This window comes from Zonotrichia leucophrys, chromosome 1 (genome assembly GCF_028769735.1).
Source record: "Zonotrichia leucophrys gambelii isolate GWCS_2022_RI chromosome 1, RI_Zleu_2.0, whole genome shotgun sequence".
NCBI classification, from domain to species: domain Eukaryota; kingdom Metazoa; phylum Chordata; class Aves; order Passeriformes; family Passerellidae; genus Zonotrichia; species Zonotrichia leucophrys.
Window position 1 is genome coordinate 113,163,297 of NC_088169.1, and position 69,945 is coordinate 113,233,241.

The following is a 69,945-nucleotide window of genomic DNA, read 5'->3' on the forward strand; positions in this document are numbered from 1 at the left end:
GCTCATTTTCCATGATGCTGATTTATTTTCTGATTGATGACAATGCATTTATCCTGAAATGTATAAGGACAACTATAACTGTGTTTTCTAGGTTTTCTATCTTCTGTTTATGGACACTAGAGTGGTTATACCTCTGATGAAGCCAATAAAAATATAAATTAAAATAGGTAAAGACCTGGTGGGGTGCATTTAAATCCACTCAGATGCCTATGATGAGACAAAATTGGTGTTAATTATTGCTTTCTCTAGCACTGAATAATTGAAATAACCAACTGAGTGTGGTGTTGCTTCTCTGTACAGGCCTGAATAGGACTTAATTTCTTGTGAGTTCCTGGGGAAATCAGACATCATTCCTGCTCACTGAAGGAGGAAATGTTGGTAACCAGTTATAAAAGAAAACTCCACCACCACTCTGCTGCTTTAGGTGCTGTGGCTTAATATGCAAATGAAAACCAAAGGACATTGGTGACTTAAAAACCCCAATTCCATTTTTGCCATTAGCAGCAGGTTTTTCCCAGGTTTCTGGCCTAAATCCAGTTAAAACAACTATATATGACTACTTACTAAACATTCCCTTTCTGCTCAGTTGATTGTGGCATTATTCACTTTCTCTCCTCAAGTGCTGAAATACTTCTATGCACTGTTAAAAATTCCCTGCCTTGCCCCTGAGGCAGCTGCATTTCAGTGTTGGAGTGATGTAATAATTCCTTCAATAGCTTGCAATTGGTTTTTAAAGCCTAATATGCACTCCAGGATCTTCTCAGGAGGGGTTGTAAACGAGCATCCAGCATTCCTGGTCTCTAATATGTCATCCCTGGGCCATTCCTTAGCAGGTCTAAAAATCCCACAGCTGCACCATGATGTGCTGCAGAATGAGGTCAGGGCAAGGATTTTCATCAGTCAGGAGGGAGGCAGGGAAGTGATAAGAGATTTGAGCTGTTCACCTTAGAAATATAACAGAACTGTGTGTAAACCCAGATTTGACTCATCTGACAGTATCTGTGGAGATTGTGGAGTTTTATTAGAGGATAAACCCCAAGGTTTGTTGTTTGGTAGGTTAGGGAACTCAGGTATGGTTAGAAAGGGTCACTGGGAGATGTGACACTTGGAAAAAGAAGTGAATTATCCAGAGACTAGAAATGAGCAACATCCAAGTGGTTTTCACATCAACAGCAGCAGCAGTTCTTCACTTAATAGCCAGGAAGGCAGTAAAAAGATGATATTATTTTGGCCTTGGTTAAGTGATGACCATGTTATTCAAGGATGCCAAGGTCAGAAAGGGATGAAAGCATTTGACTGAGCTAAGAGATGGAATGAACAAGAGCAGGAATAGTCTTCAATGATATTGGCTAAACAACCACCTCAAGCATGTGATAGTGTCAAAAAGAAATAGGATAAAAGACTGATTACTGAAAAAGCTGTGTCTTAGAAGCCAAAATATATAATGTAAAATAAGAATGATTAAAATTTGAAATGTTTGAGGCCAGGTTGGACTGAGCTTGGAGTTACCTGGTCTAATGGAAGATGTCCCTGTCCTTGGCAGGGCTTTGGAATGAGATGATCTTTAAATTCCCTTCTAACCCAAAGAGTTTTATGATTCTATATTTCTATTGAAGATATTAAATACTAGAGCAAAAAAGCTTTAGATGTGTTCCAGAGGACAAGAAGGAAAACAGCAGGACCTCTGTACCACTGAAATGGGATAACAATTAAAAATAACAGCTGAGTGATGATTTTGGCCATGTGGCAGAGGCAGGACACTTTGCTACATTACTGCAGTGTCTGTCTCCATATTTAAACACCAAAAATTCATCTGCCTAGGCTCCCATACATCTTGAGATGTGATGTTATGTGGAAAATCATGAACTACGCTGGAATTGGCAGCAGGAGCATGAAGTGAACAAGAAACTGAATATAAGTTAGTAACATATTGTAGTGAAAAGAAATAGTGACAAATTCAGTCACTACTGGTGACTCCTGAAATTTCAGTCCTGGGGTTGATTGTGCTTAGTGTTTTCATCAGAACCCTTGGCAACACTGTTATGGCAACAAGAAATCAGGAGACAACAATTTAAAATGAAATTATCAGAATGTGAGCAACAGGCATGCAAAAAGGGAACTATTAAAATCAATAAAATGCTACAGAATTCTCACTTTATGGTCAGTTATTTGGAAATTATTGAGAAAAACTTAGGAAAACCAGATGGTCATAAAAGGGCAAAAAACATTTCTGCAAAGCAAGTGCAACCATGAGCCTGGCATGTACCACGAAAGTTCCACAAGAGATAATGAAGCATGTAAATTATGCAAAGCATCCGTAAGGTATTAACTGTAATATTTGTGCCAGTCACATTCAGGGTGAAGTCAGACTTGAATCCACATGCAGAAAGTATAGAAGTGTGGTAAGAGAAATGAAAATAATGTCTTGTGACAGGAAAATTTTAAGAGCATGTTCTATTTAGTCAAGCAGAACAAGGGCTGATGAAAGGTTCTCTTTGCCTACAAATCCACCAAGAAAAACTGTGAAAAGAATTGCTTAAGTTTACATACTTGCCAGAAGACTGAGTGCAACACCTATCCCCTTGGTATTCATGCCAGGATCTACAAGGTTTCTAATTATTAGAGCACTGAAGTGTTATCTTTTGATTAGAAGTACTGATGGCAAGAAAATTATCTACTTTTAGGGAGACACTTGCTCAGTTGAAGAAATAAATTATGAGGTTTCTTCCAGCCTTCACTTAGCAGTTCTGCTCTTTGTAGTTATCCTGATGGCTCTACTTCCTCAAATGCAGCAAAACAGGAGAATTCCCAGGTCCAGCACAGGCCTCGGTCTCTTCCAGGAGATGCATCTGTGAAATGTTTGAGAATTTTACAGAGGAATTCTTTGAGGGCTGACAGGAAATCATGGGTTAAGGATTCTGTAAGAGAGGCATGGCACTGAATTCCAGATGGGATGAAGCCATACAGCTTAGTGTAAACAAATAGTTATGATTCCTGTCAAGATCAATTTTTCATCTCCATAAAGCCCAGTTTAATGACATGGCACAGGCACCACTGAAAAACGGGAATATCAGCTTTCCAACAATTTCCCAAAATTGAAAGAGAATCTGTTTTGGCAAAAACAGTACAGTTGTCTACCAAGAAAAACATTTTAGGTAGGTAGTTATGTAAGCAGTAAAAATAAATGTTTTATAAAATGCACCCACAAGGACTTAGAAGTATTAAAAAAAGCCCCCAATAATAATTAACTAGATTTCATGAAGTATGAAACAGCCAAAAATAATAAGCAGTACAGCTGAAGAAGGTGAAGTCATTTCTCCTACTGCATTCTAAAGCTTGACCACCTGGAGAGATTAAAAAAAATATATCCAAAGAATTAATTTTCCTAATATGGGGCACAGTGCAAAATTCTGTCTCTTAACATGACTTCATTTGGCCAAAGGAATGGAATTTTATGGACGCTTAATATGTTTTACAAGTGCTTGATTCTCTGGAACAGCAGCAAACCTTTGGGAAGGCAGATGAAATGAAGGAGCATCTACTACATTTCCTTTGGAGCAAAAAAAAAGCTGGTATTGTCTCCTGAAGAGAAAGTAACATTTTAAATTAAAAGGTAATATTTGTACAAGATCAGGTCCATGAATAAATTCACTCTGGAAACTGAAATTTTCTGAACTTCTGAGTTTCTACAATTGCTTTTTTTAGATAGTGGATCAAGAAGCCTATTTTAAGGTAAAGCTTGGTGGTTTCATTCCCATGACAGGACAAAAACAAACCTTGAGTCAAAACTTCATCTTTGGATGTGCGAATATTAATCTCTGGATATCTGATTGCACTGACATTGTTAACATCACTTTTTTCCTTCACTGACTTAGAGAGTCACCTCACTCAGGATTTAAGTGTTCAGGGCATTGATAATCCAACAGAGACATTTAATGGGAATTAGAATCTGTTCAGCTCTTTCTTCTGCTTTTGATCAGAATGAATTTGGGTCTCATGGAGAAAAATCATTAATCTGATCTGGGGCCTGAAATTTTTCCTCAATCTTTAATTATTGCCTCCAGCTCTGGGGTCTCAGCATGGGAAAGACCTGGAGCTGTTTGAAAGAGTCCAGAGGAGGAACCAGGATGATCAGAGGGAAGGAGCAGCTCTGCTGGGAGGAAAGCCTGAAAGAACTGGAATTGTTCAGCCTGGAAAAGAAAAGGCTTCAGGATGATCTAATTGCAGCCTTCTAGTAACTGAAGGGAGCCTGCAGGGAAGATGGAGAGAGAATATTAACAAGGAGCTGCAGTGACAGCGCAGTGAGGAACGTCTTCAGGTGGATAGAGAGTAGCTTTAGAGTGAATATTAGGAAGGAATTATTTTTCTGGGTGAGGATGCTGAGGCTGTGGCACAGGGTGCCCAGAGCAGCTGTGGCTGCCCCTGGATCCCTGGAAGTGTCCAAGACCAGGCTGGATGGGGCTTGGAGCCACCTGGGACAGTGGAAGGTGTCTGACCATGGCAGGGATGGAATGAGATGAGCTTAAAGGTCCCTCCCAACCCAAACCAATCTGTGTTTCTGTGACACTGAAGTTCAGATGCTTGGTACATAAGAATGCTGTCTAGTGTTGCTGGCTAAGAATCACATAAGTATTAGAAAACAGAGCTTTTATTATTAGAAAACAGAGGTATTTTGGATATCAGTATCAGAGGTTCTCTCGTGCGTCTCAGAAACTTCCTCAGCAGCTCTTTCCTTCGGGTTTGTGCTGACTCCCTGTGGTCGTTCTGGTGATGGAAACACCGTTTGTGAAGCCGACAGCGAAATCAGGAGCAGGAGCAGCACCGCCCTTCTTTCTCCGCCCTCGGGGCACCGGCGGCGGGGATCGCACATAAAGCACACCGCGGGTGTTCAGTGTTGGAGAGATGCCATCAGATGCCACCGCACCGCTGCAACTTCGCGTGGAGCACATCCGAGCGTCACCCAGCGACGCTGCGGAGCTGCGGCCGCGTCCCGCCCCGTTCCTGCGCCCGTCCCGCCCCTTCCCCCGGATGCGGGCCGGGATGGCGCTGCCCACCCCGCGCTACGAGCACCTGGGCCCGCGGGGGCCCTTTCGGGACGTGTACGAGCCGGCCGAGGACACCTTCCTGCTGCTCGATGCGCTGGAGCGGGACGCGGACAGCCTGCGGGAGGCTCGGTGCGGCAGGGCGGGCACGGGAGCCGGGAGGGGAGAGCTGAGCGGGGATTGCTGGCACAGGGGATGTTAAAGCCATTGGAGAGCTCCAGAGGGGCTGCGGACATGGAGAACAGGCTGAGGGTGCTTGGCTTCCTCAGCCCGGAGAAGAGGAAAGCTCGTCGCTGTCTGCAGCTTTCTCATGAGAGGCAGCAGAGGAGCCAGCGCTGGTCCTGCTCTGTGTGAGCTGAGGGAATGGCCTGAAGCTGTAGGGAAGAATTAGGGTTGATATCAGGAAAAGGTTCTTCTCCCAGAGGCTGGTGGGGCTCTGGGGAAAGCTCCCCAGGGAATGGTGACAGCAGCATCCTGACAGAGCTCAGAGAGTCTTTGGACAGGGATGCACAGGGCAGGGTTGTTGGGGTGTCTGTGCAGGGCCAGGGGTTGAATTGGATGATCCTTGGGGGTCCCTTCCAGCTCAGGATGTTCTGTGATTCTGTACTTCAATGTGTTTGGGAGGACAGCATATTCTATAATGCTGTCTTGACCAATCCTGTGTCTGTTACAAACTAAAGTCATCCAGAGTGTTCTTTCTTCAGAGTCGAGATCTGCCTTGAAATAGGATCCGGATCTGGTGTGGTTTCAACATTTGTGGCTTCTTCTATCCTTGGACCCGGTGCACTGTACATGTAAGTATAACAGCACCTAAACTATTGCATGCAATAATAAAGGATGCCTAGCCCAGGATGCTTAGCCCTCTCATTTTTACATTTTAGAAACTATTCTTTTCTCAATTCTATAGATACATAAATCAAGGCAAAGAGAGCCTGTTGAGCATTTCTGAGCTTACAGTGCAGCCTGAATGATTTACTTCAGGTTCTGTAGTAAATGAGTGGTGCTGTGACTAGAAATCCATTTTCTCATTTCTCAGACAAATTAATAAACCTACACTTGTGTTTGCTGGGTTTAATCCTTGTGGGTCCCTTTTAACTTGGAATATTCTGTGATTCTATAAACTAGCTTGTGGTCCATAAGGTTAAACTTCCAGGTACAGTAGCCTATAACTTACGCTTTGTAATATTTCCCTTTTAGATGCACAGATATCAACCCCATGGCAGCTTACTGTACCCAGGAGACAGCTCTGCTGAACAATGTTCACCTGCAGCCTGTCATCACTGACTTGGTAAGAGAGAGGTTTCAAGGGTATCTCTTTCATGGTTTTTATAATTTTTTAATACTTATTGGAGATCATGGAGTCACACAATAGTTTGGGTTGGAAGGGACCTCTGGACATCACCCACTGCCAAAAAATCCCAACCAACTACTCAAGCTATAAAATTCAAAATTAAGCTCTAAGAATTCATTGTATTAATTAAATAAATCTGTAGATTTAGTTTGGAAAGCGCTGGATGAGGAATTCTATAGTGGCCTGACATTATTATAGACCTTTGTCTAAAGTTATGCAGTTCTTGGTTCTCAACCTTTTCTGATTTGATTAGAACTTTTGTCTGTTGTTACCTTTAGTTTCTTACAAAATTTGATATAAAGAAAAGCTAATTTTTTTCTTTAACCCTTTTATATGTTTATAAAAGCGAATGTAGGTAGGCCACAATAAATGGGATTTAAAATAGCTGAACAACTGAACTATGTAACCGTACTTTTACAAAACATTTGCACTCTTCATGTTCCCAAAAAGAAACCCCACACAATCATCAACTTCACCTACAGGTCAAAGGATTATCCCCAAGATTAAATGGGAAGGTTGATCTGCTGCTGTTTAACCCACCATATGTGGTAACACCTTCTGAAGAGGTAGGAAAATTTTGAAATACACATTAAAAAGAGTGTTGCTACAGTCTGTTGTTGTGACAATTCTGTCATTCTGTTTTCTGACAATCTTTGCTTTCCTTCTTCCTAGGTGAAAAGCCAAGGAATAGAGGCATCCTGGGCTGGGGGCAGACAGGGCAGAGAAGTCATGGATAGACTTTTCCCACTAGTACCAGACCTTCTTTCACCAGGAGGATTATTCTACTTGGTCACAATTAAAGAAAATAATCCAGGTGAGCACTGTCCTTGGACGTTCAAACGGGCCAAAGCAGGTTTAATATGGTATAAATCAAAATGTTAATCACAGCTAGACCAAAAATGCAAGCAAATTTATAAAAACTAAGAACTCCCCAAGCTAGTTTGGAAAGTGAAAGTGTGTGGGACCCCAGCAGCTCTGCAGGAATTCAGTTCCAAGCCTGAGAGATGGATTAATTAAATCTGAATTAATTAATGATGCCAGGCCAGTTCTTTCTTATGGAAGAGAATGGTGGTGTTAACTGAAAAGGCTTAGTGGGAAATGTGATATCTTTCATTTTACAGGTATAGAGAAAATATTTGGAATTGTTTCTTCTGATCTAATGCTTGATGGCCACAAGTTATCATGTAATGTCAAGATTATTCTTCACACTTGATTTATTAGGCAGCTTTTGTGAGAAGGCATTACAAATTTCACTTTGTCCTGCAGTTCATACAGAATTCTAGCAAAACACTAAACTTCAGTTTCTAAGTTGTGAGTTTGGTTGGAGATTATTTTGCATAAAACTTTTTGCCTGAAAGAGTAGGAGGACAGAGTTTATAAACTTTGCTTGACAGCTTGGCAGATATTTTAGAATTATTTTCTATAACCAATTTCAACTCATTTGTAAACACTGCACTTTGCATTGCAGATGAAATTCTGGAAACAATGAAGAAAAGTGGCTTAAAAGGCACACGAGTGCTTTCCAGGCAAGCAGGACAAGAGATGCTGACAATCCTCAGATTTAGGAAATCTTGATGACTTTTCTTCACCTGCCAGGTAGTAGGCATGAAGAAAATTGAACACAGAGTTGTCAGTTGGTAAACACTGAAGTGAATGCAATCTGCCCTTTGTTAATGGCAGGAACTTACTCATACAAGCAAAAGATCAAGAAAGAAACTAACCCAAAAACTGAGCTAGGGAACAAAATATCAATGGGTGATAATGATCTGATATCCTCTGACATAACCAATGGCACACACCAGAGAGTCTCACTTCTACAAGCCACGCACACGTATCAATTTTAATTTGTAGTCTTCAGTTGTCATTGGTCAGAACCAGGATCATTTGACACCATCAGCATTCACCACAAACTGCAAATTTACAAGCAGCAGCATTAAGGTATCCTTCTGTTGGCTTAAAAAGTTCTTTCCTCTCCCAGGATCAGCGTTCTCAGCACGGATCATTTGGCCTTGACTAAGGACCAGAGTCCTCCACGTCCCTCTGACCTTCAGAGAAGAAGAAAGAGCCTGGTTAAAATACACAGATGCTCAGAGTTCAGCACAAAAGCATTTGGAGGAAGTTTGGATCAGGGCACAGATGGAAATACAGTGGCACTTTATACAATGCAAAATGTGAAGGCAGAGTTAGGAGTTGTTTCACTTGTTCTCACATAGCTGTGAGAGTTTTACTACTCAGGGTACTGAACTTCTCATCTCTTCCGACACATGTTCCAGCAGCAGATAAGGAGGATTCTCCAATTCTTCAGTCCCTTGTTATGAGCACAACAGCTCTGCAACCCATTAGATACCTTCCCTCAGCTTCAGAGGTGGCTTCTCAAGGAATGATGGAAAATTTTATTTTAGTCATTTTACATATTTATATTGCCATTGGGAATTTTTTTGAGGAATGCAATTTTGCAAATAGAAATTTAATTTTAGTCCTTTTCACTTATTCCCTCCCATTTTAAAGAAACACTAATGTAGATTTTCTGGTGTACACTGGAGGGTTTTCTGGGGCTCTCATTGTTTTGTCTGTGGACACAAAGCTTAAATAAGTTGGCTTCAACTCCCAGCTTACTTTTGAGCAAAATAAAAACCAAACGAGTTTAGAAGGGGTAAGATGGAAGTGCATAAAAGAAAAAATCCCATCATGGTTCTGTAGAGACTGACTTGCAAGAGTTTTGTGTAATGCTCCTATAAAGATTATTTTGATATTTGTAATAATCTGTGTCATTTTAGCAGTGCTTTATCACAGGAGGGTACTGGGCACAGTGTAGTCCTCACATCAGTCCAAATTAGCACAGCCTCTTACTCAAAAACTTTTAGAGTTGAAAGTGGGATGATAATTAAATGTGGTTAAGCAAAATAATTGCAGATACACTGTCAAATTAAGGATATTTTGGCTGCAGACTGGACCTAGAGCTTGTAGGATTTCCAGATTTCAAGCTCAGGTTTCAATGCTACCAAAACCTTTGGCCATGGTTCAAAAGTACTTTGTCCTCAGGTGCTGGAGTTGTTATCTGGCCAGTTACTGAATATTTCTCACTTATTATCATTATCATCCTCTTCAGTTAAATTAGGAGGCTCTGCTATGGTAGTGAAATAAGACCCATTGTCTGCAGGGTGCACTGAGCACTGCTTTGGCTTCTGTTCTCCACCTGTACTGTTTAATAGCTACAGACAGGTTTAATTATGAGGCCACATCTTAATGTAAATTTAATAATTGCTCTGAGCCAGCATTACCTGAGGAATCTACAGGATTATCCTTTTTATCAACATGACTGGAGAAACCTTTATTGTCTGGGCATTGGAAAGAGAAGGTGATCCTGAGAGTCTAAAAAACATCTGTCCTTCTCTGGCTCCTGTCTCCCCTCACAGAGTAATGAACAAAGCTGCAGGGTTTTTTTTGCTTTTTGAAAGGTGTTCCTGCCCATGAGGTTTTGATTTTACAAGAAGCAAGATAGCAGAGAAGAAGGATACAAAGCTGGATTTTAAACTTCTTCAGTGCTTCTGCATGACTTAAATTCAACATCAATCCATTAAGAAGTTGAAAAAATTCACTATTCACACAATAATCTGCACTGTAAGGGATGATTGTTTCTGCTGTTTGTTCTCAGGATCTTCATAAGGACAAGTAATTTGGATTTTGTGTGTTTCTTTCTTAGCATGTCTTTAAGATTTTTTTCCCTAAGAATTTTTAAGACATTGAAGCACTTAGCTGAACCTTCCCAAAAACTTTTACCTATGCAAAGTTTCTTCATAAAGTTAGAACCAAATTGAAAGCAAACAGGAATTTTGTATATAGCAATTGTCACCTCTGCTTATGATGGAAATGCTTACCAAAGTCTAAATTATCAAGTGTTTTTTCCAGAATAATATTTTGGAAAAAATAATGGAACAACTTTCTGAAATGCTATGTTTGGATTTCTTTTTTCTGTCAAAAATTTTGTGTGCAGATGGAGTGATCAGGAGAATCCTACTGATGTAGGATGAGGAGGTGAAAAAGCCTGACAAAAGCTCCAATCCAGCCTAAATGGGAAATATTTATGGAAGAGAACACCTTGAGTGTAACTGCACACGCAGCAGGGCTCCTCTTAAGCCAAACCACTTCTACCACAAATTGCATTTTTGTGCACTGAAGACACCTGGTGGCTGCATCCACAGCCAGCTCTGACAGAAAAATTGGTTATTCAGGGAAGTTTTTCTCTTGTGGAGACTTAATTACCCCCTTGAGCCATTCTATTTTTATGATATTTTTAAGATACAAAGAGATATTTTCAATCTCCAAATGGTAATTTAGATTTTTAAATTTTGTTTTTTAACTCAGTCCATGGATTTGAGATACTGCAAGAGTATAGTTTTGCTTTAAAAGCATGTTTCAAGGTATAGTAAAAGCTAAATAAAGATAAAATAAGTATTTTCAAGGTAAGGAATGAGAGTCCTAAACTATAATTAGGAAAGGGAAATGGCAGGAAAAGATGTCACCATTGTGTGTAATAACTCTGTAACTTCTTTGTTGAATCCTAAGAGATATCAGGTATTTAAAAACCCTCAGTGCAATTGAATTCAAAGAACCTCTTCCATTTAAACACAACTAGAACAGTTCTCTGTATTAGATATTATTTTGGAGGAAAAGGCTCCAAAGACATGGGGTGAATTTCAGACCTGAGGATTGCTATAAATAGAAACTTTACCTGATTCAGTCCCCTTTGTCAGGGCTGTTGCTACTTGGCTGAAGGCAAGTGAAAAGAAAAACCCAGCCATAATCTATGCAATGTTCTTTCTGTCCCACCTCAGTTTTTCTTCTGACAAGAAGAAAAAGACCAAAGTTCTATTTTTGGGGCTGCATTTTTCCTGTTTGCAGGAAACCACAGGGTGAGACACAGCGTTCTGAGAGTGGGCTGCAGGAAGTCTGCTGCAAATTACCTTTTAACACTGCGTGAAGGAGGTTTTAGTGCCTTAAAGGAGCAGCCATGTTCCAGTGTCCCATCAGCTCCTTGCCTGTCACTGGTGGTCTCAGAGCTCAGGATTTGCTGCTGCACCAGCCAAGGTAGCCCCTGCAGTTTTACTCCTGTAATTCCCTGTTAGAGGAGGCGTCAGCTCCTTCGTTTTGATGCAAGCCCTTCACAACATGAGATTCTTTGCATCTCCCCGCTTTGCCTCAGCAGTTTCAGTTTCAGGAGGTGAGCTGAGCCTTGTTAAACCAAAGCACACATCTTGAGCCAGGTTCTGGATTGTAGGCCCAGCTTGGGTGCTCTCAGGAGCGGGCTCAGTTCATTCTGCCCAGAGCTGGTTAAAGCTCCACTTGGGGGACTTTTGTCTGTAAAACACTTCCCTAAGTGCAGCCATGGGTATTGTAGCTGTTGGATTTGTCTTGGAGTAATGACAGGCTTCAGAAATAAGGGGAGGGAGGAAGCAATTTCAAGCTAATTATAGAAGAATTGAGGTGAGAAAATGTCAGTTACTGCAGTGAAATTCAATGCTGAATTGGAGCTATTTTGTACACTGGAGGACAGATTAAAAAAACACTTGAGGTGAACCAATATACAAACCCCTCCTAAAAACCTCTCAAGTCCCTAAATACTTTTCTGTCCGCTCTGAACAGAAGTACTGAACAGTACTTTCACCTGAGCTGCAGCAGCTCTGTAGTCCAACTCTCGTCCTGCACTTTGTGCTTCCACCTGAGATGTGCTTGGAGATATGAAAGCGGTGGCTGCACAAGGCACAAATTCCAAACCCCTTGTAAAAAAAGTGGTGGGGTGAGGAAAAAAAAAAGCAGAACTGTCAGAGATTCTCCTTCAGCCTATGCAAATAAAAAATGTCAGACCTAATTATCAATATCACTGTGGCCTGAAAGCTGTGTGTACTTGATCCTGCTGCATCCTGGATATGGACTGAATGCCTTGATTCAGTTAAAAAGGTAAAATGTCACCATCAGAATTTAGCATGGCCTAATTACTGAACTTTAAATATTTGCTTCACCAGGTTCTGCATCAGCTTCTACAGAAACCCTGACTGATACATTGATTTTGCAAGTGTGCATGTGCTGTTTCATACACAAATTGTCCACACAAGAAAATTTTACAAAGGGTATGTTTATTTCTATTCTGCTTTTCCATTTCACAACAAAAAGCACTTGATCTTAATGTGCTGTGACCTGGAAATGACTGAAAATGAGAAAATGATGGTTCATAAATTCATCAGTCAAGAGGTTGCCTGAATTTATCATTGATCCATCCTCAGATGTCAAGACAGGTCAGAATTCAGGAAAAGAAATGTGTAAACAATCAAACCCACACTTGATGATAATTTTTGATGGGTTGATGTTATTTGCTCAATTTTCATGAAGTCCCCAAGGGAGAGAAATAAAACTGTGACCTTTTTGGATTCTTCCACATTGCAGAAGCCCTTCCTGCAAAGATCTGAGGCCTTGGGTAGCTGCAAGATCCTGTACTACAAATGGTTTACTGCAGTGTCAAAATGTACAAAAATCATTCCACCTGGTATATTCACTTGGAGCAGAAGGCATCATTAGGGAATTTCTGTCACCATGAAGAAAATCAGGAGTGACAGGAAGCAGAGGTTTTGTATAACCAGTCCTGAAACACTCAGTGTCATTGCACAGGTAAATCAACCAAATGCTTTAATATCTGATGTTACCTTAGGCTACAGCAGCAGCTCCTTAAATTTTCCTGTCCCCATCCATTTTTGTGTCTTATATTACACCACTCTATGGGAACTACCACAAGTTCTTAATCCACTTGATTGGTAAAATAAGAGATTATGCATAAGTTCCATAAAAAAAGGAATGCCTTTATTTTTTTTTAAAGAGACCGTTTTTTCATTACCAAGTGAAAACTTTACAATGTAAAGTACTTCTCTTCAGTATTGTTTTAATATAAAAACTTAAATCACTTACTCTGGTCTTACTGTTCCTACAGGAAGTCTTGTGGCACTGCAGGACCCGGGTTTCTTCAGCCTCACTCTTGTATCTAATCATAAGTTCATGACTTATTTTTTTAAATAAAACCATTTCTGTGGCCACTCACCATCAACAAAACATCCCTACCACCAAAACAAAAATAAAGCATCTTCATCAGACCAAAAGAGACTAAACTCTAACAGCACTATTACAGTGAGAAACTTTGTTAAAATAAAAATATTTTGAAAGTTAGACACGACTTTAAAATTGTACAAAGACAACAAGCACTCAAATTACACAGAGTAAGTAGCAGTGAGTACAATGTGAATGCAACAACAGTAAGCCTTGCCTCTTTTTGTATGTAAATATAAATAGAGATTATCCTTGCCAAACTTCCAGCTTTTTTTTTTCTTTTTTCCTGAAAATCAGCTCATTATGCTGCAAAAGCTAACAGGGAGCACCTCACTCTTCAGTTCAACAGAATTGCTAAAAGGGGCTCTGGCTAAACCAGCCTGTCTATCATGAGAATATCCCATACTGTGCAGAACAAGTTTCTCTCTCCACTGAAAAATGATTCCCTTTTATTATGCTGAATGCTTCACCTTCCCATGGGACCAGCCAAATTACAGGCTTCAAAATTATTAAAAATTCTGAAGCTTGCTCCTGTTTTTTCAAGAACATGCAAGGTGAAACTATCATGGTGTGTCCATGTAAGGAGCCACACAACAGAGAATGCCACTGTTTCTGTTTTACTCTTTGCAGCTTTTGTTTCAAGAAAAGTACTTGGGAGTAATTTCAGCTAACTTGGCTAAATTAGTTTTTAAGTATTGGTCAGAGAAGAAAATATTTATTTTAATTTTTTTTCGGTTACATTTAGAGTTCAAATATATTCCTAAAACCACAGGGCAGAAAGTATCCCTTAGAGCTTGTCTGCACATTTGGATATAAAGTGAAAAGCTGACACTGTTACCATGCTCCCTTTACTTCTGAAAGTTTTCTTTTTTACAGGAAATACATTCTTGCACAAGAAATTAATCCCCCATGGAGACTGTTCAAACAACTCCATTACAGCCTCAAAACTAGGATTTCGTTATTCCTTAGGTTTAGATAGATGAGAAAACTTCTGCTGTAAATCTTCCCTAAGATGAACAGCAGTTAAAATAAACTTATGTTTTATCCATCTGCAGCCATACTGGCAAAATCATGTTCTGAATTAGAGTGTTTGCAGGACTGTTTCATGACAGAATGCAATCACCTACTCATATTTTCTCTAAAAAATGCCTTGATAATGTGGGTTATGCTCATGATTTTAAACTTATTCATTCTTTCTAGATTACCTGGAAGTGCTTTATTTTTCATAGCTTTACTCCATTATTATTGTTTGTTTCAATGGATCAACATCTTGATTTTCAAAAAAGCTTGAAAGCTTATTGTGGCTTTATTTTTAAATGAAAATATCCTATTATTAGGACAGCAGTGTCCTGCAAGTCCATTACATTTGCCAATTGCTTCATTTTTATGTAAAACTGTTAATTTGAAAGCAACTTGATTTTTTTTCTTCTTTTTTTTCCAGTTATGCAGGAACCTATTTAATGTTCCCATGAAGCATTCAAAATGTCTGTCAGTCTGTCAGTCAAGGGAAGAACACACAGCATCTAATCCTATATGAAATTGTTTTGGGGTGTAGCCTGGAAAATCCCATGTTAGCAAAACTGAGTGAACTGGCCCAAATTCCTTTTGCCCATCCCATTTCTCTAGCTGCTTTTCTTTTCTCAATATCCCATTATTCTCCATTTGCTTCAATTCTAAGATAGCATTGCTGAGGTTTCAATAAAGATTAAAAGTTAAAGCAAGGATGTTGTTTCACTGTAAGGAAACAGTGAGAAAATACTTTCAGTTCTTGTCAGGACAGAAAAGGCTATTGGCAGTTTACCTTTCACTTGGCTTCAAAAGATTTATTAAACAGTTCTAGCCCAAGGCAGTTAAGGATTTTAAGGTAAACCCAAGCTTGTGCAATAAAAAATGATATTTAGGAAGGCATATCTTGATCTCTAAGATTAGATTAAAAAGTTGCTACTGTTATTTCTGCCTGAAGTCCTAGACCAGCAGTGGGCTGAGCACCCCTGGACTGATGCACATGGGTAGAAAACCTTCTGCTTTTTAGCTTTGTCCATTTATTCCAGCAGGTTTCACAGCAGGACATGAAACACAAGTGCATTTCTGCAGACTAATTGCACAAAAAAATAGTTGTTACCAAGTATCTATGTCTCAGCCCAGCAAAGGAGACTGCTCTGGATACAGGTGCGAAATAGCTCTAAACCCAAAATAATCTGGTTATTTTGTCTCTTTTCATCAATTCTTGGTATCACTGTAAATAAGCTGCTGTGAAACTCTGCTGGGGAAGGCAGCTGGACAACAGGCTCCACCCTCAGGAGCTAAAGCATCCTTATGCCATTGTACCCATGGAGAGGGAGCATTCCTGTGCCCCCAGGAGATGCAGGCACCTGTCTGAACCCAGAGCATCTCCAGGAGATCTAGAGCAGGCAGAGGTCAGTTGTATTCCAGCACTTTGCACAGTACTCCCTCATTTCATTCCAAACCTTTATGGAACATTTGTGTTAGTGAACTATTTGGCATCATCATTTGGACTAGCTTAGCAACTATTAACTAGATTTTGGAGAGAGTAACATGATTTAAATTCTTCAATTTCCCATTTTGCTTTCTGCCAGTGCAATAGATGTGGCTGTGGCACAGAGTAAGAAATACAGGTCTGTAATTCCCTTATAAGTTCAAAGTGTATCTGCCTTCCTACTTGTGTTTACAAGTACTGAAGGACCTTGGCAGTAACTGTTTTGTTTTAATCACTTCACCTCCCTTGACTGAAAGGCTGATGATGAGGCCAGATGTGTAAAGGACCTTCAGGGAAAGATGGAGCAGCCTCTTCTCCTGTGCACAATGAAAAAACTTCCCAACTCCTCAGTTTAGTGCCTCTACCATCCCCAATTTAGATTTAGCTTAGTCCTGCTAGTAGGAAAAAGGCAGTAATCTCTGCTAAGAACTTGGTCCAGCATAAGTTTCACTTGACAGCAGCTGCACTGCAAACCACACTCAGTTACTGGTTTGTCTACTCAGCTTTCAAATATTGGCACTGAAGTGGAAGGGGGCATGTGAAACCAAGACAAAGGAACGGTGATGTTAGAAAAGCAGACATGGCAAACCTGCAGAACTCCCAGCCTTATGAGAATAGTGGAGTTCAGAGGTCAGTACAAGAGACTGGCTGGTTAAGCTGGATAATGAATACATCCACAGTTGCACCAAACAGCATAAGAGAGAGTTCTAGAAGAAAAATGTTTCCTGTTTCAAAACGTAAACCAAGCTTGAATAGAAAGTTGCAATAGTCCTCCCCCAACAGAGCAGTGATACTTTAACTAACCATCCTAGAGCTTCTTGCATTCCAAAGGTGCAACCCCTCTTCTTGGTCACTCAGGGACAGGATACTGGACACAGCAATCCACTGCCACGAGCAGCAATCCCTACCACACCGTCTTCTTGGATGCACTGTGAGCTGGGGTCCTCCATTCAAGTGCCTTTTTCTCAGCCTCAGTTACAGCTGGACTGAACAGAGATCAGGTGTATGCCAGGGATGCTCCCTACATTCCTCATGAGCTCTACATCGGCGCAGCTCCGAAGTCCACAGCAGGGTTAGCAACAATCTGTGGTACACCGCTAAGGTCAGGAGTAGATTGTCATTTCTACAAGAATACAAAATAGCTTGTAAAATCAATATGTAACACTGTATATATGCATGAATATAAAAATAAACCACACCATCAATATGTAAAACTTCACAACAAGGATGAAAACTGTTCTCTTCTCAACGGTCTTCAGTGTTGATGAGCTGGTTCTCATTGTCATAGCCATCAGGCAGATAGGCTTTCCTTAGCTGCTCCGACTTGGGTATGGAGCTGCCGTTCTTAACGTAGCGGGACAGGAAGGCCCGCACGGAGGGGTGGTCGGCCTTCTCCAGGGGGATGTTGGCCTCCAGGCACATTTTCACAAAGTCCTGGATCACGCTGCTTTTCTCTGTCTGGGCAGCGCTGTTGCACTGCAGGGAGGCAGTCAGAGTCCTTTGCTTCTTCCTGACGTTCTGCTCCTCGAACTCCGCCTTCCTCTTGGTGTGCGTTTTGGACTTGAGGTGGTCGTTGATGGCGGACTTGCGGACGTGGTTGAGCACCACGTTGCAGGAGGTGCAGAAGAGCTTCCCCCCGTCCTCGTGCAGCTCGCTGCCGAACTCGGTCACGCGGTCCTGGGGCGTCACGTACAGCGCGGTCTTGGAGCGGTTCCGCGATGGCGCCGACTTCACCCCGAACCGCTCCATGGCAGAGCTGGGGAGCAAACAAGAGTTCATTCAGTGTGCAGCCTGCTGACACCTGAAATGTCATTAGCTGCATGTTAGACACGTTTGTGACACTGCTAGTGAAAGGATTTTAATCTGCAAGTCCAGTTAAATGGGAGAATGAAGTTCCTTCGCTTCCACTCTTTTTTGGTTTGGTTTTTAGATTTATAATGAGGAGTGGTTTTTGTTATTTGGGTTACTGTAGGGGGATAGAATATAAGAAAATAAAGATAGTGCAGAAAGTAATCTTACCCCTAAGGAGTTGCAGCTGGGCCAATTAGCAAAGATTAGGACCAGGCCTGACTTTAACAGGCCACAGCTGTAACCAATGAGAAGAAGAGTGCTATAAAAGAGTGGGGTGGGCCATTGAGAAAGGGGCTGCAGTCTGATGGGTGCTGTGTGGAGAAGAAAGGCTCAGTGCTCTGAGAGCTGCCCAGGAGAAACACCAAGCAGGTATGATACTTTTGTGATAAGGAGACAGCAGTATGGAACTCCTGTGATAAGAAAATAACAGGTTACTGTAGGAGTCTTTGGACTTTTAGTATAAGATTTTTATTAATGTGGTGAGAGTTTTTTTTCTATTTGATTTTTTATAGTATGTATTGTGAATCTGTTAAGATTGTGGTGGATATACAGGTGTAGTTATAAGGTATTAGATTGTAATTATAGAAAGTGGTTTTTAATAATTGTTTGAAGTTATCCTCATACCACTAATATTGTGGTGACTCAACAGAACCTTCAAAACCCCATTTGTTAATCACTTAAAGTCAAACAAAAACACTTTTTGCTTTTCTTGAAGAGCCTTTTTTATCCTTTAAACTTTAGGCACAACGATATTTTCTTCTTAGCATTTTCAACATATTTGACAGTCTCTTCATTATGTTGAATCAGTGTTTTCTTGTGTGTTTTGTCCATATCAAGCAAGAAAAACATTAGTGTCACTTTTTAAAAGCCAGTAACCCCCAACAAAAAACAACCCCAAAACCAAACCAGAGCTTGTTTGGAAGCAGCCCTGGTTTTTAAACCACAGCTATAAGATTAAAGCTGGACCTTAGAGCAAGTAATTTTGTCACTGCTGGAACAGCCTAATGGGAACACAGAATTACATCTATTGCAATGCAAAATAAGAAATTGTTTAAAGAGTTTAGAGTGATGCTAAACCAAGAGGTTTAGCATCACTCTAAACTAGACCCTGTCACCAAAGCCGGCAATAACCCAGTGAAGTGCTCTGAAATTAAAATGACCTGTGTCCTTTTGTTGTTGAGGTATGGAGTTTTCAAAGTAAAGTTGAAGTCAAGTAACAGCTTTGTTCAGCTTTGAGGTTTTCTGAGCAAAATTAATGGTCACCACATTAGCTACCGATTTCCTTAAAATAACCCCTAAAAGGCAACAATGTTTGTTTCAACTCTCCTGGTACCTCCAAATGTACTTCTCTGTACTTGTTTTCTTTTGTTACCCAGTTTGCTGTAGCAATATTAAAAAAAAAAAGGTTGTGTAGAGTTTCTGCTGTCCAGAATGGGTTTTGCCCACCCTGGAACTAAAGGAATAGAGAATTGTCTTCAACACTGCCTTTTTTTTCTTAAGCCATTGCTACAAGAAGAGATTACAAGCTTCTGCAAAAAAAGGAAACAAAGATCTTGGTATTAGCTACTTTCCTCGTGAAGTTTGTTTGCTCTCACTGTGGCTTTGCAGACCCGTAAATCTTAGTCTGATACAATGATAAACAAACTTTATCCAGCATCAATGTAACCTTCTTTTTTTTGTTGCTTTGTATATGAGCTTCATAAGCAACCATTTGCTGAAATCAAGCAGAAAGCAAATCCTAACCCAACACAAACTTGTTGCTTTGGCTTCTGAAACGCCAAAAAAACTTCCCCCACCAAACCAGGTGTTTGTAGTGCTACTGCAGCAAAATCTCTCGGGGTTCTGAGAGCAGCAGAACACAGGATTTTTGGAAGGCCTATTTTTTGTGGGGATATCAAGTTTTGGCGTGTTTGCTTGCAGGGTGCTGCTGCCTCCCCCTCGGGGTGCCCACGGATCCGCGCTCCGGGCGAGGCGGCGGCTCCGGGGTCCGGGCTGTGGCCGCTGTCACCGCACCGGAGCCGCGGGGAGAGGAGCACAGCGAGTCTGGCTCTCCAGGCGCCGGGCGGGTTCCGCCCGGGGACCGGGACCATCACTCGGTGCGTTCCTCGTCCCGGAACGTCCCCCGGGCTGCCGGCGCCGTGTAAAACGCGCGGAGCCCGGCCCGGCATAGCCCAGGCCCCGCGGCGGCGGCCCTTCCCCGCAACGCGGGTGTTTCCCGGGCGGCCCCGCAGCCTCCTCCCCACGCGCGGACCCGCCGGCCCCGTGCCGGGCACCATTACCCGCAGAGGCCGCGCCGCCCGCCCGGGGCCGTCCCGGGGCTGCTCCGCCGCCGCCGCTCCGCGCTGGGCCCCTGCCGGGCCGGGCCGGACGCGCCGCTCCACCGCAGCCGCACGGCCCCGCCCACCCCGCCGGGCCGCCCCCGCCGCCGGAAGTCAGTCGCTGATTGGTTCGCCGCGGAGATGGGCAAGGTTTGGGCCCAATTACGAATGGGAAATGGGCATGAGAGCGCTGATAGAGGCGTGCGCCGGCCAATCAGAGCGCGGGCGGCTAAGCTAGGCGGGCGGGCGGCTGCGGAGGGGGGGCGTAGCAGACGGGGGGTGCAGCCAGTGGAAAGGCGGAACTGAAGTAACGACGAGACTTTTCCACCAATCGCAGTGCGCTTCTGAAAAAGGGGCGGACCCAGAGGTAAGCTGCGCGTTGATTGGCAGGTAAGGCAGACCAATGGGAGTGCGGCACGGCGGGGGCGTGGCCGGACGCCTGGCGGCGCGGCGGGGGCGGCTCTTCCGGCGCGGCGGGGCGGGGCGGGGGCGCTCGGTACGCGCGGGGCGGCGGGGCCGCCATGGCGGAAGACGAGAGCGACCAGGAGTCGGAGCGGCTCAGCGAGGAGCTGGAGGCGCTGGCGGCGCCGGGGCTCCTGGCCGGGCTGCCCGCTCTGCTCCGCAGCCAGTACTACTGCCGCCGCTTCTGCCAGGTGAGCGCCGCGGCGCGGGGGCAGCGCCGGGTCAGCGGGGAGGGAGCCGGGCCGGGCCCTCGCGCTGCCGGGCCGAGGAGCGGGTGCGGGGCGCGGCCCGGGGGAGCGGGGCCGGGCGGGCAGGGAGGCTCCCGGGGAGCACGGAGGGAAGGCGAGGCGGGTCCCGGGGCGGGAGCGGGCGGGGAGAGCCGGGGGCGGCTGCGGGGACACGCGTGGTGCTGCCGGTGCTGCGGGCAGGACGCTCCCGGTGGCCTCGCCTGCGTGGCCGAGAGGCGACATGGGCCTCGGGAACAGTTCTCGTCTCGCTGACCGGATTAGACCAGGGTGTTCTGTGATTTTTAGGGTTTTGTCCTTTGAAAAGCAGCGTTTTGTCAATGCGTGTCCGGGGTTCTTGTGCTCCTCGCAAGCCCCTTAGGGGTGCCTTGCGAAGTGACAAGCACCAACAGGTTGCTGCTCCCGGTTGCTTTCATCAGCAGGTGTGGATGGAGCGTTAGTTGCCTTTGGTGTACTCCAGCCACGCCACTTGCTGCTGCCCAAGACACAGCCCAGAGGTTATTTTACGCAGAACTGCTTCATTTTATCAACTTTTTGACTTATCTCACCTCTACAGTTGTCTTCTGCCTTCTACAAAAGTGTGATGCCATGGTGTCACTTTGTTCTTGTTTCGTTGTTCAGTGAAACACCCTGTTTGAAATATAATTTACTGTTATATGTGCTTACAATAATATCAGGGGGCATTCTGCTCACTTAAGTCCATGGGTTGCTTTTTGGGGCTGTTCATCCTTTCATATTTTCTTCTGTTTTATAATCTCTCAAGAATTGCAGAGCCAGTAAAAGGAGAAGCAAATGTTTTGGACGTCTGGCATTTTCTACAGCTGTGAGGAATGACAACCATATTTGATTATGTTGGCTGTTTGGAAAGACTTTTACTTTTGCTTGACCCTGGGGGTTTTATCTTAATTTCTTCGCTCTGTGCTTACTGTATGTTGGATTCATTGTGTTGAGGAAGTCCAGACAAGGTGATAGCTTCATGTACTAATGCCAGTTCCAGGGCAAAGTATGAATTAGGAAACAGAAGAGGACAAGAGCAGAAGAAGAATTTTCCTTTGAAAGATTTGTATCACAAGTGTTTTATGTGTTATATATCTCGTGTTGATTTATGCAGATTTTCGTGTGTAGGGAGATTGCCAAACTCTCTCCCCTACTTTGAGTTGATGAGCTCTCCAGAAAAGCAGTCAATGTTCTGAGTATGTAAAGGGCTCTGCTCCTTTTCTCTTAAACTTCCTTTTCAACATTGCTTAGTTTGAATAATCCTGATGAGAGTAAGTTAATATATTAACAGTTTGTCCCCAGGGTTTCTTTTCTTTTTGCTTGTTTTGTGTAAATTTGGCCTGGTGTGAACAGCAGTCATGTGCTCAAGGTAATCAGTGTTTTGTTTAAACATGCTTTTTAGTAATGGGGTTTTCTGCTGATTTAACTACATAAACACAAGATCCTAAGGGGTGTGATGGTGTGAAAAGCCTGTAGCTGTGTGACATTCATGGATTGACAACAAATGAAGTTGTATGTGCTCCACATGAGCTCATTTTTCCTCCTGGGATTGACACTGTGTAACTATACATGTAACATATGTTTGTACTTTTCTATCCAGATCTCCTGGAGGATGTGTTTGGCTGCTGTGCTGACTGAGCCTTCCCACCTCACTCTACTTTGCACTGCTAACACAGTTTTACTTGTCTTTATACCCATTTGGCCCTTCTCAAGGTCCTGGTTTGCCTCCTGTGCCCCTGGTTTTGTGCCCTAAGTGGAACAGCAGTTGTAGAAATAGTTGCTTAGTGATGGTGCGGTGAGTTTGGACTCCCCAAAAGAAACATTGTTATTTTCAGAATAACAACCTATCAAAACACTTGGCTGTGCTTCAGACATGGTGCTGGAGCTTGCTGTCACCTGGAAATCATTCTGTTTAGATTGCTTGTAGTTAAGCTGATAAAGTCTGAGCATCTCTCAGTAAGAACTGCAGGATAAATGAGGCAAAGGGTATATAAAGCTTTTTTTAGTCTGTAGGTATGTTTTCTGTACACAAAGCATCCTATTTCTTTAAGAGAGTGGCTTAGAGCTTGAAATGCATTGCTGTGCACATCTTTTATCCTTAAGTGATGTTAGAAAGGTAAAAAACCTGTTGTTAACAGCCAGATTCAGTTCTCTGGAGGCCTGGAGTATTGTAACTCAACTTGTTTTGGTTTGATAAAGTGCCAGTTTAAAAAAGATGAGGTGTCAGGATTATGAGAGCATTTTCCATAAATTTATGGATCATGACAATTTAGTGATCCAAGATGCAGCTGGAACGTGGCATCTTGAAGCCCATTTGTAGTTTTGGGATCTGGGTCTTGTAGGTGTTTGTGGTCATAGAGAGTCATTGCAGTCTGGATCCTTCAAGGCAAAATGGAATAAAATGTTTTCTTGGAATGCTATTCGAGATTGATGACATGGGCAAAGCAGAAATCAAGCTTTTTGTGGCTGGAAGGGAAAAAAGGCAGTTGGAAGATGAGTCAAGTGCCCAGCTTATGCATCTCACCAGCTGTTTCTGTGTTACTTTCTCCAATTTGCTGATGTGGCTTTTCTTATTTGTGGAGTTCCAGGCCCACTTGGATGTTGGGAAAAGCAAATCTGCTGTTCCCAGCTTTGGCAGGCAACAGAACAACGCATCTGTAACTACTTTGTAAGTTAAAGACATTTGAAAGGTGGTACCTAGAAGAAACTCCCTCAGCCTAAGTGTTTGGAAGAGTTTCAGCTTGTGTTTGTATGCAGAATATGAATTTTTTTCAGGAGGTTTCTCAGGAACTGTAGCCATTGAGATGTTCCTGTGACACAGAAATGTAAGTGATGAAGGGCAGTAAAAACAGAATAGATGGGGACTTTTTTGGGATGAGGGTTAAGGGGAATACTTTTGGAATTAGATGGATGACTTTCCAATTTTGTATGGCTTAAAAACAAACTTGAATGGTGAGCTGGGAAATGGATGTAGCTTCCTTCATTGCGATGGAAGTGGGTACAGTTTTATTAACTATAAAAAGAAAATAACTTTTTTGGGATATTTTCTCATAACTTGAATATCATAATTTTACAAGTTGCTTGCAGCATTTCTCAGGGCTGCATAACTGGACTAGATGTTTGATGTTGTTGGTACTGCCTGGAATAAACACGAGGTGAGTTCATCTCAAGTAACAAGGTGATGCTGTGGGGGGTAAACACTCCTTGATCTCTTCTTCCTGTGGCATCAGCTTACAGCCTTCCAGCTTGATCCCATTCCTGAAAGAAAGATTACCTCCTTTGCTTACATTAATTGGTGGAAAAACAATTCTTGGGCTTATAAAAAAAAGTTCAGTAAAATATAGTAACACACCAGAGAAGATAGTGTTTCCTGGGTTTATTTTAGCAGGTAAAAAAAGGCAGGGAGGGGTCTGTGACTCAGCTGTTGTTCATCTTGCTTTGTGGTGATGGAAGTAAAAAAATATACAACTTTAGATGTTTGTTCTTCTGACTTTGGGGTTCATGTTGTTTCACAGTTTTTGTGCCTAAATTTCGAAGTATTTGTTTTTGTCTCTTACCCTGGAGTTTGGATCAATAGTGGTTGTTGTTTTTATATTAAAAAAGAAAACCAAAACAAGGGCAAAGAAAACCTTCCCAAACCTTTAGGTTCTGCCAGACTTTTATTTTGGGCCTTTGGGATCCATAATTGATCGACATACACCATTTTCATGCTCACCTACTGAAGTGTTGCTCACATGCATACTAGCAGTGAAAAGTGATTTCCTCAGCATCCTTGAAGCTTATGTCTCTGAAAAACACAATCTGTAATTTTGCACCACTTATTTGCTCATGTAGTAATTTGTGATGATGTTGTTTTGGGGTTTTTGTACCTTCCTGAACAAATACGCTTTTTCCTTGTTAATGGCTCAAATTTTAAGACTGCTGTTGTAAGTAATATTTTACTTTTTCATGTTTTTGGATGTTGATATTGCTTGTTACATGAAAGCTTGCAAAGGGCCTATCATACATTTCAGTAGCTAAATTTCAAAGAGTACCGTAAGTACTGGAAACTATTTAAATTTAAAATTTACCATGTCGTGGCGTTTTTTACATGTGAGACTGGTGGAAACCAGTGTGTTCAGTTTATTTGTTGGTAGTTTAGTATTGTGCTGCTTGAGTTCCTAATGAATTAATGTTCAAAAGGAAATCCACGTGGTTTTTAGTGCTGAGCTGAGTGTCCAGCAGTGTGAGGATTTACCGGTGTGTGCACAAGCGTTAGCCTGGGTTCGGTGCTGTCACTCCTTCCTCTGACACCTGATGGGAAGGCTGATAAGGGTCTGTCATGCAAAGCTGGGCTTTGGTGGGTGAAGTGCACTTGGCTCCTCAGTCAGTCCGTGAGATTTCACAATAGCGGTTGATTTGCAAGCTCTTTATGTGAAGATTGACTCCTCCAGGCTTCTAGTTCTTCAGTGCTCTTGTCGTTAACATCGTAAAATCTTTTCTTATTCACATACTCAGGGTGATTCTCTTCAGCTTTTGTGCCTGCTGTCCTTTCAGCGTTACCCTGGGAAATGATCTCCCTGTTTTACAAGTAGGATTAAGGAGTTACTCTTTTCCAAAAGAAACATTTGTACATTTGTGCAATACATTGTAGGCTTTTCCTGATCTTTGTAACATCTTTTGACTTCTCTGAAACTTTCTTCTTTGATACTTTCGAACTTTTAGGTATTGCTGCTTCTTCAGGTTTTAATGCCTTTTCAATAAGTATAGCTTTTGCATGGAAAGAAGCTTGTTATTTTTTCTTGGAAAAAACGTATCAGGATTATAACTTAGAAAGGAGTTGCAGGTTTTTATACCTAAAGGAAGGATCTCCAGTGAGTGATGCTTGAGTTTGATGCCCTTGCTACGTGGGCTTGTTCAAGTTAGAAAAGGCACGCGTGGTGCAGGAGCTAATACAAAACTGCAGAAATTTCGTCCTTTTGTTTAGATGGGGAAAAGTAATTGTACTTCTTCATTGATACACTTAATAACCTGAATTTTACTGGTTGCCTGTGGATGGGGGTGTGAGCATTTTTGTGTTTACAAGATTGGCAGATCTCCCTTTCATATGTGAGCAAAACAATGCCTCTCATTAGTTGACTTTTTCATCTGGGGGGGTGAGGTGCTAATCAAAAGATAAGGAGGAATATTTCTACTTTTGAGTACGTGCTTTTATCTCTCAGCCATAAATCACTGCTCCAATCAGTCCAAACTGCTTTTCTAGAATTAATGTGTAGTTTTCACTGTTGTGCAAGTGACAGAATATAAACATACGTAACTTTTTTTGTCTGGGCTAAATGTAATGGACATATGGGTAGCCGATCTTGGGAATTGTTCTTGCCTGAAGCAGGCTGAGGAGATGGATGAGATTTCGGTGATTAAGAGTAGGGAGAAAGCATTTAGCTGGAAGGGTAGTAACTTGTCTCATGGATGCATCATGCTGTTGCTGGGTGATGTGTTTTCTTTTGCCAGAGTGTGATTATGTTTGGTTACTTCTTATATAATATCCACATGTGAATTTCAGTAAAGGCATTGCTTACATATTTTAGTATAAAGCGATTTTCAACTTGTACGTGTCAAGTAATTCATATTATCCTAAAATCATAAGGCTTTTCCTACTCTCTATTTGTATAGTAAAATCCTTATTTGTAAGGACATGGACAAAATGCTCTTCATCCACTGAGCAGGTTCAAAAGACAGTTACAAAGCTGTGATGTTTCCAGGAAGAGTAAATGTAGTAGTACTCAAGTTCTAGAGCTGAACTTTGGTATCTGAGCTGCTCTGGTATTTCTGCTGATCAGGCAACTGTGGTGAGTGCTTTTAATTAAGGATTTTAATTTTCAGGAAACTTTGGTTTTTCTAAGCATGCCTTTTTTGGGTTTGTCCTCTCACGTGACAACCCTTACATATGTTTATTGTACTGAATGACAACCATTGCATTTGCCAAGAAGCTTTCTATGTCTGAAAACTATGAAGAGAAAAACTCACAGAATTGTTGTGGGTTTAATCCTGTGGTGACTTTACTGTTGAATCTCACAAGAAACTATGGGAGTAACTTTGCTTGAAATTCTAGTCATGATCAACTTTTAAAATTGGTGGGATTTTTAGTTTCTTTTTTGTTCTTGTATGGAGGAATAGGAAAAGCTGTAAAAAGAACTTCCAGCCTAGCACTGCATAAAACATTTGGGGTTTGTGTCCTGTGTATTTGCAAATCTAATTATTTGCAATGCTGTTTCTCAAGTCTTTGAAATACAGCCAAATAACTTTATATGTGCATATTTAATCACTTAAAATATATCTATAGAATTAAACAGTCATAACATAATTTTATATGTGCATATTTAATCACTTATAATATATGTGTATGATTAATCAGTTAAAACATAAAATTCCAAGAAAAGCTGTTGTTTCACTGCTACAGTCCAGGTTTTTACTTAGTACCTTGTTATTTTTGGGGTTAGCTGTCTTAGCTGTGTGCTCGGAAGTTTTTGAGTCTGGTTTTGATTTTTTTAAGGGGACACATCTGAGTCTTGGATTTTCCTCCAAGTTGCTAAAACGTGTTAAAGGAGGGGAAGCAGTGTGTTGGTGTGGGGGAAGGATGGAGCTGAGTGGGGGATTTGGTGTCAGGAAGGTGCTTCAGCCTCCTTTTAGTGCCTTTATCTGCTCTGAATGAGAGAGGGAAAGCAAAAAGGCCCAGTCCCTTTATGGTTCTTGGCAATGCCAGGTACAGACAGACTGAGGGGTGATGCTTTAAGGAGATTAAAAATTGTGCTCAAACAGAGACTTTGAAAGCACCTGTTGCAGAAAGTCACATTAAAAAGGGTTGCTTCCCTTCTGGTTTTCTGTGTATTGAACAAGGCCGCTCTGCTTTGACAATGTTATGTTGTTTTTTTCTTGGTTGATTTCACTGTATTGAAATTGATGTGCCTGTTCAAAATGTGCTGATAAACTTTTGCTTATGTTCTACTTTGCAGTCCTCGTTCAAAGTATGGTATCTTGAGTATTTAGTACAAAAGAAGAGCTTGGTTTCTATTACAAGAAAAGTTATTTCATGAGATAGCTTAGAAACAGACCTTGAAGTACACAGTATTCCCTGCCTCTCTTTCTGTATAGAATGTGTGTGAAGTGTGGTTTGGAATTTATTATTTTATACCTAGGTTAGCTTGTTGTCCACACACACTCCCCACACCCCATCTCTTCCCGATTGTTGCAAGTCTGCTGAGAATTGACCAGTTGGAGTTCTTTTTTCCTGTGGCTGATGAATTCAGGGTTTCAGGTTATCTACATTCAGGAATAGTTGGCTATTCCTGTTTTTCCTGAGCAGTTTGGGATGGGGGGCTGTTTCTGTTTTGGTACATTTGAGCTGCAGACCAGGCCAAGGTGGTGTTGCCGCTGTGTTCCTTTGTCTGCTGGCTCTGGTGTTTGTGGGGCAGAGGAGCTGGTGCAGACTGGGACTGATGGCTTTTTTTGGGGAGAGGCTGTTCCCTGCCCAGCAATTCCTCACTGAGCTTACAGTGGGGTCAGATGAGTGCTGGAGGTGAAGGATGTACAGTAGGACACAAAATGTTGCTTTATTGCTTGAACTAATTTATGAATGTGTCTATACTGTGCCCATCAGGTGCAAGCATTGTGAACTATCCTGGTGGGAAGTGATGCTTTATTTCCACCTTTGTTTGACCTTTTGGAGGCTCACACTTTTAAAGGATGTTTTTTGTTTCTGTCTGCTTTGTTTTTCTAAGGCTTTTGTGGTTTTCTGTAAAAGGACTTGTCAAAAACTATTTCAGGGAACTCTTCATAGATCTGTGAGGCAGGACTATATTAAAAAATATTTAGTCTTCTTAAGAGGAAGAGTATTTATGTACAAGTCTGCTAGTTCTTCAGTTGACTTAGATATTTGCTGCATTAAGCTAACAGTTTTTCAAACAAATTACTAAAATAAGTTTGGAAAACTTCAAATCTACATACAAGTATGGGTCCATCTCAGCTGCTGTTGCCTTAGATCCATCCTAGGTCTAAATAAAGCTAAATTTACTCATTTGATCAGATAAGGAAGAGGGGCTGGAATGTTTGTTACTCTGCTGACATAAAGGCTGGAAGAGTGCAGGCTACTCCTTCCCCTCTTGGAAAGTTTTTAGATGAGAACGTCTGGATGTTGTTACAGACTCTCTAATTTGCATCCCCTTGCAAAATAAAAGCTTGTGTTTAAATACAGAGTGCAATATCTACTGTGGCACAGCATAAGAAGAAGGTATTTCCTGTGTTATCCTCTGAAAAGGGTAGCTGAAGGTCCCTTGTGATATTCCTTTCATGATCTAGGTCATAAACCAGAAACCAGCCACATTTTGTAGGTTCCAAACTGCTCCTGAGGGAGAAGGTGGGAAGCTAAAGCAGGTGGAGTGTACATTGCTGCTTCTTTCTGCCCAAGGAGAATGTCTGGGATGATAATGTGCATTTCCATGGTTCTGCCTAGGTTGTTGAAGACTATGCTGGGAGGTGGCAGGTGCCCCTGCCTCAGCTGCAGGTGCTGCAGACGGCGCTGTGCTGCTTCACGTCTGCCTGCGTGTCCTTCCCGGCCGAGTGTGAGCACGTGCAGTATGTGCTGAGTAGCCTTGCTTTGTGAGTACTTCTTTTTTGTTATTCCTTCCTTTACCATGGCACAGTAAAAGGGTTTCAGATCCTCGCAGCTCCCCAGAGGGGTTTTACAGGTGGTGTAGCTACACAGAACCAAAAATTGCTTATTAGAATTTATTTTTATCTTTTTTGTGTCCTTGCTAAATATTCAAGTTGGCTATGATGGTGTTTTGTCATAAGGGATGTCTGGCAAAATGAATAATCTTAAGAAATAAGTGATCATCATAACCTTATTTTGGAGTATTTGAAGACCAACCTTTGCCAGTAGTTAACTTTAAATAATTTGAAATTTTTACTTCTGTACATACAGCGATGTAATAAGCTAAGTACTTAAGATAAATGTCTTAAGAAAGAAGTCAATTACTTGGAAATTGTATGGATTTTTATGTTTGAGTCATCAAAATGCTTCTGGAAATTACTTGTCATGCAGTTAACTGACCCAAAGTCACATTCAGCTTCAAGAACTGCATGATGTTGTTTCATAAATTTTGCTGTTATTTCAATTTTCTTGATGCATTGGTTATTTTTCCACATGAAGACTGAAAGTGTCAGGGTAGTAAGTACATAATGAAAAATAAATGCTGTCTTTAAATGTTGCTGAAGCTTCACTGTGGACATTTCCTGTTTTGTGTGTGTGAAACTGCTTGAGAGAGGACTATTTATGGCATCATAAGACGACAATTTTCAAAGTTACATGAAAACATAGTGACATCTGTTGCAGTGGGTTTTTTCACTAGCTTTAAGGAAAAAACCTACAGAGTTCAAACTACTTTTAAATAGCAAAGCTTGGGAGGTAAAAAGCTGGAAATTCAGGTATTTTTTTGGATGGATACCTTCTGGATCATCAAGAAGTAAATTGCTCACTGAGTTCCTGTGACCCTTGCCTGTTTTGGTTTTTGAGACTGGGTTTACTCCATGAGATTGGCTTCCATTCTAGGATGTCAGATTATTTATTCCTCTGCCTGGCTGGCACAGTTTTGCATGTGATATGATATAAAGGGATCCCAGGGCTTAGTAGCTGCAGTTACCTGGGCAACCTTCTTGAATCTCTTTTGAAAATTCAGTGTATATTAGGTCTTAGTTCTTGGAGAGCAAAACTCAGCCTGACTGTATTGTTATCCTTGAGTAAGATTTCCTTGGTAACCAGACAATAAACTGTTAACAGGAACAACTGGTTTATTTCCTATACTTAATAACCCTGCTATTCATATCAAATGAAGCAGCATCTGCATTAATACCAGGGGGTTTTATAATGGTGCCAAAGCAGTGATGTGATTGATATAGATGGATATAAATGTGGATATGCAGTGCTGCAGACAGTTTTGAAATAAACCAAGTTGGAACCGACTGTAGTAATTTTAACTGGAGACTGGCGATGAGGAAATAAAAATATTTTGATGGCTTCCTATATTGGCCTGTGAGTAAGTGCATTGATAAAGCAGAAAATTGTAGCTTACACTTGTTCGCTATTGATTTCCAGTTTTTTTTTTTGCACGATGTTCCTCTTTTTAAGTCAGTCAAAACAAATTTAAATGCAAGCATGCATCACTTGCTGTAATTAGTTTTGTCTTATTATTTAAGTTCCAGTTTGGTGGCTTGCCAGATCATGATGTGACTCATGGCTGACCTTTCCTGAGAGTCAAGTATGCTGCAAAATTTTGTTTAACATGAAATGAGCTCATGTTTTTTTCAGAACCACATACTTATTTGGGTAGGGATTGTTTTTTCATTGCATATTTGAATTGAGATTCACAGGCTTAGCCTTGAGAGAAATTCTGTCACTGAACATAATTTTTGTCTATTTCTCTAAGCCTGGTTTTGGCATAGTTAATCATTGGTTATAAAAAAAAACTTGTGCATAATCTATTGGAAATATAATTTTATGGTGCTTTTCCATTGTTCCTATAGAAAACTGAATTTTGTCTGTGAGTATGAAGACTTATTTGAATGCACATGTTTAATGAAAATGTTACTGAGGAGAAAAAATGCCTTTAATTTGCACAGTGTTTTTGAAGTCCTGCCTGTTCCTCTGAGAGTTGCTCAGTTCTTGTCTGCTGCCCTTGACTTTGTCAATCAGCAATTGCAGCTCATTAGTGCAGTGCCTGCCTGGTACTTTTTCCAACAGAAATGAAATTTCTCAGAATCTTCAGGCAGAACAGGAACAGTTGCACTGCAGATCCACGACTGCCAAGTTTGATTGAATTCTTTCAACTGCATTATCTGGAAGGAGGCTTTTATAAACAAAAACCTGAATTGAAAGGAGATTTGGAAAGCTGCTTTTTACCAACTTCTCTGATTCTGTAACAGGATTTAAAGGAACTAAAATGCTAGACCAGTATTTTAAGATGATACAAACTATGGAGACGACAAATCAGTTTGAGTTGAAGCAGCTTTGAAAGTATTAGTCCTTTCTTCACCCATTTCTGCCACCTCTTTTTGGGGTAACACTTCTGAATTCATTTTGCTGGACAAAGATCTGATCTGATTAAAAGCTTGGTGGTGGTAAAATTCAAGTTGTATGAATTTGAATGCCACACAGAAGGTGAACATAGTTTTATTTGCATATCTGCACAAAAGCTGTCTTCTACTAAATAGTCTTCAAAAGCTTTTTTTTTTAAGATAAAATAATTAATACCTTTAAACCAACATCTTAATAGAGAGACTTCAGTTATGGCAAGACAGGCTGAAATGAAATAGTGTGTTTGTAGTAAGTGCCTGAAATCAGGAATTGTTGGCCACCAGAGATCTTCGAGTGACTCCACATGGCACAAGTCTAGAATTCACAGAATTCTTGGTTTTGGTTTGAGTGCTGCTAAAAGCAAGAGACTTAAGAGTAGTTTCATTTTTTGAATCAATGTTTTTAGTTTGACTTGTCACTACTTCTGTTTTTTAGGAGTTTTTTTGAATTGCTGCTGTTCTTTGGAAAGGATGAGTTCTATGAAGATCCTTTGAAAGATATTCTAGGTTCAATCCAGGTAGTGTTGCCTACTTTCTTATCAACTTCTAATATTATTTTAGTAGATGTAAAGATGGTTTTTGTGACTGTATGGCCTGGAGGAAATGTGCCATTATAGTGAAAGAAACTTCACTTGTTTATGTTTATTTAGAGCTTAATGTCATTCAGTTCATGACATGAAATCTCACATTTCCCCTCTGGTTTTAATCACTAAATTTGAAATTAAAGCTTCATCTCAATGAAGTCTTCAAGTCAGCATAAACATGGGTTGGTCTGTTCTTTGGTAGATTGGGACTGAGTTTTGTATGTTTGTGTAAAACTGCATAAGTGACCTATTTAAGAACTTGTTTTGCCAGGTAAGTGTGGGGTTTGGTTTGTGTTGTCTTTTATTTTAATACCTGAATGGGTTTTTAGGGTTGTGCCACCATGAGAGGAAATTCTGTGGGGAAAGAAAGGATGAAAAGCTGGGTTTTGTCTCTATTAATACTGCTCGTGGAACTGCAGTTTGAGAAAAAACTCTTCCTTTGTTTTTATGTTGATACCTGTGTATTACTGCTTCTCCAAATTAATGTGCCAGCACTGTTTCTGCGTCAGTTGTGTAACCAAACTGGCAGTGAAAAGCAGGTAATTGTATGTGGATGGAAGCCACTGTTCTACTGCTTTTTTTGTTTAAATATTAGTTAACTCTTTACTAAAATTTTCTGTTGATTAATGGTGTTGTTGACACTTTTACAGCAAATAATGCATGGGGATGAGAGGGAACTTGACATGTGAAATTAATGGCTGGCTAAAGCATTCCATGATATTAGAGGCAAACATAATTCCTGTTATGCAGAGATCTGGAGAAAAATGATTGCTTGAGGGCTGGTGACTCATGGCTTAAATCAGTTTTTCCCTCAGAAATCACAAATGCGGCTCAACATGTCTAAGTCTGTGCAGGATGCCATGAGGTGAAGGCTTGTCTCAGTGTGTGCCAGTGATACCTCTAATCCAAGTTGGTTTTGCATTGTTATACAAATGGAGGGCTCTTTCTGAGGGCTGTAGAAGCCTGAATTTGACCTTCAACAGTTCTGTATTGCTATTTGTAGATAATATCAGTTGTTGCTTTAGGGCTTTCTGTATGGTCAGTGAAAGACTTTGTAGCTCAAATTACTGACTGAGGAAATACTCAGCCATGCATGGGTTTCTTGGTTTGTATCTTTGGGATAATCTTACTGTTTTAGACAACATATTTTTGTTCTTTCTAATTGTTTCTCTTTGTGCACTTAGGAATGTCAGAACCTTCTAAATAAATACAGGAATCTGAACCTGGAGCTAGTGACTCGAATCATTCGAGATGGTGGACCATGGGAGGATCCAGTATTACAAGCAATTCTTAAAGCAAAGCCTGTGTCACAGGAATTAGGTACTTCATTTATCACAGTCATTTTCCAGTTTGGAAATGTGTTCAGTTTGGCTTTTTAAAAGTATGTGGGGTCAGGTGTTATCAGCTGGCATTGCCATGTTTTAACTATTTTTCTGTAGTAAAATGTGCTGGTCTTTTTTTTTGTTTGAAAGGGAGCTGAATTTCTTTGCTAATTTAAGTTTGCTTTTGTAATGTAGAGATCATATTTGTGATTTTGTATCACTGACAGCGATTGGAGTAGTTAATAAAATTCACAGGGTGCATTTCCTGAATCTAAGTGTTCACTTAAGACCAACTTGATTTCATTTAGACTCCTGAAATAACATGATTGGAGAGAATCTGGATGTCTATTTGTCTCCTGGCACTCTGACTCCTTTAATTTGTCTCTTCACTTGTAAATACTTGGTCTCGTGGCTTTTCTTGGTTCTGTTTCCAATGATGCCCATGGCTACATGTGACAGCTGCTTTCTGTTTATGGATATGTAATTCCTGGAGCTGGGAAAGGTGCAATGCATGGGAACAAAATCACTGGAATATTAATGAGTTCCTAGGAGGAAAAATATCCAAGCTACAGTAAAGTCTTTACTAACATATCAAGCAACAGTGTTCCTCAGGGGACCTCTTAAAAGTTGTTTTTAGTTTGATAGTGATAGGAAATTCCAGCTCTGCTCAGTTATTATGGTGTTCTACCTGATAGAAACTCATCACTGTGTTTGTGACTGTGTTCATTGAGAGAGAGGAAGAGCACTGAAGACAGGACAGCTCAGTGAGCTGCCTCCTTAACCAGAACAAGGGTTTTGATAGCAAATTAACATGGTTATCCCTTTGTTGTTCTGCCTCTTTTGTGAAGCAACTGCTTGAGCAATAGATTTACCCATTATTTTTATTAGGTATCTCATACAGTACTGGTCAAATAAGTACAGAAACAAAATGAAAACCAAGATGAACCTTGTTTTGTTCTGCATCCCATGATTTTGGTGATTGTGATGGGGAATTAGGTCTTGATCTCCATCTCTCCAGCAAAGAATTAGTTTAGTCCTTTGCTGTAATGTTTCTCTTGGGCATCATGAATCCTCTCTATGATGGGTTACAGTTTGAGGATGTTTGTTTTTAACCTGGCAAAGCAGGAATGAAACCTGTTATCACTAGATGGGCACTTGGTTCCCCTTTGTTCCAGGCTGCATCTCCTTCCCCTCTGCTGAGAGATTTTCTCTCCTTTTACCTTGATATCCTCACACACACCCTTGACACATCTCATCTTTGCTGACAAACATTTTATTTTAGGTAATTTATATTTTGAGAGCTTGTTCTTTCTTCCTCTGACTTCCTCTAAAATTTGATTCTTGTGAAGTCTTACACAAAGCAAACATCCTGTGTTGCTTTATAGGCTCGCAGTGTGTATTTTGAAACTTGGCCATGTAGCTCCCTCAGGGGTTATTTAAATAGGAAAACCTGCCTATTTTTGCTGAATCACCAACCATTCCTTGCAAAAATCAGTCTGTGTGAACTACATAATCCTGTCCTGGATTCATTAACTCCATGGAGAAGCTTAGGCCAAGACAAACCTCTCTGTGTCTGTCTCTGCAGGAATTGTAGTAAACTTGGAGACGTCACAATCTCTTTGGAGATGGCTGGAAACAAAGCAGTCATGGAGTTGAAAGAAAAATAGTAGGCTTGAAACATAGGAACATTCAACTTGTAATGGACTGGGGAGAGTAAGGTGGGCATCTGGAAGAGAACATGGCAGAGGTGGAGTCAGAGGGAGCAGTTAAAGAGTTTCTGAGCTGCTGCTTGATGTCTGTTGCTCTAAAGCAAAGCGTCACTGCCTGAGTAGGAATAAATGTTGTTTCTTAGTGTATCTCAGGCTTGGCCAAACACTACTGTAGTTGGCAGTTGTCTTTGGTTTGGGGGGTTAGAAGAGCTCTATGTGCTGCCCTGGGAAAATGGGACAGTCCAGGACAGGGAAGGGAGCACTGCCTTGCCAGCAGCGTCAGTAAAACTTTGGGAACAGAGGAGGCTGTAGGAACCCCCATCCTTGGGAGCTCCTGCTGGCAGTGGTGTAGGGTGTGGAGATGCCCTTCCCTGGGAGAGGAGGCTGTCAGAGTCCCATTTGTGAAGCTGACGGGACCTGAGAGTTCCCCACACCAAGTGGGAAATACAGAACAGGGTGAGCTGTGCAGTGCAGTTCTCCCTCCTTTAAGGGGAAAGGGTGTTACAGCAGCTTGTTAGATGGGCAGCATTTCCTTACCATTAGCACTTAGCAGAACTGAGTACTTGCAGCCTTATTTTTCAGTAATGCTTGCATTACTGAAATGCTTGAATTACTAAAAATTAAGTAATACAAAACAGAGGATGTAGTTTATTATCCTAAGGGTGGTAATTCAGTAGAGGAGAGGCCTTTACTTGGCTCTAAGGACTTTTCCATATAATGAGTTTTTCTTGCAGTTCATCACCCCCATTAGACACGGGCTTGCCTTTTAGTCCTCTTCTTTTCTGAATTTGTTCTCTAAAGTGCTGAAGGATAATGGGAATGAGATTTTTCTTTCTTACAGTGCATCTGTTAACAAATCAAATTAAAACCTGACACCTTGGATTATACTGCTTAAATGTTCATTAGCATGGAACACTGCTAGCTTGCATAAAAATAGAGATGCTGGAGAAATCTTGGGTTTAAGTGTAAGAAAGTATTTAAATCCTTAAAAAAGCTTTATCTGAAAGGTTATTGTACAAGTAATCTCTTCATTTTGGGGGAAGAAAACTTCTTTGTTCTGATTGTAGTTTTTAGTAACCATTTCTTAAGCATCAATTTAAATTGCTTGTAATTAATACAGATCCTTTCTAAGGGATGAACTTTCTGCCTTCACTGTCTTTAAATTGACAGTCTCTCTTTAAAACATGAAATACTAAAGTACAAAAGTTATAGCCTTGTAGCTAGTGATGTTTTAACTTCTAATCGACAGAGATGCTACAATCTGTATGATCATTTATAAAAAGGATGCAAAGCATGTCTTGTAGGTATTTATGAATTTCCAGTTACTTCAATGTTGAGTTTTTTCAGTATCTCACTTGAAATTTTTTTCATTCAAATATTAGTGTTAATATTACCTTCTAGAGCTAAAAAAGATTTCCAGAAATTAGGAGCCAGATTTTAAAGGTATTTAGATAGGAATTGTGCCCAGTAGCCCTTTCAGAGGAAGATGTGTTTTCCAAGCAAGCAAAATCAAGGCATTCAAAGCTTCTTAAGGCAATAGCCTGTGAATTGCAGTTAACTTTATTCACTACTTGGAGGTCTTAGATTTTAATGGATAATGAGTATCTTGAGGTTTTTAAAAATATTTATAATTATAGCTTTGGAGGTGATGTCAATCCTGTGCTTCTGGCAGTCACACATATTCCACTGCTGAGAAAGGAGGGAATTTTTCTTTCTTTAAAATGCTCACATCTGCTTCTATATAATATAAATTTCACCAATCCATTGTAGCACCTTGTGTTAACTTGTTAGAAACAAAATACTGAATTAGATTACTGGTTTAAGAAAAATAAGTTTCTGTTTCCAAGCAGAAGAGATTTCTGATGGTATTTAATATTTTATAGACTTTTTTTAGCAGAGCCTTTATTTTTTCTTAATATTATTTGTTATTAAAGACAGCATTACATTTAGACATATTTGTTGTTTGGACTTCATATTCTAATTGCCTTTAAATCTCTCTTTTCTGTGCAGTTAACAAATATTTAAGCTCTGAAAATCCACTGTTCTTTGAACTCCGTGCCAGATACCTTATTGCCTGTGAACGCATCCCTGAGGCAATGGCTCTTATCAAATCTTGCATAAATCATCCAGATATCAGTAAAGATCTGTATTTCCATCAAGCTCTTTTCACCTGTCTTTATATGTCACCATTAGAAGATCAGCTATTCCAGGAGGTATTGTTTGTCAGTATACATTTATTTTTTAAAATGAAGTGGTGCTTTATACTTGCTGTGTAAGAGTTGTTGAGAGGAGCATGTGGGACTCTGATTTTGTGGAACCAAATGTCATAAAATCAGGCAGCCACATTGGTGTTGCTCAACTTTGTGCTGGCTTAAGCTTGGAAAAGTTGAATGTGAAGTGCCTACAAATCTTGTTGACCTAAATGCATTTTTTTGGTCAAGTATTCTTGATACTATAGATCTAGTCCCTAAATATTTTGTGACTTGAGTGTATTGACTATTTTACTATTAACAGTTTTAGTAAAAGCACTTGAGCCTAATTAATGTTAATCATACATGACATAGTTTTGTTAAAGTTTTTTAATGATGCCCCAATATGTAAAATGGCACTTGAGCTGATTTGATTTGGGCTATTTTATCACTAATAGCACTTGGTAGATAACAGTGGTTTTCTTAACCTTGTTTTAAGAAAATGCCACCCAAGATGGCAAGAACAAGTGCTTTTGTGTTGTTTTAATTTCTCAGACAATTATTTCTTAGAGTAATGGCCATCAGAATATGAAAGAGCTTGAAATCCTTTTAGAAATCTTTACTTATAGATGTACACAAAAGCCATTTCAAAGATGTCCTGTGTTAATAGCAATTCCTGAAGTTTTTAGTAGAGCAAGATCTGATTGGTTTTGATTTCATGTCAGCAAATTGATCTAAATTGATTTTATTTTAATTGTATAGCACTTGTTGAGGACTGATTGCAAGAGTGGAATTGAGATCATCTGCAACACTGAAAAAGAAGGGAAGACTACCTTAGCCTTACAGCTTTGTGAATCCTTCCTAGTCCCACAGCTCCAAAGTGGGGACATGTATTGTATATGGTAAATACTTTATTTCTGGGGAAGCAGCTGAACAGAAAATACATGCTTATTGCCAAAATGAAACTTGTCTAACTTAAAAATACCAGATAAAAATGACTTTTAAATGTTCCTGGTGCTTCTGTTGTGCCTGTTTGCCCTTTAACACACAGTCATATATAGGGTAGCCTAATAGTTTATAACTCTTTATTTACTATTTCCAAGTAATGTAAAAGTGAAACTTTACGTGCCCTACCTAGAAATGTAGCATTTATTATTAGCAAAATGCAGTCTGTAGTCTTAACCATGTAGATATGTTGCTCTGTAACTGTAGTGTGTCACCAGTGTGCCTAAAAAGAGAATGTGTGGTGCTGAACATGTGCTGTTAATTATGGAAACTGGGATGTCATGAACAGAGGTATCACGTAGCTGGAGTTCTCTAGAGAACATGGAAGATGTCTTCACACCCATTTCATTATCTTGATACCTGGGCTTGGTTTTAGGTCTAAGAAGTGTTTTCTAGATTTCATCACTCTGAGGACTGGAAGATGACTAAGGACTATGATTCTGTTGAGCCTGTATAATTTCTGTAACTAAAGGAAGATCTGCATTCCTTGATAAAATATGCTTTCTTTGTTTGTGTAATTAAAGCAAAGCATCCTAGCAAGGATTTGATAGAGATCACATTATCTATATAACTAATTTTGAGTTCAGAAACTACCTTGGATTTCTGTGTTCCCAGATTCCAGGAAATCAAGAAGCTTTTTTGTCTTGAGAAACTAATACAAGTTAGATGTGATAATGTTTACTTTGATACTAATATTTTTCCTTAACTACTAGGCTGTAGTAGTAGTTGCTCAATCAAAACCATTTGGATTTTGATAATGACATCCCTTGTGGTACAATGTGTTGGCAATGGCTGCTAATGTTTTTCATCAAGTCTGTCCAGGAAATGATGGACAGGACTGTCCCCATAGGAAAGATGAAGTTCAACCCAAAAGATAGCATTTGTGTGACCTCAGTGGGAATTGAATCCATGTTTGCTGATTCCAGCCCAAAAGCTGCATCTCCCTATTTCTTACTAGGAAATTACATGTGTAACCTCCATGAATTAATGCTTTCTGATTGGGGGAGTCAGTCTTTGATGAAATGCATTTTCAATACTGTAATTAAAGCTCCTTTTGCTGTAGTAACATGTTGCCTTTGCTCTTACCCAGCTGATTGAGTTTTGCATCATCCATTTTTGAAATTGCTGCTCAAAGCAAGATGCATCTCTTTTTGTTCTGGCAAGTCAGATGTCAAAGATGAGTCAAAGAGGAAATTCTACTAGAGGCTCGAGTATTGTTTGATCGCTAGATTACAGGGAAATAATCTTGCCATCTCAGTACTTTAATTTATTCAGAATATAGAACTTGAAGATCTTTGGAAGAGAGTTCAGAGCAGTTCTGTCTGTGCCGCTCAAGCAGATGTTTCATTCTTCAGATGCTGAGCCTTAACAATTGTGTTCTCAACAAGAACTCTGGAATACTTCATAGCTCATGGAAACTGCAGCAGAGGTTGTGAAGGCATGACTATGCTGTAGTCCAATCTTTGAAGAAGTAGGAGCCAGGTTAAATTAACCTACAGATTATTTTTTCCCCAGGGAAGATATTTAGTGTCTTCAGAACAGTAAAAATCATTTCACCTTGTTTGGGACTGAGGGCCTTGCAGATCTAACAGAGATCTAGCTGCTAACACTACTAGCAAAGATAACACAACAGAACAGATTAGAAAGCTGTAAATAGCAAATATTTGTGACAGCCTATGTGAAAATCTTCTAGCTAAAACCATTAGCTGTCATCTTAAAGGAAGATAATCTTTAAGCAGCTTGGTCACAAAACTCAAATTTTCACTGATGTCAAGAATAAACTCTAGATTCAGATGAACAAATTATTTTCCTGAAAATAAATCATTGTGCAAGCTGTGCTTGGTCATACTAAATTTTTTGTGTGAAATAATGGCAAGAAATCAATTTATTATACTTTGTATCAAAGTGTCGTTCTCTTCAGGAAGACAATATTTTGATCAAGTAGGCACAGATGGCCTTCCTTCTCTGACAGATGATTTTTAAATGCTATTTTGGCTGTTCTCAGGTGATTTCTATGCAGTAAATTTAGTAAGTCAAAGCATTTTTACCACAGGTTTGATCAATCTTTTGGCAAAGCATGTTCACCACTTACTAAGAGCAGCCAAGTGTTTAGATCCAGCTAAGTTAGGGAGGGCTTAACCATCATTTCATGTTGCTGGTGGAGGCACACAGTGGTTTTGGTCTTTTGTAGGTAGTTAAGAGGCTGGAATGCATGGTTGCCTCTGGTAAGGAGGTGCTGAGTTCTGTGATCTCTCAGTAACAATTTAAATTGTCCCAAAGTCAGAAATGGACTTAAAGAGGAGAAGCTATTGTACTGACATGGGAAATAAAACTAAAGGACTAAAATAGTGTTTCATGTCAGGGTCTAGGTAAATTGTGCGTAACACCTTGTTCTTTAGCCGTGCAGCTCTTCCTTCTATTTGCAGCTTTCTGCTCTCCTTTTTCAGCTCTTTCCTTGTGCCAGCCTAGCACTTGTCTGAACACACAGCAAGCCCCTTTAACCACTAATCTCTCAAGAGTAATTTGATTTTTCTCTCATTCTCTGGGATTAGTATTGAAATGGCTTGCTCTGAAATGATAGGAGGCAAAGCAGAGAATGAGATGGATTATTGAACTGTAACATATAACAGCAAAATTACTCAGTTCTTACTGCTGTACTTCAGGTTGAGGCTTCTATTGAGTTGTTAAGAGTGGTTTAGTGCATGAAGACGCTAATTTCAAACTTGCATATGAAGTTTGCAAGTATGTAGAATTCAGATTTTCAGCCTGGTAAAGGCAGATGTGAGCAGTTTGTATCTTTAGGAAACCAGAAAGTTTATTTTTTTTGTGTATGAGCTGCTTATAGGTGTCCCTTTTCAGTTTCCCCCGTAAGCATGATCTTTGTTTCAACTTTAGTTCTCTTGGGTTCTGAATGAAAGAAACCAGTCCAAGTCTCAGTGTCAAGCAGAATTCTAGAGCTGTCCTGAACTTAAAAGTGGAGCTGGTTTTGTCATAGGCTGTTCTGTCACTTCCCTTCTTTCAGGCTCTGAGCTCATTAAGAGAAGCTTAACCTCAAAAGGTTTGTCTGACACTGGAAATCAGCCAAATATTTTCTCAGTAGCCAGGTTTGTTTTCTGAGGGAGGAGATTGCTGGAGTAGACAAGTGTCTTCCTTCAGAAAATGCAAGTCAGTGGGTCCTGCTTTCATTGTAACACTGTGGTGGGATTTCTCCTGAGTCCTAACTAGAGCTACCCCTGTGTGAGATCTTAGTGCTGGCAAATCTTCTTGTGGCTAAAAGTTAGCCCAGTTGCCTTCCTAGGTCTCTGACTTCCAGAGCACAGAACTTCTATGCTGTAAACTTCAAGTAGCTCTATTTTATAGGCTAATGTATCACATGTGCCGAGTTTAGCACTAATCTGTTCTTACATTTCCTTTAACTGCAGGTCATGGAGATGTAGGATAGCTGTAGAACCTGAAACTTTGGTATAACTGCTCTAGGCAGAAGATTGTGCTGTAATAACTGGAGAACATCACTATTTCCTGCCACATCAGGAGCTTCCTATACTGCCTCCCCTTTTCACATTCAAAAGCTTCTTTTCCTAAGGACTCTTCATCCTTGTACTGGAAGTGACTTAATCCCAAGAGCACACAGATGTTTGTTGCCTGTGGTGTTGAGGGCTAGGTGCTGTTCTATGTGATTTTATTGTGAGCTTCTCTGAAACTGAGCTGAATACATGAATGTTTTGTTGAATATTTAATTGCTTGGTGATAGGAGATACCCTGAATGCTTTAACGAAGTAATTAAATTGCATTTTCCGTTGTGCACATCTTGGTGTTAATTAGGTCAGTATTACACCCTCAAATATGATTTTAATCACAGAATATGCAAATAATTGTCTTTAGTAATGCATTGTGCTTAGTGAGAGTGTTCCAAAACTCCATGTAATTGAAATATTTTATTCTCTACCTAACAGGGACCTGATCTTCATTTGGAGTAAACTGCAGCTCAAATCTAACCCATCCAAACAAGTGTTTGTGGACCACTGCTACCAGCTTCTAAGAATTGCTACAAATGTCAGAGTCATTTTCCCTTTCATGAAAGTCATTAAGGATGAAGTAAGTTCTGTTTGTTTTTACGTCATCCACCATTCCTTTGGTAACCAGTTAAAATAAAGAGAAGTGATGTTCATGTTGTGTAATGACCCCTTTTGGTGAAAGTTAAAGAGAGGTTAGGGAAGGATGCAGTATTATCTTTCAGATTTTGTCAGGTTCCAGAATGGACTTGAGCATTAAGATTGCTTGTGTGGTTTTAAGATTTTTTTTTACTGAGTTCTGAGTCTTTGTTTCTGCAGCAAGTTTGAGGGATAAGTCCATGGAATAAATGTGAATGATTGGGTAGGGTTTTTTTTTTTTCAGGCTGACCTCTTAAGGAAATAGGATCTGTGTAATTATATGTGCCCTTCCTCCTTGTTAAATTATGAATCCTTTTACCGATTCAAATCAAAACTGGACAAAAACTGGACAAAATGGCTTAATATAAAATAAAGGGAAAGGCAGAATAATACAGGAGAATACATGATTTTTGCTTCAGAAAACTGTGCTGTATTTCATGCTTCAGATCTCAGTCTTGTTCTGCCCCATTTGCAAAAGGTGTCACATACAATGCTTTGCACTTAGGCGGAGAGCTGTTTCCCAACAAACGTTACCATTGACCTCACTTAACAGAGCTCCTTCATGTTTTTTTGCCCTAAATGAATTCTAAATTATTTTGTCAGATCTAAATGCAATAATTTGTTGCTGTTCAAGGGTATATATGCTAAAATGCCTGTGGTGATACTAATAATTCTGTTTGTGTCTGAATAGTTGTATTTTTTTAATAATCCCCTACTTATGGAGCAATGTCTGCATTTGTTAAAACCCAAATATAGGCAGTATTAATTATTTCTAAATTTCCTGTGCCACTTTTGACTTTAATCTGCTGCCTGTTGGGCAGAGTATTTCTGATCATTCCTCTGGGTTCCATGTTCAGCATGGGGCCCCCAGCTTCACGTGCTTGAATAGGAATTCTGCTCATTAGAAAGATGGGTCATCAGTTTTGGAAAATGAAGCCTTTTAGATTTTATGGCTATGGGTTGTTGTGATTCTCCTGCTGGTTGTTCAAAACTGAGTAATATTATCATGGTTTTCATGTAAAAAAAGTTAAAGAAGTTACAATGGCCAAAATATAGAGGAACTGTCCCATTATATTGTGAAGCAGCCTAGGTAATGTAAAGGCTGGCAGAAGATACTGATAGATCAGCTATGATCTCTTGCAGTTCTGGTTTATATCCCCAAATAGTCTTTTACTGCAGAGCTGAAGCTTTGTAGCTGTACAGCTTTCAGTGCAAACCATTTTTGTACCTGTATTGCTAGCCTTGTTTGAGCAATATTTAACAATGTTCATGCCCTTGGGTGAAGTTCAGAGGCAGGATGCTTTCTGAACTCCTGTTCTGCAATAGATGACTATTAATATGTGGGATGTTTGGGAATTGTTTATGTACACTGTGATTGCCTTCCTGCAGGTTGGTGAAGATGGCCTTCAGATCTGTGTTGAGATATGTGGGTGTGCCCTACAGCTGGACCTCCGTGAAGATCCCAACATGAAAAGTCTGATTTATAAAGCAATCGCTCATTTTCTGCCAAATGACTTGGAGATCCTCAGAATTTGTGCTCTCTCCATCTTTTTCCTGGAGCGCACCTTGGAATCTTACTACACTGTTGAGCATTTGTACAAATGTGCAGATGAAGAATACAATGAGTGCACTAGTTCTGTTCAGAACCGCGTGCGGTTCGAGCTGCTGCCCATCTTGAAGAAAGGGTTGTTTTTTGATCCAGAGTTCTGGAATTTCTTGATGATCAAGCAGAATTGTTTAGCCTTGTTGGGGGATAAAGCCTTGGATGGCTTGAGTGAAAGTACACTGGAAAACTCTCCTGCAAACACAGAGAAAACAGCAGAGTACAGAGCTCTGGGGGAGGAACGTGGCTGTTTAACAGATGTCAGCAATGGGGAGCTTGACCCTGGAAATGGCTCTGGAGCCCGCTCCAAAGGGAATGCCAGAAAGAACCACCAAGCTCTTGAGGCATCCAGAACGTTGGATCAGACTGAACCAAGGCACCGCTGTGTGATCTGCAACAAGGAGTTCCTTGGGGATCACATAGTGAAACACGCACAAGCTCACCAAAAAAAGGGCAGCTTCTCCTGCGTGCTTTGCACCAGGAAGTTCAGGCAGAAAGGGCTCATGCTGAAGCACTTGAGGAATCACGTCAGGAAGATAGAAAGGCAACATCTTGCTGCAGCTCTTGAGGCTGGTCAGGAGGCTCCTGCTCTTCATGACGTGCAATGTTCTAGTGTTCCTGTGTCTCTTGAAAATGGGAGTTCTGAGGGTTCCAAAGATACTGAACCAGAGGCTACAGTAGCTACAGTACCTCCGAGTTCTGATCAGGTCCAAGAGGAGGCTGAGAATGCAGAACAGGTTTTTGAGGCAGTGGAAAACCATCTAAGTGACCAGGATGATGCTACTGAAAACAGTAGTGACAGCTGTTTTAATAATGTTCCTGATGCTTTGAGTACAGAGAGCTTGCCTGAGGATGATGAGAGCTCCAGTAAAGAGTCACCCATTCTGCATAAAGTGAATGGAGCGTTTGGCCCTCAAAAAGATATTGATGCTTTGGATGAGGAAGGAACCTTTAAGTGCCCTGCTAATGGTTGTGCTAGAGTGTTTAAAAAAATAAGATTCCTCAACAAACATGCTAGGAAAACTCACCCAACTGATCTGAAGGTGCAGCAGCATATAATGAAATGGAATAAAGGAAAATGCCGCTTCTGCCAGAGGAAATTTGCCGATTCCCAACATTTTATAGACCACCTGAAGAGACATGTGTATCCAAATGTTTACTTTTGTTTACACTTTAATTGTAATCAGAGATTTAAGCTGTCAACTGAGCTTGCAGAGCATACAAAAAGTCACAGTGTGTTTAAAGCTCAGTGCAATTTCTCAAACTGCTGTGAGCTATTTGAGGAGCTCCCTTTGCTGTATGAACACGAGGCTCAGCATTATTTAAATAAAACCCCAGAATGTTCAGAAGATGCAAGTGAAAAAGATTCTTCAGATGATCCTTCAGAACCTGGTAGTTACCAAGATGATGATGAATCCGTTAATGAAAAAGAAACTGTAGATTTACCAATTCCAACCTGGAAGTCAAGGAAAGATTCTGCAGAACCAAAGACATATATTCAAAGTGTGGAGAAGAAAGCAAATAATGTAATTCACAATGGAAATGAAAGCTCATCTGAGGGTAGTGCTCCAGTTTTAAGTTTGACAGACCAAAAGACACCTGTGTTACAGCCAAATAGTGAAAACTGTAATGTTGTTAGTGACCAACTGGTCAATGGGCACAGTGACCCAGATCAGACATCATCCAAGGCAGCCCAGGTACCTTTGGACAGAGTAGCAGATGAAACAAGGACAGAAAATGGGTCAGTGTTACCAGTTTTACAGAATTGTCATGATGCACCACAAAATAATGCTCCTGCAGTCTCACAAGTACCTTCTAAACCAAATCAGACAACAGAGACTACTTCATACGGTGTCATCTTAACAAAACCCTACGTCAGACCATTGCCTCCCAGTTACCTTGATGAACGTTACATTAGCATGCCAAAACGGAGAAAAATTTTGGCTGATGAGGTAGATGCTTACTCTGAACAAGACAAACTTTGTAGCAAATCAACAGAAAGATTTAGATGTGGCAACTGCTTGACCATCTACTGTAATTCAGAAGCACTTGAGGCTCACCTTGCACAAAAGAAGTGTCAGACGCTCTTTGGATTCGATTCAGATGATGAAAGTAAGTCCTGCAGTCCTTCCATGCTGCGTTCTTTGGCAGTCCATAGCAATCAGAAAATGCTCTTTGCAAACAGAAATAGACAAGACACACACTAACTAAATCACAGTACTCTGCTAAATTGTAAGTTAAAATTGGACATGCTGTTCACAATAAGAAAGAGGTGGTGAGAATTTGTAGTCAAACTAATGGAAAAGACTTCTGATAAAACAGAATGGGGTCATTCAATCAAAATGTCTTTCCTTCCATGTTTGAAACTAAATATGGTGAAAAACATAAGCAGTGTTCTAGATTAAGAAATTATTCATGTTCTGATCTTTTGTCTTTTACAGGTGCCTGATTCAATGTTGTGGAGAAAAGTATCAGACGAGGAGTGGTGTAAGGAAACACTACATGAAGCAGCATCAGTTTGTTTCCCAGTTGGCCTTAATCATGAAGCAGTCTCAAATTCCTATAGAAAAACATGACCTTGATAAAGCACATTTTCTAGACAAAACTCACAAAGGAGTAATAGGAGTTCTGCAGGTCTTGAGTCCAGAAAAGTTGCTACAAAACCCCCAAAGTACCAGTTATCAAAAAAAGCCATGTTCATTCCAATGATTGAAGCTTAATGGCACAGCTTTTCTAGCATGAAGGTTGAAGGACGATGAGGTGAGCAGGCAGAGGAAGCAGAGGTGTTCATTGCCTTGTGGAAATCCAACCAGCCAGTTCTGAAAGCTGCTTTAGTTTGTGTGGTTAATGCCTATCTGTCCACAGAGCTGAGAAGGAATCATTCAAGGAGGTATTACTTTCTTACCTTGTGGATAAATGCATAAAGAAACCATGCGTTCTTTTTTTTTTACTTTTTTTATTCTGAGTATGTGAGTCCATTATCTGCTCAAAAGAATGGAGATTGTTTCATAAACTTCTACTCAGAATCCAAAGAGGAATGTGGAAGAAAATCTTGAGCTAGCTGGGATGCTGGAATAGCCAAAAACTTGAAGTACAGAACAAGCAGGAGAAAGTGAGTTGATTTGCTGTTTTGTAAGTCTTGCACACAGTGGAAATGAGATGCATGCAAGAGAAGCCCTTTGCAAAGCTGAGGTAAAAGTGGCTCCTGTAAAATATCTGCTGTAGGTGTAGGAAGGCCAACACAAGTGATAGATTGTGTGGATATTAACAGCAGCTGATGGAAGCAAATCTGGAATGTTGGGAGGGCTAAGCTTGCAGAGTTAAACTAATATTCTGCAAGCACAGGGGTCCCTCAGCTGTTGGTAGGACAGATGAGAACTTGAGAAGGCAAACAGAGGCAGAGCACATCAGGTTGGGGTGAACAGAATGGTCAGGAAGAACCTGTTTCACATCTTAAAGGTGGTGGGCCACAACTCAGTACTGTCACTAATTATTCATTGTGTAGAAAGGAGAAAACAGGAGTCCTCTCAATCCTCAAGACATATTGCAATCCCATTTAGTAGCATCCCTTGAAAGGAGAGCCTTTCCCAGAGGCTGGTGAAGGAGTTACTTAAATGTTAAGCACTTTATTCACAATTCACTGTTCATAGAAACAATCACAATGTGAAGACAGGAAATAGGAGTTCTTCAATTCTATATGGAAAACTGAAATACAGAAGATTTTGAAACCAAAAAGATGCCATTGTAATTTTTGGTCTTCCTACCGTAAGGCAGAGGTGTGGCAAACATGCACATTGTCCAATTACTGTACAAATTTATCCTTTAATTTGTCTCACACTGTCTTGCCACATAATATTTTTTTTTATTTGGGATCCTGTTCTATGGAAGTTTTAGTAGGATTTCAGGCAGTGGAGGCACAGGGGTGAAAACTGATGTTCAGAGTCCTTCCAGAAATGCAGGACAGCACAGAGCAACTGTTTCTGCTCATCTGTCACTGGAAGAGTTCATCACAGTGTGTGCAGGGCTTAAATCAACAGGTGGGTGAAAACTAATGAGTAAAAAATGAGGGGGTGCATAAAGCCCTCTGTTCATTGTAGCAGTGGCTCACTATTGCATACCCAAGGGTTTCTCTGTAAGGTTGGCTATGGAGTAGTTCTGGAACAAAGTCAGTAGTTCAGTAATGCCTCTGCTGATAATCCTCTGTGGAACTAAACAGATACTTGCATTAATTCTGCTTTCTTTCCCCTTCCTGCAAGGTAAAAAGAATGTGAATTCAAAATCATGCTCTTGCGTTCTAGAAGAGTTTTGCCTTAACTTTGAGTTGGATTAACATAAAAGGTTCTAAAATTATGATCACAGATATGTGTGCATTACATGAATCCCAGTTATGGCCCACTTCCAGAGATTTGTATGATGTTTGAGGCACCAAAGAATTTTTTTTGCCATTGCAAAAAACCTGATTTAAATGCATCATTCATTATATATACGTATATACACACTATATATATATTTACATGTATAAATACATTAAATTTTTTAAACCAAGTTAATGGGGTCCTTTATCAGACAAATGCACTTTCACATTTTTTACTTAAGATACCAACTAAGTTTTAAGGACCTGGGTACTGTGTTGAATGTTCCCAGGCTCCCCCTTCTTTGCTTGACGTTGCTTAAATATATTTGGGAGAAAAAAGGGTTCATGTTAAAGTATTACAGTTCTGAAAATCTAAAAAGTGAGTCAACAAAAAAAACCAAAAAAGATGTTTATGTAAAATCTTTTTAATGTACCTTTTAATCTTTGGTGCTTTTTTGCCTTTTCCCTGGAGCTCCATATGTTTGAGGATGCTTTAAAAACATGATTGAGACTTGTATTATCTTTGGTTTAAGTGTGTAGATAAATGCATCTGTGTACATGCATAAACTGTGACCATAATTTTTTGTACCTGCATTAAAGTTATTTTTGTTCCAAGATGCTTTTCTGGGACACCACCATTTGTTCTCTCATGTATTCAGTGTGAACACTCTGGAGAATAGGAAATATGAATTCTTACATAGGTGAAGATGAGCATCATCTAACAATTATCAGGAATCTGTTAAATTGACTTAAAGTAGCAAGTGGGTGGTAATGTTTTAAAATAACTTTTTTCACTTCAAATGACATTGCATTTTCTTTAAGCTACTCTCTGATACCTGTTGGTATTCTCAGATAGTTGCAGTATTAAGCAACTTTATTCAGAGGCAAAAAGATACTTCGATCATGTGTGGAATAATTCTCCATGCTTTTTAAGGATTTTTTATTTTGAGTATTACCCCATGCCCCGAGCGTGCAACTTCTAAGGCTGAAAACCGGTTACAGGTCTTGAAAGTTGTAGGTTTTTTGGCTGAGTTTTTCCCTCAGACATTTAACATTGTGATGTAATTGGAAATCCTTGAAGATGTATCACTTTGATTCAATAAATCCTGAAGTGCATGTGTAATGGAAGCCTCCAGCTACCCTAAAGCTGCCTGAAGTTGTCTATGAGCTTAGGAGCCTTGTTGGATCAAAGTTGGTGCAATTAATGACATTCCTTCTGTTGGATTTGGACTTTGTTTTTAAGAGCGTTTCCTCTAACCCCATCATGTTTCACTGTAAAGGTCATGGAATTTCTCATTTCAAAAAGCTGCCGCTTGGTGTAGGTACCTTTCACAAAAAGAAAAAAGGAATACTGAAAGTAGGTTGCAAGTGGTCATATCTGTGGGACAAGGTCACTGGTACTTTGGTTATTTAGCCATATTCATAAAAATTATATGAATTGTATAGTTTGGATAATTTATAACATTAAACTTTGTGATTTTAATATCACATGGAAGGTTCAGCTGTACTCATTTCTTTTATTGTTTAACACCAGTGCTATGGACAAAAGACCCAAAGGGGGGGTGGTAGTGTTACTATTTTCTTAATTTATTTGGTACTGTATAACACCTTTCTGATTAAATGCAGTGTATGCATTTGGGACTCTTAATTTGTAAAAGCTGTTACAGGTTCAGCAAGAAAGGAAATTTGTGCTTCCTTGTTGAATGTTAAATTATTTTACTTTGCATTTTATATAAGAGTACAAATTAAAACTGAGCCATCAAACTGCAATAAATCTACAGTAGTGTTTCGTTTTAAAGACCTTTTTTACTGTACATAGATTTGTTCAATAAAACATTGTCTTTGTTGTTGATAGAAACTGATCTTGTCTTTTGGAGAATCACTCTGGAAATGGTGCTGTCATGTTTAGAGCTGCTGTGTTATGTTTAGTATGTGATGGTTGAGTGGCACCTGTGTGAAGGTGCCAGGTCCTGATGTTCCAGGTGTGTGCATATTTGGGTTTGAACAGACCAAGCTTCAAAATGGGGGCAGCAGTTAATTCCTAGGGCTCAAAATGCAAATTTGGGGCCACAGACAAGTCAGGGTACCACTGTTTTAACCTACTTCTGCTTCTGGTTGGTTGTCAAGTTCAGACAGCAAGACAGTGTAACTGCTCTTTTGTTTTGCTTCAGAGAGTTCAATACTGCCACCTGAAATTACTGGATAATTTAGATTTATTATTCACAGCCCTGCAAATTCCTAGGTTTTTTTGACTGCAGCTTTTTGACTGTCTTCTGGGAAATTTTGGATGGTGACTTTTTTGTGTGTTTGTAACTTCAAACTTACCTTTGTTTTCTACTGTGGATAATTTTGACAAGGTCCTTGCCTGAGGAAAGTAAGTGTGAGTGTAAGGGTAAGGGATCTCAGGTGCATTTTGCCAGCAAAAATATTTATAGAAATGGCCATGTGTACATAAACTATTTAATAAATATGTTAACACCAAATAGGAACTTCTTTGTGCCTCCTCAGATGGACAGGAGGGAGAAAATACAATGACAGTCCTTGTAGTAACTCCTTGAATTATGACAGCAGTTTGTTACAAGAGTACTGTTTGCCTTTTGGTTTATATAGGCTAATAATTTTCCTGTTTCTTCCCCTTTGGGAATGCCAGTTCCTGCTCAATGTTCAAGTCAATTAAAAGTTTGAATAAAAATTCTAAAGGGAATTTTGAGTTATGAGAAGGAGAGAAAAAAATGAAACCTACTTCTGAGATTATCACTTTTCCACCCCATTGCCTCCAAAGGGGGAAGATTTAAAAAGTAAGATAAAATGTAAATGTATTACAAATAATCCTGCTGACAGGGCTGGTCTTGGTTTAGAACAGGAAAGGAACTGTGGGGAGACATTAGTCCTGAATATTGAAAAGTGTCTCTAATCTCTGATCCCAGTGCACTTTTCCTCTCTAAGGATTAATGGGTATGTGACTATGCTGAGGAAACCTCTCCCTGCCTTCCCCTCCCATCCCCTGATTTCTTACTGAAAGCAGAGCCAAGATCTCAATCTAATTTTTAAAATGGTATCTTGATGGTGTTTTTTTTTTTGTTTCCCTGAATTCCAGAAGATTTTGATAGGCATTACTCCTTGAAGGTTGCAAATCTAAATAAAGGTTTACTGAAACATAAGCAAAATGAAGCGAAGGTAATTTATGTTTCTCAGATGAGTTGTCTAATTTGTAGTTTGCAGGATTGATACTGATCAAGAATATTAAATCATTGTGCACAAGGGGAAGGTTGGTGCAGCAGACAATAAGCATTATTCTGTTAAAGCTTTCCAGGTGTTTCCAGATTGAGTTTTTATTGATGTTGAATTTAAAATTCATGGGCAAATTTTGTTCGGCTGTTTCTGGCTGACATGGAATTCATTGCTGCAGCTCAAGAGAACAGCTCTTACTCAGCTGAATAAGTGTTGCTTTTCCTTCTGATCAGCCTGGGACATCTGCATGGGCTTTTTTTAGATCTCAGAGGAAACAGGGATATAAGGAATGTCCTCTGTTCCCAGCATTGTTCTGTTGTAGGTTTACCAGATTTTTGGGGCAGGTGTTCCTTACTACAGCTCTGAACAGAGCCCACCAAAATGATGAGTTCAGTTGTTTGTGTAAAAGCATCATCAGTAATTCAAACGTGATTATTTTGAGTGTCTTTACAGGATCTGTGTGTTCTTAGGTTTGACATCACAGACAGCTTTAGCACGAAAAGGTTGTCTCCTTACACATTCCTGTTAAAGCACGGGGTGGAGCAGAGTGTTGGCTTTTGCTGCCACAGAGAGGTCAAGCACTCTTTGCACCTTTATTTTTCTCAGCATGTAGCTTATGATGTTTAGTTCAGTGGAAGCTTCTACTGTCTTCTACTCCCTTTTTTGTCTATCTTTCCTCTTTTATGAAGTGTCTATCCCTGGTTGTCTGCCCCTGACAGAGAAAACAGTGCCAAGTGGAAGAGTAACACAAGGTTGAGAGCTTGCATTTATTTAGTAACAAAAAGCATCTTTAGCTTATAGGACTGTTTTTCCTTAAACAGGTGCTGTGCCATGCTGTCCTGGGGCCATGCATCACTTGGGCACATGCAGTTCTTGCCTCAGGCACAAGTGGATTGGACTTTGGCTTAGTCCAGGTGAGGTGACCTGTGGTAGGAATCATAGGATGACATCAGAGAATATCCTGATCTGGATGAGACCCCCAAGGATCACGGAGTCCAACTCCTGGCCCTGCACGGGATGCCGAGAGCCACACCCTGTGCTACGAGCACCATCGTGCTGTTGTTTGAGCTCCGCCAGGCTGGTGCTGGGGAGAAGAACCTTTTTCTGATACCCAGCCTCAACCTTCCCTGACACTTCAGGTCACTGTCCCCGCAGAGAGGTCAGTGTCTGTCCCTCCTCTTCCCTTCAGGAGGATGTTGTGACTGCAGCGAGTCTTCCTCTTGTCCAGCTGAAGAGACCAAGCCCTCCTCATACAGCTTCTCCTCAAGGCCCTTCCCCATGGACACTCTCTAATGGCTTTATAACCGTGGTGCCCAGAGGTGCCCCAGGACTGGAGGTAAGGCTGTCCCAGCCCAGAGCAGAGCAGGACAATCCCCTGGCTGTCCAAGCTGTCCCCAGCACAGGGATGTTGCCCGTGGCTCCAGGGCCGGCTCCCATCCCCTGGCCATGGACCAGCACCCAGACATCCCTTTCCATGCTGCTGGTCTAGCATCTCCCCAGAGCTCAGCACGACTTCAGGGCGGGCTGGAAGGGAAGGACAGACTCAGATCTAAACTCTCCGTACGTTTAACACGCACAATCTACACATTTCAGCCCGCCTCCAGCCGCTGTGCGCCCCCCGGGCCGTTTCTCCGAGCGGAACCTCGGTGCCGGCTGCTCTTTCCGGCGGGCGCTCGGCGCTGCACGAGGCGCGGCCATGGCGGGCCCGGGGCTGAGCGAGCGGGAGCGGGCGGGGTGCCGGGACCTGCTGGAGCTCCTGCACACCGAGGAGCTGCTGGCGCTCACCGACACCGTCACCAACCGCCTGGTGCACCCGGAGAGCCGCCAAGGTGCGCGGGCAGCGCCGGCACCGCCGGCCCGGGGCGTTCCGAGCGGGGCCGGGCCCTGCGTTCGCATCCCCGGGCCCGGCGGCTGCGGCTGGCCCGGGGCTCGCAGGGCTCGGGGTCGCTGCCGGGAGCAGTCTTCTGCACGGCCCGGGGGGTGGCTGCTCTGAGCTTGGGGCTGTTCAGGCCGAGGAGGTTGCGGTGGCGACGGGATCGTAGCCGACCTTCCGCTCGGCGAGCATCTCTGTCCTGTCAGACCCCTGCAGTGAGCTGCGGGCACGGCTGGGCCCTTAGTGCTGAAAAGTATTGAAAGCTCCAGAGTCTCTCGCTGGTGGCGTCAGTCACATTTGCGTTCAGGTTTTGAAAGGGTGAAATACAAGTCTCCGTTGAACTTACTTTTTTGCAGGACAGTTCCAGCTGTGACCATCCTCCATTGCTTTATTGAGATTTGTTTCCTAAGAATTAATTTTTTATGTGAGTTACCTGAGGCCACTGGGTTTGTTGGGTTTGTTGCCCAGTGGCCTCAGATACACACACACACACCTGATGAGTATGTATATGTAATATATACGTGCTTGTACTCAGCCTTGAGTACATTTCATGTGATGTAACTAAAACTTGTAAGATTTGCCCAATACATTTCTTTGAAAGGTCTTTTGCCTGTAGGTTTTGGGATGGTTTTTCCTCTTACCTTTTTTTCCCTACTTTTTGCAGTGGTTGTAAGTTAAATGAAAAGATTTTTGTGTTTTGCTTTAGCTATTTTTTTCTGGCTAGATTTAGGGTTTTTATAGGTCCCCTGTTAAGTGCTAGCCTCAGTTCAGGTGGGAACTGTCTGCTACAACTGCTTTAAAGAGAATTTAAGTTTTGTTATGTTTTCTCCTTCTGCCACAGAGCTTTGTAGCTGAGTTTTGTTTATTGTTGCCATTCAGTGCACTGTTGTGCTAGGATGCATATTCTTATGAACATGGGAGTTGTAATCTCATTAGTGTGGAAATAAAACAGATTTAGTTTCATTTCCAGCAGGCTTCAGGAAGGAGGAAGGAGGTGGAGCTTCATTTTCTCAAACTACTGTGCGTTGCTGAAATAGTTACTGGAATTCCTGTCCAAGAAGCATGTTTGCAAGCTTTTGGGTGTATTCTGTGTCTGCTATGATGAGGCCAGATTTCAGTTTACAAACTTTTGTCTTCATGTCCTGCCACCTTGTCTTGTGCTGTGTTTGGAGCTCAGGAGTTTAAGAAATAGCTTAAGTTTGGGGGTTTATTGTGAAAGAAGATAACTCTAACTTCAGTTCCTTTCTTTGCAGAGGCCATTCATGCCATTCTGGTGTACAGCCAAAATGTGGAGGAACTTCTGAGGCGCAGGAAAGTCTACAGAGAAATCATCTTCAAGTATTTGGCAGCGCAGGGAATCTCGGTGCCTCCCTCCTCGGAGAAACACGTCCTGATCGAGCGAGTGAGGCAGCTCTGGAGCGGGCAGCTCACGGCTCGAGCCCCGGAGCCAGGGCACAGGAAACCTGCGCAGGTGAGTGCTGCTGCTGCTGCTGCTGGAAACCCTGCGGCTGCTCAGCGCTGCCTCCGCAGGGTGAGCAGTGCAAATGTGGCTCTGCACCTGTAGGAAGGTCCCAAACCTTTTCAACTCTTGGTTGGTTTGGTTGGTTTTTAAATTACAACGTATGAAGGGGTCTGTCCTGTTTTTCCCAGTGTTTGAGCTCTAATGTGCGGGGTCTTCTCTGTGCTTTGAGTTTTTAGATTGTCTTATCAGTTAAAATAGAAGTTATTCCCAAGTAGTTTTGTGGGTTCAAGGGCAACTGAAAACAGTAACAATGTCACAGAAATCCTGCAAGGGCCCTTGGGGTTTTACTGAGTTTATATATTGATTAAATGTGCAGTTTCCAGCAGTGACAGGTCAGTGCCATTTGTTTTCCTGTTTTTCCAAACAACTGAACTCATCATTATGGTGGGCTCTGTTCAGAGCTGTAGCAAGGAATGCCTGCCCCCAAGATCTGGTAAACCTACAACAGAACACTGATGAGAACAAAGAACACATTCCTTACCCCTGTATTTTAGATGATTATTTCCTCCTTGAGATCTAAAAACTGTCCATGCAGATGTCCCTTGATCAGAAGGAAAAGCAACAAACATTCAGCTGAGTAAGAGCTGTTCTCTTGAGCTGCAGCAATGAATTCCATGTCAGCCAGAAACAGCCGAACAAAATTTGCCCATGAATTTGTAACACTTAATACAGTGTAAGGAAATGTATTTTGGCATTACTAGCTTATTTAGAAGTAAAAATTTTTGCCAGTTAGCAAATCCTCATGGTGTAATGAACTTGAAGTTTATTTGTGGTTCTAGTTGGCCCCCTTGCTGTAGTTGAGAGCCCTCATGGGCAGCAGCCCCACCTTCTGGGCTGTGAGAGCTCTGTCCCTGTTAAGAACCTCTTGCACTGAGCTTTCCCTCAGGGATTAACTGATAGCTAACTGATAGTTAGCATTTAGCTGAGAATTGTTTTCAAAACAATTTTCTGTGTGCATAATTAGAGAAAAAAGGTTTCTCTTAACAAAATTCTGTGGTTAATGGTACATAAATGAAATACTTAAAGCACAGTCATAAATTTAAAAGAAAGTCAGTTGAGTTATTTATCACATCTTTCTTTGCATTTGTTTTATATTAATTCTCGTCTCTTCACCACTTTTGAAGAAATGGGAAGCCTTAACCCATGTAACAGAATTGGAAATTAATTTCAACTTGTAGTGAAGCAAATACTGCATTTCTATACAGAATTCTCCAGACTTAATTGCTTAGTGCTTATAACACAGTTTAATACTTACCAGACTTTGGTGTTAGCAAACTTGATATTTGATTTATTTCTAAAAAAGGTCTTGCTGTCAAGTCATAAATACTGAGAAGACCTACAAAGTAACTGTACATTTAGTTCCAAAAAATGTCACTTTACATCCTTTCCTTGCTCTTTTTCAGTAGAACCAGGATTTTTCTCTTTGTTTGTAAAGAGCCCAAGACAGTGAAGCACTTTCTAGGTGTAATTCAAAGAACCTGTCCTGGTTCTGTACATTAGATAATCATGTTGGTAAAAATAAGTGAGATTTTACTTTGGTGTTTCTCTTCAGGCACTCTGGCTCAGAACACTTAAAAGGTTTAATATAAGTATGTGCATGATTTGATGTTTTTCTAAGTGATAATCTTGCTGAACAGTTCTAAGAAAAAAATTTGCTTGACTGCAGAGTCATGGAAGTGGACAGAAGTCACCACAAGATGACATTGTTGGTCTAGGAGGAGAATTCTGCCAGTGGTACTTTGAACTCCTGAACTCTCAGCACCCTTTGGGAGTAAAATCTGAAGCAACGTGGGGACCACAGCATTTTTGGGAGGATGCCAAACTGAAGTTCTGTTACAACACTTTGGAAAAAAACGTGGAACAGTATGTGGGTGCAGACATGGTGAGCCTGCGCCTGCTGTCCCTGGTTAAAGAAGAATGTCTGCTCTTCAACCCCAATTTGCATTCCAGTGGCCTGAAATGTGCCATGTCCCCTCATGGATTGGTGCTGGTGGCAGTGGCTGGCACAGTTCACAGAGACAACACTTGTTTGGGTATCTTTGAGCAAATCTTTGGGCTCATCAGCTGCCCCATGAGGAATAACACCTGGAAGATAAAACTGGTGAACCTTAAAATAGTAGGGCAGAACGCTCTGGAGCCTGGGATGCAAATGGAACCACCTTCCATCAAATATGAGTCAAACCAACTGAGAGAGTTCTATGATGGGAATGAACTGACTGTGTTTGAACCTCAGAAATTCTGAGCATTTTGTCACAGCTGGCTGAGGGGCGGGGTTGTTGCTGCCATGCAGTTTCTCTGCTCTGAGTAAGATTTGCTGAGTGGCAGGCTGAGATACGGGGTATTAACACAAGTGATGCTTGTAGGCACTTTCCAAGAGCTAACAAATATTTCATGGGTATTCCTTCAGGTTTTGCACTGTCATTAGAGTGGAGTTTGGTTATTCGTGGTTGCATTTAAATATGGATTGGCAGCCATGTGTAATGAGGGGTTCACAAACTGCGCATTCTCTTCAGGACACCATTTGAAACTCTTGCCTGAGCTGTAGCACAAGTCATTGCATCTGGCTGTGGAAATGTGGGAGGGCTAAGTGTTTAAATGGACATCTGAATCCCAGGAAAACCAATAGAAAACCCAAAACAAAACACTGTGAATGGAGGCAGCTGCTGTGGATGTTCTAAATGTGTTTTAATGGGACAGTGCAGGGAACTTGGCGTTGTTGGAGTCTTTTTAGCTTCTTTGCACTGATTGCTTCCTGTCCTTTCACCTTATGGTTCCAGTTTTGTCTTGAACACACAGAATCTTTTCTGTCTGTGTCCCCAAGCAGACAGGCTTGAGATGGATGCCCATTTCTTGCACTGACTGTCTTGGATCAAGAACTTGATTTCAAAACTTGCAGCAACACTGTATGAACCAAATGCTCTGATAGTTATTTTGTATGTAATTACAAGAGAGTTTTTAATGTAGTAGTTTTGATTTTTGTATGTCTTCTCAAAATAAGTATTTTGTTTACTCTGAGCTGTTTTATTACAGGTATTGAAAGTCCATTTGTTACCACTGGGTGGTTACAGTGATAGGTCACACTAAGAAAAGTTATCCAATTACTACTTAATAATAGCAAATTATTAAATTATTGCCAGTGTAAACCTTGATTTTTTTTTTGCTGTGTTTATTTATAGGGGATTAGAGGTGAGGTGAGGTGAAAACTTCTTTTTCTGCATCTTGTTTGATTGTTTGGGAATTTTTTTTTTAATGTTCTGGCTTTGCTGTTTAAAGTTCTGAAAACATAAACATTCCCCATAACTTAGCAGAACCAGAAGAACTGTTCCCAGGTGTGTGTTGAAGTATGGCTGGGTGAGAGGAAACAAGAAGGTTCAGGTATGCACAGAACTGATCTTTGTGAACAGTCTGACTCTTGCTTTCTCCTTAAATTAATTTCTTTTCTAAGCAAAAGTTCAGATACTGTGTTGGGATGTTCTTTCTCAATAAACAACTGAGTTGTGGCTTCTAATTTTTCTGTTGTTTAGAATAAATATCCTTACTTAGAGTTCCAAATTCAATTTTCAAGTCATTGACACAGACAGAATGTTTTAAGAGTAGAAGAACATTGACTGTGTGGCAAAGGTTTTGGCTTAACTTTGACTTTAAGGGAAAAGTCAGGACTTGTTTAAATGGAGCTGGACAAGTTTCAAAAAGCTGAAACTTTTACAGGAGTGAATTCATCCCTCTTTTTAGAAGCTGCTGTTCAGAGCTGAAGGAATTAATTGTTGATTTACCATTGGAAGCACTGGACACTTTAGTTGTATTTAGGAGGTTGAAAAAATGAAGTAAAATTTCTTCTAAGTGTTATCATCCATTTTCTTCTGTTTTTTACCATAACAAATATTTTCAATAACAGTTTCTTATGTCTATCACTACCACTGAAGCTGCAATGCTAAATTTGTGCTTTCTAGATCTATCTCTGGTAAATAATTTGATAAAAAGCAAAATTCTGATTTGCAGCAAAGTACATGGAACTTTCTGAACGTTAAGCAATGGAAATTGTGTCCCTCTGTGCTTCCTTTGGATGCTGCCTATAAAAAGAAGGTTTTAAGTGTATTCAGGAGTTTGTAAAAGTTGTCCAATAGTCTTAATCTGTTTGGACTTTTGATTTTTTTATTCTGCTGGGTTTTTTTCCCTGTTATAATTGTCTTTATTATGACAGGAAACCTTTTAGGTTCCATTGTCACAAGATGCTTCTTGCTTGCTGTTTTCTTGCAATGCATTATCTGTCTCAGTAGCTTGTTCCTTTTCCCCTAAAAGCTGGATAAGGGTAAACTCTGCAGGGTGATAAAATTCTGTAAAAGGAGAAAAAACAGGCCTCCAGTAAAGATACCAAAACCACAGCATTTTGCTTTTAGCTCTTGTCGTGTCCTTCAGCTTTCAAAGCACTTTGAAGATGTACTGCAGCTTGAAAGTTTATTTCGTTTTTAAGGGCACAAAGTAGAAATCCAAAGCTAAATGTGGGTGTAAGTGCAGGAGTGATGAGTGCTGTGACCATCCCTGCTGCCTGCAGGAAATCCAGAGGTTTGCTGGAGTCTCAGCAGGGGACAGGAGTGGCCTCTGGGTGACATCTGGTGGCAGATCCATCACTTGCCCGGAGCTGCAGTCCTGAGGAGACTGTGCAGAACAGGCTGCTTTATCCCACTCCTTGCTGGCCACAAAATGCCCTGAAATTGCCAGGTTCCCACTTGCCTTGATCTAAAGGAAAGCTTGAAGGGAATCCCTCAGCAGAATGGAAACTAAGAAACCTCTTATACTTCTGGGATAAACTTAAAGAAATTACAAAAATACATTTATTGGCTTGTTCCCAGTAGTAGTTGCCCTTACAGAAAATCTTTAGAGACGTGGGTTAGAACAAAGCAGAGATTTTTGTGGAAGTGGTGTTTGTGCAGAGAGGCATCTGCTGGAAGGAGCAGGGGATGTGTAATTCCTGCACAGCCACCTCTTCTCTGCCCTCTGAGAGCATAAATTGCAAGGGAAATAACAGGTTGTACAAAAATCACTCGTTTTATAACCAGTAAAAGCCTGAGCTGCTCATCTCAATGAAGTTTGGGTGCCTTGCCAGCATTTTCCCACTTAAGACTATTGAAAGGAAATTGTGATTTTTAATAACTTGACTGTTTATTAATGAAACAGGCTCATCTTTGTTATCTGAGCTTTCTTTCTGCTCAGCTGCCGAAGTCTCTTGTCCCAGATGATGAACAGGAGCAGCTTTCAGGTAAGGAATGAAGAATAATCTGGGGATCTTCCACCAGGACAGATGGCAGCACCTCCTTTGCTGTAAGAACTGTGGGATTGAGTAAAACTAGCAGGTGCCACATCCACACCTTGTCGGACACTTTCAGGGCTGGGCGATTCCATCACTTCCCTGAGCAGCCTGTTCCAAAGCCTGACCACCCTTGCAGTGAGGAAATTCTTCATAATATCTAGTCTAAGCCTCCCCTGGGACAACTTGAGACTATTTCCTCTCTTTCTGTCTTGTTCCCTGGGAAAAGAGAACCTCACTACACCTTCCTTTAAGGGAGCTGTAGAGTGATAATGTCCCCTGAGCCTTCTGGCTAAACAACCCCAGCTCCCTCAGCTGCTCCATATCAAATTTGTGCTCCAGACCCTTCCTCAGCTCTGTTCTCTTCTCTGGACACACCTCAGGCTCTCAGTATCTTCCTTCTTCTTCAGGAGCCTCTAGAAAATCGCTGCATCCTCTGAAGCAGCCTGCATAACTCCAAGTGTGCTGTTTGAATACCATGTTATAATTCCAAAACACCAAACCAAATGTTTTGATTCTTCCTCTTGGCAAATTGCAGAACCTCCCAAGCACAAGGAAAAACATGTTCTTGGGTTCTGTCTTGACAAGCTCTCACAGCCCTTACTGAAAAGGCTCTTTTGGATACCCCTGGTTGTCACTGGGTCATTTGGGTTGTGTGGGTCAGTGTTGCACTCTGCTGTCCTGGTGTGAGCCCTTTACAGTGCCCTGAGTGCTTCTGCTGCAGGAAACATTTCAGTGCCAGTCAGGAGGCTGCTTTTGAGGAAAATGCTGTGTTTGCTGCCACACCCACCATCCCTGTCATCTGATTGACATTTCAGAGCATTCACCCTGGAGTTCCCTTGGGACAGAATGGACCAGGGAGCTCCTGCAGCTCTGTGGTCAGGGTACCCTGCTCTCTGTGAGGCACTCGGGCTGCAGGACCACCCTGGAGCTGGCTGGCAGCAAAGCCCCAACACATGTAGAGATGCTGTGCTGGCAGCATCTCAGCAACAGCTGTTTCATGCTCCTGTTGCACAGCACTGTTTGCTAATGTAAACACAGCTTAAGGGTGATGAAAATGGTAATATGGCCTCCTTAGGATGAAATTAAATTAGTTTTCATCCTAATGCTTTCTTAAAATGTGTGTATATATATGTACATACATATTTTTAACAAGTCTTTCACTCACTTTCTAGCATTTCCCTTGCAGGATTTAGATTTCAAATGGAGTAGTTGTCAGCTCCTCTTTAACAGCAATAAGCATAAGACATCATGTCAGTACTTGTTCATCTATTCCTTTTTCTCAGTTCATTAGTGTTATTTATTGCCTGGCTGGATTTTGAGTATTAATGAATTCTCCTCAAAGTTTGCATTTTTTATTGAAGTAAATCGATCCATTTAATATCCCTTCAGTAATTATGTGTTTGGATATATTTGCACAGTGCCCCAGCTCTAACAAGATTAGTGGCAGGAAAATCCCATTCTGCAGATTAGTGTGATTTATTGAGTTGAACTTTAGGATTTTCCTCTGGTGCTTCATTATGAAGGTTTATTACAGAAAAACACTTTGTCTTCAATTACTTGCTGGCTGATGTGCATCTGAAAGGCTCAGATGAGCAGACATTTTTTGTTCTCTGAAATTAGAAACATCATCTTATGAGACACAAACTCTGTAAGTGCTGCCATTGGAAATACATCTCACGACACTAAAAGTATCTCAGTATTTTCAGTTTACAATTCAATTTTCCATTCTGTCAGATCTGTGGCATCCTGACAGGGACCAAACCATGAGCTCCCAGCCATGTCTCCTGCATCTTCCAGGGGGTTGCCAGCCCCTTGCAGCTGCCCCTCTCTGCAAACATGGCTGGGCTGGGGTGCTGTGGGTCTCCTGGCTGCCTGCAGACTCATTTCTACATTAAAATTCGTGTTGGTGACAGAAACTGCTAAACATCTGAGTGCTAACCATGGCACAGATGACTTTGCAGCTACTGTAATAATCATAAAAGTCTCCTTCCAGCTGTCTCCAGCAGCTGCTTTCCCCAGATATAAGGCAAGGACTCTGCTGGAGGCAGGAGGGCATCACACAATTTACTTTGAGCTGAGTGAGGGATTAACAGCAAGGATAAAGCTTTCAGAGCAACAGAAGGGCAAATTCTTCCCCAGGTGAGCTGAATTTCAGTGCTGGTTGGTCTTCCATGTTATTGACCCAGACTGGGATTGTGTTGTGGATCTGCCAGGTATTGAAGGAGCCTGGTTTGTCGCTGCCAAGGCAGCTCCTGCTTCAGCCCAGGATGCCACCCCTTTACAGCTGTCTGGGAAGCATGAGCAGCATCAGTGGTGACAATAAAACCATTAGATCATAAAATGAACATGTTAGAAACATTCTAATTCAAACACTGTTCGTTGTTTTTGCATCTGGGAGAAAACCACCCACAAGAAATTTTGCGCTGTGGGTGCAAACTCTGTGTTTGCCCTAAAACTTTTACATAGGGAACAGAGGGCTTGGATTCCACCCTAAAAAAGTTGGATGCTTCCAGGCTATAGCTGACAAACTTTGGCAGCAGGCTGACGCTGCTAAGCGTGATGGATAGGATTTTTTTAAAGCCTGCTATGGAAATGATCTGGCTGTGGGCTCCTTGGGGAGCAGCTGGTGTGTGGATGAGCCCTTCCAGTGCTCCTGTGACACAAGGAGACAGCTCTGCAGCCCTTTGGAAAAGACCACCCACCCTGTCCTCCTCAGGACCTGGGAAGAGGTAAAAGTGTCTGCTTATCCTAAAATGTGTTTCTGGGACTTGAGACTGCACATGTGGGAAGCTGCTGAGCACAAGTGTCCTGCCTCTTGCTTGCAGCATGTCAGCTGTGATTTCTCATGTCTTGGGAGCCATAAGGATTCTATTACTGTGTAAGCTTAATTAGTAACCATGCCATGCTTTAGTTGCATGGAGTTACCTGGGACAGTTCCTTTGTCTAATTCACTTGGAGTGCCCTAAATCTGGACTTTTCATCAGCAGGTATGTGTTCTACCTCCCTGTGTGCTTCCCCTGGCCTCCTGCATGCTGGGCAGGGCTGGCAAGAATCAGAGGCTTTGTATTTCCATATCTGCTCACAGTAACTAGAGCGTTACAAATGAGGGAATGGGCTTAAAATTAGCTTGACTTCTTTTATCTTTTCCTTTTCACTTTGAAATTCTGAGCTCCTCGCTTCACTTCCAGATTCCTTCTGCTCTCAGTGTCCCCACAAGATAGTAACACATGTTGGAAAATCCCTGACATTTTCAGTGTGCCAAAGGAAAGCTATGCTGCTGGAAGGTTGTTCCCCTTCTCCCAGTCCCAGTGGTTGCTTAAACAAAAGTTTACAAAAAAGTTTAATCAAAACACCTTCAATGTCTATTTTTAACCTGGGAAATCCTGGGTCTACTGTCTGTAGATAGGCTTTTTGTAGTATTCCAGTTTTTAAACAGAAGTAAAAATGAGCCAGAAAAGTATGGCTACAGATCCCAGGTCAAAAGTGAAGGGCTGCTGGACTGGATTTCTATTTGTAACTACTTTCATTGTGATGTCATTTGATCTCTGCAGGTAAAAGTTGTCTGATGAATTGTGTGCTCCTGAATGCTATTCAGGATGTTTTAATTCCAAATCTTGTATTCTTTGAATGTATGTGGCCTGTGTGCTTTTCTGTGTCTTCTGTCTTATCTCTCTCTTGTCTTCCTCTTCCCCCTTCTTGGAGCATTTTGAGTAACTTAACATCAAATGGACTTGAAGTTTGCTAAGTTGAATGGGCTAAGTTAATGCTCTGAGAAGTGTTTTATGTAGACTGGATGTTGTGGTAAACCCTTTGTCAAACTCCCTTGCTTTTTCTAAAGTGCCAGTAAAGCTGTTTTGGCCTCTTGAGAGAATATCTTGTCAGTGTTTTCTCAACTAAGAAGTGCACACTAGGAAATACCCTCAAGGAACAATTGGTTGAATATTGCCAGCTCATTAGGATCCTTCTTTCCTTCTTTTTTTTTTGTCTTTTTTTTCCCCCCATTTTAAATCTTGTGTGTATGCCAAAACCTGAGGTGAGTAGGAGGAGAAGGAAGTTGTCTCTTGGAGCAGTGCTGGGGATTGCTGCCTTGCTTGTGGCAAATGTTACACCAGTATGCATTTGTTCTCCTATTTAATGCACAGACAGAAGTGTTCCTTTTCCTTCTCAGCTGAAATAACATTTCACACTGATCAAGTCACTTTCTTTTTCCAATTTTGTGCTGTCCCCAAAGAGTTACTCACAAAACTTTCTCTGGGGGCTCTGACAGCACCATTAGCTCTTCAAGGTAATACCATCAGTATTTCCTTGAAGGAAGGATTTGGGATGGAACAAGAAGTTCTGTATCCTGTTCCTGAGCAGGAAAGGGGGTGTTTTCTCTTTGCACCCAGGGCAGGCTGCTCCTTCAGTGTGTTGGTCACTCTGAATGTCCTGAAGGAAACACAGTGGCAGAATAATTGTGAGGGGACAGTGACCCACCTGAAGATGAGGGGATGTCGCCTCTGCTCTGAGCCCTGAGGAAATGCAGGGGCCAGGGAGTTTGGCCTGCACATGAGGAGAGCATGCAATCATATGAAAAACTCCAGCAAGCACTTGGGACCTTGATTTTGAGAAATTAGGGAAAATAATATTTTCCAGCTCTTCCCTCCCTGTGGCTTTTTTCATAATTTTGAATTGACATGTGAGCTAAAGTTTGAAATCCATAACATGTGGGGGGAGAGTGGTAGGATTTTTTTTGTTCTTCTTATTTTCTTCTTTTTTCACTTTTTTAAAGCTTTGTTTTTTGTTAGGACATTACCAGGTCTGAGTTGTGTCTCTGCAGACTGTACAAAGTCATGCTGATGCCTTTGTTGTCTGGTGTTAGCTCCAGGTGAAGGATGGGAAGGGGATGAACTGTTTGCTGAGGAAACAGATTTTTCAGGCAAAGTCCTGTAGGAAGAGCTGTGAGTTAGGAACTCTGAGCTAAAATGTCTTATTCTATTTTTATTGGCAAAGTCCAGCCAGGGAGAGGTGATAGATTCCAGCAGTGTTGATGTGTAGGAGCAGAGGAGAAGTAGTGTTATTCTCCTCCACTTCCAAGGAAAAATGGGATCAGAAGGAGCACACTGGCCTGTTTTGCTGTGTTCCAGCCTCTGTTCATGTGAAAATAAAAAGGTTTTAATTTGTTGTTGAACTGTAGATACAAACTTGCAACACTGTTCTGTGAAGATGAAAGTGGCTTTTGTTGTGAGGAAAGCTCTTATAAAAACCTCACGTCTGAAAAATGGCACTTGGAAAATCAAATTGCAATCCAATGCTGGCAACTCTATAATGTAGCTATAACTCATTATGAAAAATACAAAATAAATCAATAGGGTCATCAGCTGATACTAAACCATGTCTCGGAACTGGGCAGGTTTCTGTGTTGTATTTGCAGATGACTGAATTGTGGTGTGATCCAAGGCCTTGCTCAAAATTTACACTGCAAATTGCTGTACAGCACATTCTCTCCTCAAGTCTGCTTCCTTTGTCAGGAGGTGGTGATGGTGACAAAGGATTAAAAAAGTAAAAATAAATTAGTCATTTACTAGGCTTCTTGCTGCTCCTTGACGTTATTTTCAATGACATCAGTGGCACTGAATGTGACTCTTGGGGACACAGTAATGGCAATACAGAAGCGAAAGCAGCTGCACAGGGAGTTGGTGCTGAGGAATCAAGGCAATTAGGAAAAGGTGCTAGAGCTGGGTTGAGTCAGATGTGAAAAAATTGCACCCTGAAATGTGATGGTATCAGTGATCATAGGCAGAAGAGGTGGTTTTCTCAAACTGGGCAGCTTCCAAAAGATGGAAAAATATTCAGAGGTAAAAATCAGAATTCCAGGCAGCATTCAGCTCCATATCTATTCAGAGCTGAACTTCACAACAGCTGCACTTATAATGCTGCTTTGCAGATCTAGCACTTGAAAGATGTGGAAAATAAAATTCAGGGTGAATTTTAAGAACGCAACAGGAATAACCAGCGTGGCAGATGTAGATTTAGGGTATTCTGCACTTTCTGAAGGATTTGTTTTTAATGTGAAGCATGTACCTTCACACTCTGTAACATGTGCTCTGATTCCCTGACAGATTCGTTCTGCACAGTCCCGCTGGAATATTGGCACTCACACCATCTATAAACAGGCAGTCAAGGTTTGTGTCTGTCAGGACTGGACTTCATTTTATTTACTGCATGGTCTTTGGGGGTGGGAAGAAAGGGAATTAATCAAAAGAAACATGCATTTCTCCCTTCCTCCTTCTCTTTATTTATTTATTTTTGGAACTTGAAAGCTCTCAGAACTCCTCATTATTCCCAGGGTTCATTTTTTATTCTTTTTTCCCAGTAGGAAAGCAGCTGATCTCAGCAGGTGAGGGGCAGGGCAGATGAGCTGTTGGAGACAAAAGGCATTTCCAGAGATCATCACAGAGATAAGGGGTCCTCTGGTGATTACTGGGAGTGAAGGGGACAGGGTGCAGAGGCACTGGGTGGCTGGGGAAGGAGGGTGAAGGTAGAGGGTGCAGGAATAGGCACAGGGAATGGTCTTTCAGGGGTCACAGAGGGGAAATTTCCCTTTCTGCATGCAATGTGTTATCCCTGAGTGCTGTGCAGGGTATTTGTGGGATTGCCTCCAGTCTGGCAGATTTAATGCTGCTAGAAACCCCTGTGTGTGTGATGTACTAGCAGTGTTTCCGTGTGGGATACTCTGTGTGCTCCAGCCTGTCAGCAGGGAAAAACCCTACAAGTAGGAGGCCCTTAGTGTTAAGTGGTAGTTGAAAATATTTTTGTATCACTTTAGGTCATGGGTTTTGTTCCCTTTGCCTCTGGGGAAGGGAGTTTTAACTTTCTTTTCAAAGGACGGTTTCAGCACTCAAGGCCTGATGTCTCAACAGACTTGGGTGTAGCACAGAAGGTACACAAAGGATAACAACCATCAATGATCAAACAACACCACTGGCATGGTTTGAGAAACTTGGTCCCGAAAAACTTGGTAAGAGAATCAGGGAATGAGAACGTAGTTATCATCAAAGGTGAAGAGATTGATAACCAGTAGGAAGCCAAATACTGAGAACTGTGTGACTTGGAGCCAATGAACACTGAACCAATGAATTTCGAGTGGTTTTGATGCTGTAAGTGTGTGAAAAATCTAGTAAAATTGATGTGTGATGGAATGATTTCCTCTGCACGGCTCGGGCCCTGTGTGGATGAAATGATTTCTGCTGCACATCCTGGCCAAAACAGCATCCTGGCCAGCATAAAGTAATGCCTTGATTCTCCAACATGAAAAATGCTGTTGGTGAGTTTTTATTTTTGCTGCAATTTTAGAGACAGTGAGAAGACAACTCAAAATTACACATATTACAGACAACTGAGAAACTTCTTCAGGGCCAATGCACTCCCACATATAGTTCATGCCCACCAGCACAGAACAATGACAGACATTCACTTCTAGGACAGGAAGAGTAACAGCCCGCAGAACTCTTGTGGCAATCATTTCTTTTGCAGGCAGGAGTCTTCTAGTTCAAATGAAGTAAAACAAGCAGGATTACAAAACTTGGCAGTGTTAAAGCTGGGATAAGAAACTTCAGTTGGAATGAGAAAGCGAGGGGGATGGCTCGGAGAGAGCAGGATGGAGAAGGCAGTGGTGCCCCCCGCTCAGGGTGATGCTCACCCGGGATTTAGTGACCTGAGCCATAAAACCCGAGCGGTGAAGGCGGCCGGAGGGCTCGGGAGGAGCGGGCAGAGCCCCCGGCCCCGCTCCATCCGCAGTGCTCCCAGCGGCCGCGTTGCGGAGCTCTTGCCCCGCGGTGGCGGCGCGGCCGCCGCGCTCCGCAGGGGAAAAAGGCAGGAAAGAGAGCCCGCCCGTGCCACGGCGGGACGAGCTCCGCAGGCAATATAGCCACGGGATCAGTCGTGAATACCGTGCTCTGCTCCGTCCGCACGGGAGGGATCCTGGCGCAGCATCCCGTGCGCCCTGTGAGCATCTTCCGTGCGGGTGGCAGCCGCTGGCCCGGCCGGGTGGCGCTGGCACTGTGTGCCCTGTCTCGGGGCTGGCTGTCTGCGTGGGCCCTGTCCCGGACTCTGCAGCTGTGCCGGGCTGGTTTAGCATCGCGGAGCTGCGGGAGCCGTGAGGGCACTGCCCTCCTCTCCTGCCTCGCCTCACGTAGAGCAGGAAGGCACTGAGGTCCTGCACGGAGGGGGTGGCTGCAGCAGTCAGATTTAGTGACTAAAATCCCACCGTTTTGGCCCAGAGTCTGGGGGGAAACTCCTGGATCGGATTTCCCTGGGGTGCAGCCGTCGTTCCTTGAGCAGCAGGTGTCGGGCATGCTGAGGAGGCGTCAGCAAAGCTGATGGTGGCATGCAGTGATGAAAGGCAGGAGGGGAGTTTGGATGCTGAGGTGACTGGGAAGGCCTTGTCCCTCCTAAGGGACACTGTGGGCAAGCCCAAATCCATCTCGTGGCTGTAGCTGGAAGAGCAGCAGTACCAATATGGGTCATTTCATTCTTGCTGAAACCATGGCTCTACAAAGCTTCATTCTTTGGCAGTGCATGCTCCATACAAGGGTGTTTGCAGCTCAACAAGTCTTGCTCAGGTTTGCAATAATTTGTGATGCAGGGAGGGCACCCTAATCTTGACCTGAAAAATTTAAACAAAACCTAAACCGTCCAGCTTCACCCCCTGGCAGTTCATTTCAGGGGATAGCTGTTAAAAATGTGTACTGTGCTTCTCATTTTCCATGACCTGGATTTAGCTGTCAGCCCTTGCCTGGGGTTATTCCTCTCCCTGCCAGGTCCAGTCACCCTTCCTAGAGCAATAGGACCGAGGGCTGTTTGCATTAGGGATGTGCTGCTGGCCAAAACCTCGGGCTCAAGTTTGTTTCCTTTGTGAAGAAACAATGTCTGTGCTGTTGGCTATCCCCATCCCGCTGAAAAACCCTCTTCCTACTCCTGCTGTGATGATGACAGGCTCCAACCTGGGGCAAATCCATGGGAACAGTGGTTTGGAGGGCAGGGGCCCAATGCTTTCACACTGGAAAAGCAGCATTTGCTGGAGAGAGTGAGGAGCTTTTACCTTGGCTCCGGCCCACAGGCTTTCTTCAAAATATCCCTTTCACATGGAAAT

The 69,945-nt window shown here is 41.5% G+C and overlaps 4 protein-coding genes across 6 annotated transcripts; 3 read left to right on the top strand and 1 right to left on the bottom strand.

Moving 5' to 3' along the window:
* The first annotated feature begins 4,895 nt into the window (after nt 1-4,895).
* Nucleotides 4,896-10,075, top strand: N6AMT1 (N-6 adenine-specific DNA methyltransferase 1). 3 transcript variants are annotated; one of them, XM_064728010.1, is made up of 7 exons: nt 4,896-5,174; nt 5,747-5,836; nt 6,240-6,330; nt 6,876-6,959; nt 7,066-7,207; nt 7,862-7,989; nt 8,372-10,075. In XM_064728010.1, exons 1-6 carry the CDS (start codon nt 4,903-4,905, stop codon nt 7,966-7,968), a joined length of 786 nt encoding a protein of 261 aa, XP_064584080.1. In that variant the 5' UTR covers nt 4,896-4,902; the 3' UTR covers nt 7,969-7,989; nt 8,372-10,075. The 3 variants fall into 3 exon arrangements, with proteins under 3 accessions (XP_064584080.1, XP_064584070.1, XP_064584091.1); XM_064728000.1 differs by having other exon boundaries at nt 7,862-10,075; XM_064728021.1 differs by lacking the exon at nt 6,876-6,959 and having other exon boundaries at nt 7,862-9,150.
* Nucleotides 10,076-14,203: 4,128 nt separating this feature from the next.
* Nucleotides 14,204-20,201, bottom strand: CGGBP1 (CGG triplet repeat binding protein 1). The gene is made up of 2 exons (XM_064728060.1): nt 20,113-20,201; nt 14,204-17,738 (listed from the first exon to the last, which is right to left on the bottom strand). Exon 2 carries the CDS (start codon nt 17,729-17,731, stop codon nt 17,228-17,230), a length of 504 nt encoding a protein of 167 aa, XP_064584130.1. The 5' UTR covers nt 17,732-17,738; nt 20,113-20,201; the 3' UTR covers nt 14,204-17,227.
* A 471-nt stretch (nt 20,202-20,672) lies between these two features.
* On the top strand, nt 20,673-50,740 carry ZNF654 (zinc finger protein 654). Its single transcript, XM_064728034.1, has 9 exons — nt 20,673-20,804; nt 29,344-29,489; nt 32,398-32,479; nt 33,730-33,865; nt 37,587-37,789; nt 38,528-38,667; nt 42,724-42,865; nt 44,311-46,636; nt 46,966-50,740. The coding sequence occupies exons 1-9, from the start codon at nt 20,673-20,675 to the stop codon at nt 46,971-46,973; spliced, it is 3,315 nt and encodes a 1,104-aa protein (XP_064584104.1). The 3' UTR covers nt 46,974-50,740.
* Nucleotides 50,741-53,777: 3,037 nt separating this feature from the next.
* On the top strand, nt 53,778-59,135 carry C1H3orf38 (chromosome 1 C3orf38 homolog). Its single transcript, XM_064728047.1, has 3 exons — nt 53,778-53,938; nt 55,236-55,453; nt 57,171-59,135. Exons 1-3 carry the CDS (start codon nt 53,806-53,808, stop codon nt 57,744-57,746), a joined length of 927 nt encoding a protein of 308 aa, XP_064584117.1. The 5' UTR covers nt 53,778-53,805; the 3' UTR covers nt 57,747-59,135.
* Nucleotides 59,136-69,945: the final 10,810 nt, after the last annotated feature.

Excerpts from the sequence above, each read along its gene's own strand:
- C1H3orf38 (XM_064728047.1), top strand. The coding sequence starts at position 53,806 with ATGGCGGGCCCGGGGCTGAGCGAGCGGGAGCGGGCGGGGTGCCGGGAC. Across the intron at positions 53,939-55,235 it reads GCACCCGGAGAGCCGCCAAG|AGGCCATTCATGCCATTCTG; the intron begins GTGCGCGGGCAG and ends CTTTCTTTGCAG. Across the intron at positions 55,454-57,170 it reads GGCACAGGAAACCTGCGCAG|AGTCATGGAAGTGGACAGAA; the intron begins GTGAGTGCTGCT and ends GCTTGACTGCAG.
- N6AMT1 (XM_064728000.1), top strand. The coding sequence starts at position 4,903 with ATGCCATCAGATGCCACCGCACCGCTGCAACTTCGCGTGGAGCACATC. Across the intron at positions 5,837-6,239 it reads GGACCCGGTGCACTGTACAT|ATGCACAGATATCAACCCCA; the intron begins GTAAGTATAACA and ends TTTCCCTTTTAG. Across the intron at positions 6,960-7,065 it reads TGGTAACACCTTCTGAAGAG|GTGAAAAGCCAAGGAATAGA; the intron begins GTAGGAAAATTT and ends CCTTCTTCCTAG.
- ZNF654 (XM_064728034.1), top strand. The coding sequence starts at position 20,673 with ATGGCGGAAGACGAGAGCGACCAGGAGTCGGAGCGGCTCAGCGAGGAG. Across the intron at positions 20,805-29,343 it reads ACTGCCGCCGCTTCTGCCAG|GTTGTTGAAGACTATGCTGG; the intron begins GTGAGCGCCGCG and ends GGTTCTGCCTAG. Across the intron at positions 38,668-42,723 it reads GGGGACATGTATTGTATATG|GGACCTGATCTTCATTTGGA; the intron begins GTAAATACTTTA and ends TCTACCTAACAG.
- CGGBP1 (XM_064728060.1), bottom strand. The coding sequence starts at position 17,731 with ATGGAGCGGTTCGGGGTGAAGTCGGCGCCATCGCGGAACCGCTCCAAG.